Raw genomic sequence first — 72089 nt, forward strand, 5'->3', positions numbered from 1 at the left:
TCCATTGAATTTATAAGCATTAGGTTGTCTTACCGGTTTGCTGTGATCCTGAGTGTTTGCAGTAGCAAAGCTCTCACCAACTTCAAAGACAAGCCCATTAGTGTCACCATTAGGTTTCTGATTTTTTAATAAGTCGCCAAGTTCTTCTAAGATTTTCTTGAATTTATCTTTGTGTTGATTTGAAATAGCCAATTCTCCTTCCAAGATTTATTTGTATCTCATGAGTTCACTTGAGTTATTCTGTGTGTGCATCAGATCTATCTTTAGTAAGTCATTCTCATAGCTAAGTCTTGTATTTGTATTTTCAGCATCATTCAATCTTCTAGTTAATTCCTCTTCATTCTTCTTTCTATCTTCAATTTCCTTACAAAATCTCATGGTTATATCCTATATTTCATTCTTTGTTGTCATGTTCTCTTTCTTTAGTTTGCCTATCATATCATTAAGAGATTCTTTTTCATCATTCTCAAATTGCATCTTTTCACAAAGTTCTCTTCTCTTGTTTCTTGCAATAGTAAGATTTTCTTGAAGTGCTTGAATAATATCCTAAGCTGCCTTTAGATCATCTTCAAGTTTGATGTTTTTCAATTTCTCTTTATCATAGTCTGAGAGAGCTGCTTCTAGTTGCTTCATCAGATTTTCCATTTCTACCAATGTCAAGATCTTCCTCAAGCTATTAGGCTTCTGAAAATTGAGGACCATGCTTTGATACCAATTGTTAGGATTCCCATAGATACTAAGAGGGGGGGTGAATCAATATCTAACCGGTGAGTAGAATTTCTTAACTTAAAACATGTAGAGCATATTATAACAGTGTATCGGTAAGCAAGAAATAGTACAACAAACAAAATTAAAAGCAACCACATAAGAAACAAACCATAACATAGTATTTTAACAAGGAAACCCAGTGTGGGAAAAACCTTGGTGGGATTTGTGACCCACAATATTCACTTATTGACCAAGAATAGAATATTACTTACAATAGGGGCCTGGACATGTAGGAAGGCCAAGTGCCTAGAGCTCACTGCTCAATGGGAAGTCTCACTGACTTACAATGATGGATTATACAAATCCAGTATCTTGTACTGCTTCAGAATAGCATCTATAATGCTAGATCCAGTACCGGTTTCTACTCTACTTCTTACATAAACCCTAACCTATAATTCGCATAATAGGTCTACCTTATTTCACCTAATTACATTCTTCCATCTCTTATCAAATATCCTACAATGACCTTTTATGTATAAGAGTCATTTTACAATGTTGCCAAGTCATCTCTAAAAGATTTTACAATAATAAACAAAATATATTATAGCAAAATCCTATCGGCCTCTGTGCTGGTATGCTTCCTTTCTCTGTCGATGCTGGTAGTCTAAGTGGTGGTGTAGAGTCTGATCTGCTGATGTTGGTGTAATGCCTTACCGGTGACATAGGATTGTAAGGTTGCCATCAATGACAAAACCTTCAATCACCTTCAATGTCTCATTAGAGTGTGCATATGCCAACATTAGCATCATCCACTTGTACTTTCAGATTGGCAATAGTTTGTTCTGATTCTTGAAGACATTTGTTTAATCTATCTTATTCCTCTATAGAAGCATTTGCTAGCATTATACACTCAGATGAGAAAGGTAGATGTTGTCATTGATGGCAACAAGGTTCTATAGGTTCAGCTGGCAATAGACTTCATCTACTGGCACCGATAGATACAACAAGGTTTATTTACACGGGCATCCTGTTTACACCAGTAGCAGATCATACTGGCATTCCAGGCTGACTTCACAATAGTATTATTTATGTGAAATAAATTGTAATGTAAATTATACTTATGTGGCCGACATATTGTATTGTAATGACTCATATATTTATGAGTTCTTTTAGGTCATTTGGTATGTAATGCAAAGTATATAATGTATATATGAAGTAATTGGAAATATTGACAACATACCAGATAGGGTTTTTGGCAAATGAAGAACCGGTATTAGACAGAGCATAACAAAGAACTCATCCAACATTTTGATGCAAGTTGTAAGACTTCAATTTTGTGTTTACATCAGTGTGAAATTGTAGTCAGTGAGACTCCATTTTTGTTGAGCAGTGACCTCTAGGCAATTGGCCTTCCTGCATGTGCTAGCCCCTTTTGCACTAAGTAATATTTATTCATATTGGCCAATGAGTAAATATTGTGGGTCACAAATCCCACCGAGGCTTTTCCCTTACTAGGTTTCCTTGCCATAATATTTGTGCTATGGTGTGCATTAATGTTGATTATTTTATTTCTCTTTATTGCATTATTATTTGCTTAACAATATATTAATTTTAGTTAAAAAATTGCATATAACTTTAAATATTTCATCTACTTGTTTGACACTGATTCACCCCCCGTCTTAGTGTCTTTGGGATTAACCAAGTATTTAACAATTGGTATCAAATCTTGGTTCTCTATTTGTAGAAGCCTAATGGCTTGAGGAAGATTCTGAAACCGGTACCGATGGAAAGTTTGAGACAACAATTGGAAGTGACTTTTGAAGATTTTGATACAAAAAAAATTAAAGAATATCAAACTGGAAGAACTCAGATCTGATCAAGAATTCATCAAAGCACTTCAAGAAAACTTGGTCATAGCACAGAATAAGAGAAAAGAATTACACGTGCAACTACAAAAACAAGATGATAAAGAAAAAGAAACTCTCAGAGATACTGCAGAGAAACTAAGACAAGAGAATAGTAACATGAAGAATGAGATGCAAGATTTAACCATGAGACTATGTAAGGATATTGGAGACAAAAAGAAGAATCAGGAAGATTTGGCCAGACAACTTAATGAAAGATCAGATGAATCTACAAACCTTAGTTATAAAAATGATATGCTTAAAATAGAGTTGCTTAAGATGCAACATGACATAGAGGAACTTATGAGACAAGTTAGGACTCTGAAAGGTGAGTTGGTCACTGCAAATGAAAACAAGGAAAAATTCAAAAAGAGTTCAGACAAGCTTGATGATATGGTGAAAAGTCAAAAACTTGATGGAGAAACAATTGGACTTGGATTTGAACATGGAGAAAGTTCTGGAACTGCAAACAATCCTGATCATAGCAAATTGGTAAGGCAACCCAATGATAATAAATTCAATGGCAAATGTTTTGATTGCAACAAATTTGATCATAGAGCAAACTAGTGTAGATATAGGAATAATGAGAATACAAACTCATCAACCGATTAATGTTCAAAATGTAATAAACATGGTCATAACTCAAATAATTGTAGAATGAATGTAAAATGCTATTCTTGTGGTAGATTTGGACATCTATCTAATCAATGCAAAACTCAAACTGGGCAAGGTTATGGAAAAGCTATTCAAAGAAACAATGTAACATATTATGCATGCAAAACAAGATTGGGCATATTGCAATATTTTGCAAAAGAAAGAATGTACCAAAAAACAATAGAGGATCTAATAACAAACGAAAGGAAAAGGTGAATGAAATAAAGCAAGAATTCTCTAAACAATGGGTCAAGAAGAGAGATCAGAGAAATGATGAATCTGGCTTTGCACCAGTAGAACAAAGCAATCCTGCACCGACAAGAGATTCTTCATCTAACTAAGGAATAATCCTGAGGGGTAAGGCAACTAATTGAAGATCATACATTTTACCCTCAAATGGTGGTAAGAAGTCATAATTTTTCTTTACCGACACATATGTTGAGTGAAAATGCAAATTTACATAACTGGTAGGCATTTAATGTGGTTGTTAAGTTAACTTTTTCATTATAAAGCATTGAAATTTCTTATTTTGATTCACCAAGAATTCAAGTATTCATAGAGCACAAAATTAGAGTACCAGCATCCAAAAGGCGAAGCAATAGAGATTTTCAGGGCATCCAATGTTTTCACTTAAAAGGTATTTATTTTACGACATGGCTTCTTCATCTTCCATTCTTAAATTCATTGTGAACCCTACTATTGTGGAGAATATCAAATGCACTAGACCAATCTCTAAGATAATCCCTAAGATAGCTAAGATGGATGACTCTATTGGTGCATTTTCAAAATAATTGAAGGGAGTTGCATTTGCAGAAGACCCTAGGGCATGCATTCACTGTAATATTGAAGATTTAGGGTCTAAGGATATAAAGAACATGTTTGTGAATGCCATCATAAACAAACAAGGTGTAATCAAACTTGAACATAAGGTTGTGGAAAATTTAGGGATCGTAGACATCCTTCATCTACCTAAATTTGAAGATGAAACTGTCTGATATGTTCTTAGTAGAGTTCACGGTGAATTCTTATGGCTGGACTCACTTTACAAAATCACTAAGGAAGCAATTAGGGTTGTTACAGGTCTACCCTCTACTGGCACAAGGCCTGGGAAGAAAAAGAAAATTCCAAACAAAGAGGTTATGACCTTAGCTGACACTACATCTGATAATAGGTCACTCAGGGTTAGCGACATAACTAATAACAATGTTAAATATGCTAGTCTAGTTATTGGATATAAGGTTGCTGGTACTAATAGGCTTAATTCTATTTTTAGTTTATGCATTCAAAGTACTTATGAGATGGTAAATAACAATGCTCAAATTGACATTTATGAGTGGTTCAAAGATGAATTGATAGAAAATTTGTACAAAATCAAATGTGACAAAAAGGGAACCTTCAAATTTGGAAATTTGATTGAATGTTTAATGCTATACTTCTCAAAGGAGATTCCCTGTATAGGCCACAAAGACTTTGCCTATGATATTTATATTGGAAAATAGACTAAGGAGACAATTAGCAGCATGGGTTCCGAAGGTAACAAGAAAGTAAAGGAATATTTAAAAAACTTTCAAGCTAAAATGAAGAAAAGGGAAATAATCCTTCACAATATTGTTGATAAATATGACAAAAAATATGCTTTGTTAGTAAGAGAGATGAAATATGGATGGAGGCAGTTAAACCTAGAACTGTCTAGGTAACTAAGATGGGATATGAAGTGGACTCAAACATTTTGGAATCTTACGCCAAGATACTTATAGATACTCCATCGGAACCTAATGAAAAGATCTTTGGCACTCTTGAGACCATAGAGAGTGATGTTCCAATTTAGAAGCAAAGGAAGAAAAGAGATAAAATATTGAAAGATGCCTCAAAGTTTGTTGAAGTTGTTACAAAAGGATTGTTGAAACTTGATCTATTGAGTGGTGTTGCTGCAAAAGAAAGAAAATTTGAATAATAACCAGTAACACATATTTCCCCTGTTGTTACTTCATTCGACTCTGATAGTGACAAGGCTGCAAAATTTAAAAGGGTGGATAGGAAGAAGAGAAAATCTTTACTGGCACCTGCTCCACCACTTAAGAAGACAAGGACACTTAAGAAGAAAGAATAGGGTCTGAGAGAGCCTAGTGGTCTGAAGAAGAAGGTTACACAAAAGAAACCGAAACAAAAGGTATCTGATACTCCTTCCTTGGAAGAGCCTTTTAATGAAATAACTCAGGATGGAAATCTCAATAATGTTAGTAAGTCTTATCATTCCTTTAAAAATTCAGATGAAGACACTATTGAAGAGAACATAATTTTGTACTTAGATATATATAAGAAAGTTGTTATTGAAGTCATTGATGTTCTCCCTAATGACTTATATCTGAGACTTGAAGCTTAAAGAATGTCTACTATGGAATTGGATAAGAAATTGAAGGTTGAAGCAATGTTGGTTGTTCATCCAATTAAATATAGACAAGAAAATGATGAATTAATAGCTAAAGCTAACAAAACTATTTTGTAAGTGGTCATTGACAAGTAAGCCTCATGGTCGGTAGAATAAAGGAAATAGCAGATGAGACATCAGATAAATGGGATATTTTCTTCATGGAGAAAGAGAAAAGAAAAAGAAAAAGAAAGACAAAAGGTCGACAAATCTTTTACTAAGATATACCAAAAAGGAGATAAAGGAAAGAATAAGGTTTGCAGTCTACCTAAGTTCACGATAAAAGATAACTTACCCCCACTAACTCTCGACACCTCATTGGTAGTAGAAGAGACACACGCAGATGTGCAAAATAAGATTGTAGAAAATATATTAGAGGAAGTAAAAATGGATGATGTTTATCCCTAGTTAAACATTTTATTTACAATGAATGTTGACACTCAAGACATCAATATTGTAATGGATAATACCTCTATTTTAGAAAGTTTTGAAGAGAAGAAATCTGAATATGTAAATGTTGAGATCTCTGACTCACCAGTCAAGGTAGTTGACACTCAGTATAATGGTGAGATAACAATAGAAAAAGAACAAGAATAGATATCATCTGAACCGGTAGTGAATACAAGTGAGAATGAGGATAAGGAAGTGGTTAAGGTAGCTGAACAGATAACAGGAGAAGAGAAGAAACCTAATGCAGAAACTAGCATTTCTCCTAGTACTTCCAATGTGGATTTCAGACCAACATCTGTCACCAAAGTACTTTACAAATGATTGCATCGGAGTGCAAGGTAGATCACATTGTTGGCTCAATAGGTAAATTGGACACATTGTCTAATTTTGTTTCTACTAACATTCAAACATTAGACAAAATAAATGAGGAGACTATTCAAGAAAGAGTTAACAAAGAAAAGGAGAAATTCTTTAGTAAAACCATGAAGGATTGAACTCAACAGATTGATTCATTCCTACCGGCATTGAATTCTACTATTTTGGAATATAGGGAATTAAAGAGGGAAACTTGAAAACCTCATCATTTAACTAAATATATTGATGATCAAATCAGGAAAACTCAGAAGGAGATTGATGATATTGCAGATAACATAATTGTTTCTTCAGAAATAACATCAATCTTAGATCATGAAATGGCTATGCATGTAGAAAACATTGAAAATCTAGAAAAAGAAAAGGCTAGATTGAAAATGAAAACTCAGGGGTTGAAGAATAAGCTTGGTCCAAGATTGGAAAATCTACTTGATGAATACTAAGAGGGGGGGTAAATTAGTATACTAAAAAATATTATACTCAAACACTTAAACAGACTAGCAGCAAACCAGTAACAGAGTTTTAAAAACAAACCAAACAGGAAATAAGGCATTCACCCAAATAAGCACAATCACCATAACATAAGAGATTTTGACGTGGAAACCCAAATGGGAAAAACCACGGTGAGATGAAACTCACTAGTAACTATCTATAGAATAGTAACCAGACCGGTTAAGGTTAGTCTGGTTAAGGTCATACAATGTTCTTTACCAGAACAGATCCTATTAGGAATCTCAATCTCTGTTAGGAGATAAGTCCGATTAAAGACTACCTTGTGAGAGGATTTCAGATCCACAATTGTGAACCACCTTGTTAGAGGATTTACAAAGGCTCTGCTAAGCCTACCCGGTTAAGGGTTTCAGACCTGTCGAAGATTTGAGTAATCAACAAGTGAGTGATCTAGAAACTAGCATAGTATGCTTGGTTAGATCCTTGATAGCTCATTGTTAATGCATTTCAGCATTACTTCAGTCTTCAGAAAACTCCACACTCTATTACAACACACAAACTCGATCTTCTCTCCTAAGATCACACATGAAAAACTCATCAACCACCAAAAACCCTAACAACTCCTAAAACCCTAGACATGATGTCCTTAAAAGGAATCTGATTTCATGTTGGTCCAATAGGATTACATTGCAAGTTCCTAGGTTCATTGTACCTAGGCACATTTGGTAACATGACACAAGATCACCGTCAAAGTGTTGGTGGATGGTAACTCATCACAAAGTATTACCGGTTTATACAATTTTTCTGGTTGTCAGTTTTTAACTCAGAGTACTACCGGTTCAATTATAAAACAGATTACCAGTTGACAAGAATGAAGATTGGGAAAAAGATAACTACCACTTTTGGCTCCTTTACTCCGCTCCGCTTGAGATCCTTAAACCACTTGATCTCTCTATGCCACTTGGGTCTTTATACTGCTTGAGATCGGTAAATATTTTCTGCATAACATCAATAGTCTAAAGACTACAACATGATAGCGGTTTGGAATGATTACTGATTGAGCATAATTCATACATTCACAAAGTGATCTCATAGCAAGTGTGTGTCCATCAATGACAATCACAACATAATCATCAAAAATTCCAACAATCTCCCCCTTTGTCATTGATGGCAACACTTAGGAAAAAAAAATTTGACATCTAAGTGTTTTACAACAAAATTATGCCATAATCAAAATTACTCCCCCTTTTGCAGAAAATAAAATGTATACTACTTCCTTACAGAGATAGATATGAAAGTATACATAGCATGCATCAAAATTTTGAATACTAGATTACTTCCAGATTACTTCTCCCCCTTTGCCAACAATGACAAAATATAGCTGATAACCCCTATTTTCATTAAAATAACAAAGGTTTATGACAATAAAGAGTGAAACTTGTCAAAAATAGATTTAAAGTCTTGAGTAAATTGCTTCATGGATAAGGACCATGACTCAAGCAATGAGGTAGCAACCTCATTCTCATTTTTCATTTGATAGACCCATTCTTCCATGGCATCCATGGTACTCATCTCTTGAGTAACTGTTAGGGCATCTAGATTTAGCTAACATTTTTGAAGAATTTGTAGTCTTGGTAGTAGGACTAGTTGAAGTTCCTACAAATTATGTGTCTGGTTGCTTATCTCTACCTCTATTCTTGCAAACTGGAGTTGAAACTAGTGAGTGGTTTGTCCATATGTGGAGAAGGAACCATATGCAGTCTTGAAGGTGCTTATAAATGACTGCATATCAGATTGCAGTTTGGCTTTCTGAGCAAGCAAATCATCACAAAATAGATGAGGTTGACATATCTTACCTAGAAATAGTTTGCCCTCATCCATTGCATCTCTAATGTCCTTCTGTGCCTTCTATAGATCAGACCAGAGTTCTGTTAACTTTTTCACCAAGGAAGTGTCCAAAGCCTTTTGATGTTTCTTCTTGGCATTTGCTTCTGCAACCTCTTCCAGGCTTTGCACCTGGTCTTCTACAACTGTGCATAGGAGCTTCAATTGTGCAAGAGAGGAATCGGTACTGGGGAGGTTGGTCCCGGGTATCAAACTGGTAAGAGTGTCCACCACAACTTGGATCACATCTTTCTCCTTTTTCCTCCTTATTACTTTTAGGCATTCTTGGGCAACCTTAATGCTCTACAACAACTTAGATTCATTTTCAAACTAGAGGTCAATGGGACTGGTAATATTAGCCGGTTTGGCTTGACTACCAGTTACCTTTGGGGTCTCCATTTAAGTTCTTTGTGCCGCATCCTCTTTATCTTTAGCTCTTTTCTGTTCCTCTTCCGCCTTCTTTTTCTCCTTTTCTTTCTGCTTCTCTTCATCTTCATCCTTCTTCTTGTTCTCCTCTTCCTACTTCTTCTTCTCCTCTTCCTTTCTCTTCTCCTCTTGCTTTTTATTCTCCTCTTCCTTCTTCTCCTCTTCCTTTTTCTTCTCCTCTTCCTATTCCGCTTCCTTCTTCTTCTTCTCTTCTTCTTGTTTCTTATTCTTCTCTTCTTTTCTCTTTTCTTCCTCTTTTTTGTCCTCTTCTTCCTTTTGCTTCTTTTCTTGTTCTGCCTGTTTTGTCTTTTCTTCCTCCTGTTTCTTCTTCTCTTCCTCTGCCTATTTTCTCTTGTCTTCCTCATGTTTCTCCTTTCCTTTTGTTTCTTTTGGTGCATCTGGAGCAACATTTTCACCATTTAGGGCATCAACATCAATAGGGTCCATTTGAGTAGTGATCAGTTCTCCTTCACTATCATATACTTCATCCAGTTTATTTGTTTTCAGTTCTTGCTCAGCCTTTTTGTTGGATTTGGATACATTATGCAATCTCAGAGTAGCTTGGGTATGAGAGAGGGTGTCTTTCACCACTTCAGGAACTTTTCCTTCTAGCAACAAGAGTCTCCTTCTTTGCAAAAAGAAAAGGCCCTTGTATCTTTCCATAACTTCATAAAGTTCTAAATTAGATACATTAGGAAAGTATTGTGCAAATACTTCCTCTCTTATTTCCTGTTCTTTCTCTATGGCAATGCACCATTTGTTATCCAAAGAATTATACAAAGAATTAGGTAGCTCAGATCTAATTTCTGAGGGTGACCAGTCATTAATACATAGGTATTGAATGACTTCCTATTCTACTTCCTCTTTCTCAGTGTCATTAAAATCATCAAAATATTCTTTTAAATAACTAAGCAATTTCCTTCTAAGATTTTTGATAGTCCTTTGACAATGTGACAAAGGTTTATAAGAGGAAACATGAATATTTACTAGTGCAGATGTTGTCGATTCATTGCTGGTTGCTTTTGTCTTCTTCTTCATTTGCCTAGTCTTCTTAGGCAGTTCTTCAGACACGGTGTCTTCTGAGTCTGGTGTAGTGTCTTTTGTCTTTTGCTTTCTCTCAAAGACTTTGGTGGGTGAAGCTTCTGGTTTCTTCTTTACTAGTAACTGCTTGGTCACTTTAGGATTCATTGGAGTAACCGGTGCCGATAAAGATGGTACAGCCTTCCCTTTCTTCACTGAGGGCTCTTCAACTAGTGTAATCCTTTCCAGATAGGTGTCAGTTCTCTTTTCCTTAGGATCTAGAGGTGAGGCAATGAGGGTAGAGGCATACCCTTCCAACATATCATTCATTACCTCATAGCCCATAGGCTCCACTTCTTCATGTCTGGGATCAATAGCCTCCATTATGCATTCATCCACTCTAATGGTGAAGTAGATGTCATCTTCATATTTCTTGACAATATCACCTGATATTCTCACCCTTTGGCTCATTTTGTGTCTGAACTCATTAAAGTATTTGTTCAGAACTTCTGGATAACCAGCTCCAACCGCTTGAAGGCTTTCCTTGATTTGATTTGTAACCAGTTGTTCTGTAGACCACTAAATATCACCTACTCCTGGAAAGTAACCTTGGAAGTAGAAGAACAACCCTACCAATAGCTGGCCAAACTTAAATCTCAAGGCATTATCTTGTTTCATTGATTTTAGGTATACCAAAAGTCATCTTTGCATACAAGTGCACAAGTCAAATGATGCATCTTCCTTGATCATCCTGTAGGCAGCATTTACCACTACAGCAGAGACAAAGTTGATTCTGCTGGCATGGAATGTCTGGTATCCTATCACCATACATGCATATTTAACCAGATCATCCTTGATGGAATTGACAGTCATTCCCTGTGAGTCACTCACTGAACTGGTGAGCTTAGTCATTTTTGTGTTGCTAATCTTCCTTAGGGCTGGCACTTCACCAACGTTGTAGAAACTGGTGATAATATGAATCACTTCTGGTGTGATGTCATGCATCCGCTCTAAGTACATTTTATCATTGTGCACTCTGCTCAGAATGAATTGGATGTGATCATCTAAAAACTCTTCAAAGAAATAGACAACATTGTAAAGTTTCTTCTTTTCTAGAATGCTGAATTCTAGTTTAATCTTTTGTCCTTCCCACAAAAAAAACTCAACTGAGAATGGATTACAAGAGACCCTAATTCTTCAATTTTATAGTCAATGTAATTGGAAATGCCTTCCTCCACTATGACACCAGTGGGTATTTTAGATAGGGCATTGTATTTTGCCTTCCATTGAATAAAGTCTACAGAATCAATAGGTGCACTAGAACTAGCATGTGATGCAGAAGCCATGATAAATAGAGAATTTTGAAAAATACCTTCGTAAGTCAAAATTTAGGGCTCACAATTTAAACTTCACTACACACTCCTTTGGTTGCTGAAATACCACTTTGTCTTCTATACTTCACCAATAGATGTTTTGCTTCTGATTCTTCTTCACGATTTTGATAAGTTCTTTGAATTGCAATCAAATTGCTTTTCTTTGCTCTGTGCTTGAAAAATTCTTCACTCATGAACTGATAAGTAAAAAAAAATGACTTGAAAATTCCTTTTATGACAATTATTCACCTACCATCATAAATGCTCCACTATTAGGGCGTAAACCCTAATTTGCTTTATACCATTTTAGGTCTTCTACCAAATGATAGGTATCATATACTAGTTAAGGTCTTTTACCAGTGTTGACTGGGGGTTTGAGACATTTCACCGTTTTCTCCCCCTAAGCTTTTTTGATGCTTAGTTTGTCAGTTCAGCGACTTCCACACTAGGTGCAGAAACCGGTTCTACTTGAATCACTTCTTCTGGCTTCTTCTTCCAGGTTTTCTTCATATCTGCTTGAACAATTTCAACATCAATCTTTCCTTCCTGAGTGACTGGTATATCATCCCATATACTCTTTCTTGTTCTATAGAATCTTGTTGTATGACCCGGTTTGTTGCAATGATAGCAAACCATTCCAGGTGCTCTCCAAGGTCCATTATACATGTTTCCATTCTTCCTTCTACATGTTGTAGTAATGTGACCATGACTAGGTTAGATCAAACAAGTTGCTTTCCATCTGATTGCTGCTTGATAGCCACCACTTCCAGATTGGTGATTATAGGAATTAAACCGGTTTGGGTTCCGGTTCCCAGAGGATTCAGGAAAAACTCCTTGACTTCTTTGAGGATACCTTCCGATGTTGTGCATGACAAACCTACATTCAAATGCTCTATGCCCAAACTTGTTGCATGCATAGCAATTACCATTGAATCTATTGGGTCTAGGCTTATCGTTTAGAAAATAAGGAAAATTATTGTAAGCCTTACTTCTACATACATTGGCAGTGTGTCCTTCCTTGAGACAGTTAAAGCAAATAGGTTTGAACTTTTGCTTACCTTTATCCTTTGGTTCTAGTCGCTTCTTTGATGCTCCATCCTTTGTACCAAAGATCTCACCTTCCTCATAACCAGAAAAACCAAGTCCAATCTTATTCTTTGTCGGTTGAATAGATTCAAGCTTTTGTTCAAGCCTAACAGAACTCTTATTGTACTTGGCAAGTATTTCCTTTGACTCAGTGAGCTCTTTGGAAATAGTAGCATTGGATTCCCTCAATGTTGCATTCTCAAAAACAACCATGTGTAGTTCACCTTGTAATTCTTCCTTTTCCATTTTGCTCTCTTGAAGATGAGCGGTACGTGCATTGATTTCTTGTTTTAGCTTGGAGATCTCACGATCTTTGTCTTTTTCTAGATCTTCAACTTTCCCTCAGTTTTCAAGCTCTTGACACATTCGGATAGTCAGTCCTTCCAACTCTTTTCTCAGGTTGGTATTGGATTCATTCAGTTTTTCCACTTCTTGAACTAGGGCTTCCATATCCGCTTCATCAAAGGAACTATTTTCAGTTAGTTCCATCAATTTTTCAGCATGCTCTCTTCTTTTTGCCTGAGAGCCCTTATATTTGACTTTAAGTTCATCTTAGGCTTGCTCAGTCTGAGTGAGCCGATGAGTAGGTTCCCTCATAGTGTATTCCCCCATATTTCTTTCCAAGTGGTTAGACTTATAGAAAGGTTGGCTCTGATACCAATTGATGAATACTAAGAGGGGAGGTGAATTAGTATACCAAAAAATACTATACTCAAACACTTAAACAGACTAGCAACAAACTGGTAACAAAGTTTTACAAACAAACCGGTTAACACAACTGCAAACCAAACAACAAATAAGGTATTCACCCACAAAAGCACAATCACCATAACACAAGAGATTTTGACGTGGAAACCCAAATGGGAAAAACCACGGTGAGATGAAACTCACAAGTAACTAAACCGGTTAAGGTCAGACCGGTTAAGGTCATACAATGTTCTTTACCAAAATAGATCCTCTTAGGAATCTCAATCTCTGTTAGGAGATAAGTCCGATTAAAGACTACCTTGTGAGAGAATTTCAGATCTACAGTTGTGAACCACCTTGTTAGAGGATTTACAAAGGCTCTGCTAAGCCTACCCGGTTAAGGGTTTCAGACTTGTTGAAGATGTGAGTAATCAACAAGTGAGTGATCTAGAAACTAGCATAGTATGCTTGGTTAGATCCTTGATAGTTCATTGTTGATGCATTTTAGCATGACTTCAGTCTTTAGAAAACTCCACACTTTGTTACAACACATAGAATCAATCTTCTCTCCTAAGATCGCATATGAAAAAATCATCAACCACCAGAAACCCTAACAACTCCTAAAACCCTAGACATGATGTCCTTAAAAGGAATCTAATTTCATGTCGGTCCAATAGGATTAAATTACAAGTTCCTAGGTTCATTGTACCTAGACACATTTAGTAACATGGCAAAAGATCACCGTCAAAGTGTTGGTGGATGGTAACTCATCACAAAGTATTACCAATTTGTACAATTTTTTTGGTTCCTGGTTGTTAACTCAGAGTAATACCAGGTCAATTATAAAATAGATTACTGGTTGACAAGAATGAAGACTAGGAAAAAGATAACTGCCACTTCTGGCTCCTTTGCTCTGCTCCGCTTGAGATCCTTAAACCGCTTGATCTCTCTATGTTGCTTGGGTCTTTATATTGCTTGAGATCAGTAAATATTTTTTGCATAACATAAATAGTCTAAAGAATACAACATGATACCGATTTGGAACGATTATCGGTTGAGCATAATTCATACATTCACAAAGTGATCTCATAGCAAGTGTGTGTCCATCAATGACAATCACAATATAATCATAAAAAATTCCAACACTACTAACTCACCGGAATGCACTATCCAAGGCAACAATTCAAGGAGACAGATCAACAAAACAATAAATGTGCTATCTTACTGAGATGATCAGGTATACTGAAGCAATAATTACCAATAGTACAAAGTTCTTGCAGGGCCTTAACTTATTTCTTGTAGATTTTTTTTTGATTGTACATAACAGACTTCAGGTACCTAGGTAGTTTTTTAATTTTGTATAATTTTGACATCCTTTGTCATTGATGTCAAAGGGGGAGTGGTATAGTAAGAAAAATGTATAGAGTAAGGCATGGTGAAAAGTGAATAGAAGGAGATCATTTGCTTAGGGAGAGCACTCTCATTTTTTGGTTTTTTAATTTTTCTCATGAGTATTGCCATCAATGCCAAAGGGGGAGATTATTGGAATTATACACTCAAATGAGAAAGGTAGATGTTGTCATTGATAGAAACAAGGTTCTATAGTTTCAACCAGAAATAGACTTCACCTACCGGCACCGACAGATACAACCAGGTTTATTCACATTGGCATCCAATTTATACCGGCAACACATAATACCAGCATTCCAAGCCGACTTGACAATAGTATTGTTTATGCAAAATAAATTGTAATGTAAATTATAATTGTATGACCTACATATTTTATTGTAATGAATCATATATTTATGAGATATTGTAGGTCATTTGGTATGTAATGCGAAGTATGTAATGTATAAATGAAGTAAGCAGTAATATTGACATTATGTCGGCTAGGTTTTTTGGCAGAGGCAGAACTAGTATCAGATAGAGCATAACAAATAACTCATCTAGCATTATGATGCAAGTTGTAAGAGTTCAATTTTGTGTTTACATAAGTGTGATGTTGTAGTTAGTGAGACTCCACTTTTGTTGAGCAGTGAGCTCTAGAAAATTGGCCTTCCTACATGTACATGCCCCTTTTGTAGTAAGTAATATTTATTCATCTTGGCCAAAGAGTAAATATTGTGGGCCGCAAATCCCACTGAGGTTTTTCCCTTATTGGGTTTCCTCACCATAATATTTGTTTTATGGTGTACATTAATGTTGATTCTTTTATTTCTCTTTATTGCATTATTGTATGCTTACCTGTATATTAATTTGAGTTACAAAATTGCAAAGAATTTTAAATCTTTCATCTACCAATCTGACATTGATTCACCCCCCCCTCTCAGTGTCTTTGGGATTAACCAAGTATCTAACAATTGCTATCAGAGCCTAGTCCTCTATTTGAAGAAGTATAACAACTTGAGGAAGATTCTGAAACCGATACTGATAAAAAGTTTGAGACACTAGTTGAAAGCGGCTCTTGAAGATTTTCATACAGAAAAATTAAAGAATATCAAACTAGAAGAAGAACTCAGATCTTCTCAAGAATTCATCAAAACACTTCAAGAAAACTTGGTCATAGAAAAAATAAAAGAAAAGAATTACATGTGCAACTGCAAAAACAAGATGATGAAGAAAAAGAAACTCTTGGAGATATTGCAGAGAAACTAAGACAACAAAATAATAACATGAAGAATGAGATGCAAGATTTAACCATGAGACTATGTAAGGATATTGAAGACAAAAAGAAGAATCAAGAAGATTTGGCCAGACGACTTAATGAAAGATTAGATGAATCTACAAGGATTAGTTATGAAAATGATATGCTTAAAACAAATTTTATTCATATGCAACATGACATAGAGGAACTTATGAGATAAGTTAGCACTCTAGAAGGTGAGTTGGTCACTGCAAATGAATACAAGGACAAATTCAAAAAGAGTTTAGACAAGCTTGATGATATGCTGAAAAGTCAAAAACCTAAAGGAGAACCAGTTGGACTTGGATTTAAACATGGAGAAAGTTCTGGAACTACAAACAATCGTGATCACAACAAACCAGTAAGGCAACCCAATGCTTATAAATTCAATGGTAAATGTTTTAATTGCAACAAATTTGGTCATAAAGAAAATTAGTGTAGATATAGGAATAATCAAATTACAAACTCATCCATCGGTCAATGTTCCAAATGCAATAAACATGGTCATAACTCAAACAATTGTAGAATGAATGTAAAATGCTATGCTTGTGGTAGATTTGGACATCTATCTAATCAATGTAGAAATCAAACTGAGCAAGGTTATGGAAAATCTATTCAAAGAAACAATGTAACATGTGTAGTTACATAAATCTATCTAGTTTAATTAAATGAATATTTTCTATTTATTTGATTAAAAATCCACTAGCCACTAGTTAATTAAATTAATATTTAATTAATTCATCTTCAAACATTCTCCTATTAATTAAATAAATTGTTCAATTTATTTAAGTTATTGATTATACCAAATTCACAATCAATCAAATAAATAAATTCTATTTATTCAATTTAATCCTCTTTCCTCTTTTAAATAAATTAAATAAAACATTTATTTAAAACATAAATCCCCCCACTTGCATTTTCCTACATCACCCACTTGCCTCCTAAATCCCCTTTCTAAATTCTTCTAGAACCTATCTAATCCTAATCAATTAGCCTAATCCATCTCCTAATTATTGTCACATTCCTAAGCAACTTGGAGTCACTTCTCAAAGACTTCAAAGTCTTTGAAAAGCATTTAATGCTTTGTGTGTTCAACAAATTAACCCCTAAAGTCTTCCAAACCACTAATGGCTCTTATATGACCGTTTATGGTTAAGTCCACTTGCACCCATGGTTAGGGACTTTAACCCTTTTCTCAACCCTCATGTCACTCATGTGTCTCCTCAAGAATTTATTGCTTTGACCATGGTTATCCCTTTAACCTTTGCACAAGAATTTATCCACTGGATAAAAGCTTTATTCTTTGAATAAAGAATTTATTCATTCAACCAAACTTTGACGTTAACTCCCAAGTTAACTCTCAGGTCATGTCAAGCATTTAATGCTTATTCCCTCTCCTCTCAACCCCTCTCATGTTGATAGTTGTCATCTTGGGATTGGGTTGAAATCCCTCACATGGATTTGATATCATTCAATCCTGACCCTTGTTGAGATTACTCAATCTCAACCATCCATTGCTCCATTTTTCCTATAAATAGAACCCATTTCTTCATAATCCAGATCCTGAAAACTTGTATGAATTTAATCTATAGTGAATTTTAGAGAGCATTTAGCATAAATCATATATATTGTCATTTTGGACTAAAATAAATCTTAGTTCATTTTCATACCATGTCTAATTAAGTTTGTTTTACACTTGCATAACATAGTTAAAACATTTCAATCTTGAACCTCCATAAGCATCCATAGTGCAAAAAGTTGCTGAGAGCTACACTAATTTGGAACTTGGAGAGGAGAGGAACAAAGGAGAAGAAGTTAAGAGCATGTTAAAAGGCATTTGGAGATGCCTTGTTGTATTTGTTTCCCTAGTTAAATATGTTAGCATGTTCTTAGTATCTCTTTTGATATGCCTACTTAGATTAATCTTTGGTTAAATAACACTAACTTTGATCTTTGTTTCTTGTTGTTTTTGTGTGTTATATGACCACAGGTTCTAGTCTAACCTTTGTCCATTTTGCAGAGCATCAACATGTTATGCATGTAACAAGATTGGGCATATTGCAAGATTTTGTAGAAGTAAGAATATACCGACCAAAAATAGAGGATCTAATGACAAAGGAAAGGAAAAGGTGAATGAAATCAAGAAAGAATTCTCTAAACAATGGGTCAAGAAGAGAAATAAGAGAAATGAAGAATCTAGCTCTGCACCGATAGAATAGAGCAATCCTGGACTAGCAAGAGATTCTTCATCTAACTAAGGAATAATCCTTAGGGGTAAGGCAACTAATTGAAGATCCTGCATTTTACCCTCAGATGGTGGTAAGAAGTCATAATTCTTTTTTACTAGCACATATGTTGAGTTACCATGGAAATTTACATAACTGACGAAACATTTAAGGCAGTTGTTAACTTTTTGGTTATAAAGCATTGAAATTTCTCATTTCGATTCACCAAGCATTCAAGTATTCATAGAGCATAGAAGTAGAGCACCGACATGCAAAAGGCGAAGCAACAAATATTTTCAGGGCATCCAAGGTTTTCACTTAAAAGGTATTATTTTACGACACGACTTCTTCATCTTCTGTTCTAGAATTCATTGTAAACCCTACTATTGTGGAGAATATCAAACTTCCTAGACCACTCTTTAACATAATCCCTAAGATAGCTAAGATGGATGACTCTTTTGGCACATTTTCAAAAATTTTGAAGGGAGATGCATTTGCAGAAGACCCTAGGCCATACATTCATTGTAATATTGAATAGTTAGGGTCTGGGGATATAAAGAACATGTTCATGAATGTCATCACAAACAAACAAGGTATAATCAAACCTGAACATAAGATTGTGGAAAATTTAGGGATCGTAGACATCCTTCATATGCCTGAATTTGAAGATGAAATTGTTCGATATGTTCTTAGTAGAGTTCACGATGAATTCTTATGGCTAGACTCACTTTACAAAATCACTAAGGAAGCAATTAGGGCTATTAGAGGTCTACCCTCTATTGGCACAAGGCCTAGAAAGAAGAAGAAAATTCCAAACAAAGAGATTATGAACTTAGTCAACACTACATTTGATAATAGGTCACTCAAGGTTAGTGACATAACTGATAACAATGTTAAATATGCTAGTATGGTTATTGGATATAAGGTTGCTCATACAAATAGGCTCAATCCTATTTCTAGTCTATGCATTCATAGTACTTATGAGATGGTAAAGAACAATTCTCAAATTGACATTTGTGAGTGGTTGAAAGATGAACTGATAGAAAATGTGGACAAAATCAAAGGTGACATAAAGGGAACCTTCAAATTTGTAAATTTGATTGAATGTTTAATGCTATACTTCTCAAAGGAGATTCCGTGTATAGGCAACAAAGACTTTGTCTATGATATTTATGTTGGAAAAAAAATTAAGGAGGCAATTACTAGCATGGGTTTAGAAGGTAACAAGAAAGTAAAGGAATATTTAAAAAAATTTCAAGCTAAAATGAAGCAAAGGGAAAGAATCCCTCCAAATATTGTTGATAAATATGACAAAAAAATATGCTCTGTTATTAAGAGAGATGAACTATGGATGGAGGCAGTTAAACCTAGAATTGTCTGGGTAACTAAGATGGGATATGAAGTGGAATCAAACATTTTGGAATCTTATACCAAGATACTTCTAAATGCTCCACCAGAACCTAGTGAAAAGATCTTTGGTACTATTGAGACCATAGAGAGTGATGTTGCTATTTAGAAGAAAAGGAAGAAAAGAGATAAAATATTGAAAGATGCTTCAAAGTTTGTTGAAGTTGTTACAAAGGGATTATTGAAACTTGATTCGATGAGTGATGTTACTACAAAAGAAAGAAAATATGAATAGCACCTGGTAACACATATTTCTTCTATTGTTACTTCATCTGACTCTGGTAGTGACAAGGCTGCAGAATTTAAAAGGGTGGATAGGAAGAAGAGAAAATACTCACCGGCACCTGCTCCATCATGTAAGAAGACAAGGACACTTAGAAAGAAAGAATAGGTTGTGAGAGAGCCTAGTGGTCCGAAGAAGAAGGTTACATAGAATAAACCAGAACAAAAGGTATCTGATACTCTCTCCCCGGAAGAGCTTGTTTATGAAATAACTCAGAAGGGAAATCAAAGTAATGTTAGTAAGTTTTATCAATCCTTTAAAGATTCAGATAAAGACACTATTGAAGAGAGCATAATTTTGTACTTAGATATATATAAGAAAGTTGTTATTGAAGTCATTGATGTTCTCCCTAATAATTTATATCTGAGACTTGTAGCTAAAAGAATGTCTACTATGGAATTAGATAAGAAATTGAAGGTTGAAGCATTGTTGGTTGTTCATCCAATTAAATATAGACAAGAAATTGTTGAATTAATAGCTGAAGCTAATAGAACTATTTTTGCAAGTGGTCATTGGCAAGTAAGCCTCATGGTCAGCAAAATAAAGGAAATAGTAGATGAGATAGCAGATAAATTGGATATTTTATTTGTGAAGAGAGAGAAAAGAGAAGAAAAAGAAACACAAAAGGTCAACAAATATTTTACTAAGGTATACCAAAAAGGAGGTAAAGTAAAGAATAAAGTTGGTAGTGTACCTGACTTCACAATAAAAGATAACTTACCCCCATCGACTCAAGACAACTCCCAACAATATCAGAGACACTAACAAATGTGCATAGTCAAATCAAAGAAAAGATATCAAAGGAAGTAAAAACATATGATGTTGATCCCGAGTCAAAAAGTCTATTCCCAATGAATGTTGACACTCAAGACATCAATATTGTAATGGATAATACCTCTATTTCAGAACGTTTTGAGAAGAACAAATCTGAATCTGTAAATGTTGAGATCTCTAAATCACCGATCAAGGTAGTTGACACTCATCAGAATGTTGAGATACCGCTGGAAAAAGAATAAGAACATATAGCATCTGAACCGATAGTGAATAAGAGTGAGAATGAGGATAAGAAAGTGGTTGAGGAAGCTTTACAGATAACAAGAGAAGAGAAGAAACCTAATGCAGAACCTAGCATTTCTCCCAATACTTCCACTATGGATTTCAAACCAACAACTATCACTGAAGTACTTTTAGATTCTATAAATAAAATAACTGAGTGTAATGCGTTAGCATTCAAGGCTATAGATGACTCTCTATCAATTTTACAAATGATTTCACCAAAGTGCAAGGTAGATCACATTGTTGGCTCAATAGGTAAATTGGACACATTGTCTAAATTCATTTCTACTAGCATTCAGACATTAGACAAAATAAATGAAGAGACTATTCAAGAAAGAGTTAATAAAGAAATGGAATAATTCTTTGGTAAAACCATAAAGGATTGTACTTAGCAGATTGATTCATTGCTACCAGCATTGAATTCCACCATTTTGGAATATAAGGAATTAAACATGGAAACTTGCAAACCTCATCATTTAACTGAAGATATTGATGATCAAATCAAGAAAACTCATAAGGAGAATGATGATATTGCAGATAACATAATTGGTTCTTTAGAACTAACATCAGTCTTAGATCATGAAATGGCTATTCATGTAGAAAACATTGAAAATCTTGAAAAAGAAAAGGCTAGATTGAAAATGAAAAACCTAGGAGTTGAAGAATAAGCTTGGTCCTAGATTGGACAATCTACTAACTCACCAAAATGCACTATCCAAGGCAACAATAGAAGGAGATAGATCAGCGAAACAACAAATGCACTATCTTACTAAGATGATCAGGCAGACTAAAGCAATAATTACCTACAGTACAAAGTTCCTGGAGGGCATTAACTTAGTTCTTGCAGATATTTTTTGGATTGTACATAACAAAGTTCAGGTATCTAGGTAATTTTTGAATTTTTGATTTTTGACATCTTTTGTCATTGATGTCAAAGGCGGAGTGGTATAGTGAGAAAAATCTACATAGTAAGGCATGGTCAAAAGTGAATAGAAGGAGATCATTTGCTCAGGGGCAACACTCTCAATTTTTTATTTTTTCATTTTTCTCATGAGTTTTGACATCAATGCCAAAGGGGGAGATTGTGTTGGCAATTTTGATGATTTATGTTGTGATTGTCACTGATGGACACACACTTGCTATGAGATCACTTTGAGAATGTATGAATTATGTTTGATCGGTCATCATTCCAAACCAGTATCATGATGTAGTCTTTAGAGTCGATGTTTTACAGAAAGTGTTTACCGATCTCAAGTGGTATGAAGACCCCAAGAGGTTCAAGGATCTCAAGTGGTATGAAGGAGTGAAGTGGCACAACACATATTTCCCAGTCTTCATTTTGTCAAACCGGTAACCGGTATTTTGACTAAACTGGTATTCTGTTAGAACTGGTAATACTCTGTGATGAGTTACCAACCAACATTTTGTGATGAGTTACCATCCACCGATTGGTTGGTGGTGCTGACACTTTGGTGATGCATTTCTGTCATGTTACCAAAAGTATCCAAATGCATTGAACCTAGGAAATTGTATTGTAATCCTATTGGATGGACATGAAATCAGATTCCTTTTAAAAGGACATCATGTCTAGGGTTTTAAAAGTAGTTGTTTCTAGGGTTTAAGGTGGTTGATGAGTTTTTGTAGAGTGTGAATGTGTTGAAGACTGAAGTAATGCTAGAATGCATTAGGAATGATCTATCAAGGATCTAACCAAGCAATATGTGCAATTTGCTAGATCACTCACTTGTTGATTACTCACATCTTCGACAAGTCTGAAACCCTTAACTAGGTAGGCTCAAAAAGCCTTTTGTAAAATCCTCTAACAAGGTGATTCACGTCTGTGGATCCAAAATCCTCTAGCAAGGTAGTCTTTGATTGGACTTATCTCCTAACAGAGATTGAGATTCCTAGCAGGATCTGTTCTGGTAAAGAACATTATATGACCTTAACTGGTCTGGTTCCTATTTTGTAAATAGTTACTTGTGAGTTTCATCTCACCGTGGTTTTTCCCATTTGGATTTCCACATCAAATATTTTGTATTATGGTGTTATTGCTCCTATGGGTTAATGCCTTACTTGCTATTTGGTTTGCATGTGTGTTAACCGGTTTGTTTGTTAAACTGTTTTACCGGTTTACTACCAGACTATTAAAGTGTTTAAGTACAATAATTTTTGGTATACTATTTCACCCCCCCTCTTAGTATTCATCAATTGGTATCAGAGCCAACCTTTCTATAAGTTTAACCACTTGGAAATAGATATGGGGGAATACACTATGAGGGAACTTACTCATCAACTCAATCAGTCTGAACAAGCCTATGATGAACTTATGGTCAAATATAAGGCCTCTCAAGCAAAAAGGAGAGAACATGCAGAAAAACTGATGGAGCTAACTGAAAATAGTTCTTCTGATGAAGCGAACATGGAAGCCCTAATTCAAGAAGTAGAAAAGCTGAATGAATCCAATTCCAGCATAAGAAAGGAGTTGGAAGGACTGACTATCCGAATGTGTCAGGAGCTTGAAAACTAGAGTAAAGTTGAAGATCTGATAAAAGACAAAGACTATGAGATCTCAAAGCTAAAGCAAGAGATCAGTGTTCTTACTATTCATCTTCATGAGAGTAGAATGGAAAAAGAGGAAATGCAAGGTGAACTAAACATGGCTATTTTTGAGAAATTCAACCTTGAAAAAATCCAATGCTGCTATTTCCAAAGAACTCACTGAGTCTATGGAAATACTTGCCAAATTCAATAAAATCTCTATTAAGCTAGAACAAAAGCTTGAATCAGCTAAACTGGTAAAGAATACCAATGGACTTGGTTTCTTTGGTCATGAGGAAGGTGAGACCTCAGGTGCAAATGCTAAAGCATCAAAGAAGGAATCGACATTCAAAGGTAAAGGTAAGCAAAAATTCAAACCTGTTTTCTTTAAATGTCTTAAAGAAGGACATACTACCAATGTATGTAGGAGCAAAGCCTATAATAATTTTCCTTACTTTATAAACAATGTACCTAGATCCAATAAATTCAATGGTAATTGTTATGCATGCAACAAGTTTGGGCATACATCATCTGAATACAGGTCTTCTATGAACAACACTAGAAGATATCCTCAGAGGACTCAAGGAGTTGGTTCGGAACCTTTTGTGAACCAAAATCCCACCTAGTTTAATACCTATAATCTTCAGTCAGGTAGTGGTGGCTATCAAGCAGCAACCAGATGGAGAGAAAACTATTGGATTTATCATGGTCATGGTCACACTGCTACAACATGTAGAAGGAAGAATGGAAACATGAATAATGGACCTTGGAGAGCACTTGGAATGGTTTGCTACCATTGCAACAAACCGGGTCATACAACAAGGTTCTGTAGGATGAGAAAGAACATATCAAATGATATATCGGTCACTCCGAAAGGAAAGATTGATGTTGAGACTATTCAAGCAAGTATGAAGAAAACCTAGAAAAAGAAGTCAGACAAGGTAACTCAAGAAGAACCGGTTTCTGCACCTAGTGTGGAAATTATGGAACCAGCAAACTAAGCTATAAAAAGCTTAGGGGGAGAAAATGGTGAAATGTATCAAACCCCTGGTTGACACCGGTAAAAGACCTTAATTGGTGTGTGATATCTATCAGTTGGCAGAAGACTGGAAATGGTAAAAGGCAAATTAGGGTTTACACCTTAATGCTGGAGCATTTATTACGGTAGGTGAGGAATATGTTTAAAAGGAATTTTCAAATCATTTCTCACTATCATTTTTCAAGCGAAGAAGTTTTTCAAGTGTAGAGCGAAGAAAAAGTGATGTGTGTTGCGATTCAAAGAAATCTTGAAACCCTGAAGAAGATTCAGAAGCAAATATCAAATGGTCAAAAGAAGAACTCAAAGCAGTGATTCTACAACCGACGAAGCGTGAGGCAAAGTGAAATTAGAAAGCCCTAAATTCTCGATTTTCAAAAGGTATTTCTCAAAGTTTTCTATTTTATCATGCCTTCCACATCACATGCTAGCTCTAGTGTACCTATTGATTCTATGAACTTCATTCAACGCAAGTCCAAATACAATGCCCCGTCTCAAGTACCTACTGGTGTAATAGTGGAAGAAGGCATTTCAAATTATATAGATTGTAAAATTGAAGACCTAGGGTCTCTTGCAATCCATTCTCAGCTAGGTCTATTCTATGGGAAGGATAAGAAGATCAAACCAGAGTATAGCATCTTGGAGAAGAAGAAGCTTCACAATGCTCCTTGAGGATTTCATAGATGATCACATCCGAATCATTCTGAGCAGAGTTCATGGTGACAAGATGTACCTTGAGAGAACACATGATATCACACCGGAAGCTATTCATGCCGTCATCGGTTTCTACAACGTCGGTGAAGTGCCAGCCCTGAGAAAGGTCATCAAGACCAAAATGACCAAGCTCACTGGTTCAGTGAGTGACTCACGAGGAATGACAGTCAATTCCATCAAGGATGACCTACTAAAATATGCGTGTATTGTGATAGGGTACCGAGCGTTTCATCCCAGCAAAATTAACTCTATATCTACTGCAGTGGTAAATGTCGCTTACAGGATGATCAAGGAAGATGCATCGTTTGATCTATGCACTTGCATGCAAAGACAACTTCTGTTGAACCTCAAATCAATCAAACAGGATAATGCATTGAAACTCAAGTTTGGACAACTACTGGTAGGGTTATTGTTCTACTTCCAAGGTTATTTCCTGGGAGTTGGAGATATTCAATGGTCAGCTGACCAACCGATCACCAAGCAAATCAAAGAAAGCCTACAAGTAGTTGGAATCGGTTACCCTGAAGTTATGAATAGGTACTTTGATGATTTCAGAAGAAAGATGAGCCTAAGGATGAGGATATCCAGTGACATTATCAAGAAATATGAAGGGGACATCTGCTTTACCATCAACATGAATGAATGCATAATGGAGGCCATTGAGCCTAGACAGGAAGAAGTGGAGCCTATGGGCTATGAGGTGATGAATGATATGTTGGATGGGTATGCCTCTACCCTACTTGCCTTGCCTCTTGATCTAAAGGTAAAGAGAATCGACACCTATCTGGAAAGGATGACACCAATTGAAGAACCCTTAGCTTAGAAAGGAAAGGCAATGCCTTCAGTATCGGCACCGGTTACTACAGCTAGTCCTAAAGTTACCAAGCGGTCACCAGCAAAGAAGAAACCGGAAGTGGAACCTGCCAAAGTCTTCAAAAGGAAGAGGAAGACAAAGAACAATTCACCAAACTCATAAGAAACAATGTCCAAAGAGAAGCCTAAAAAGACTAGGCAGACAACAAAAAAGACAAAGAATGAACTGACAACATCTGCATAGGTAAATATTGATATTTCTTCCTACAAACCTTTGACACATTGTCAAAGAACCATAAAGAATATAAGAAGAAAACTGCTAAATGATTTAATTGATTATTTTGATGACTTTAATGATGATGAAAAGGAAGCAGTTGAACAGGAAATTATTAATTATTTATGCATTAATGATCGATCGCCTTCAGAAATTAGATCTGAGACACCAGATTCTTTGTATAAGTCTTTAGACAATAAATGGTGCATTTCCATAGAGAAGGAACAAGAAATAAGGGAGAAAGTATTTGCCCAATACTTTCCGGACCTGTCCAATTCTGAGCTTTTTGAAGTCATCAACCAGAACAAAGGACTCTTCTTCACCAGAAGGAGAAGACTCTGGTTATTAGAAGGGAGAATTGATGATGTTGAAAAAGACACTCATCTCCATATGACAACTATTGTACACACTTATAAAGTGCTCCAAGCCAACAAGAAGACTGGGCAAGAAACGAAAATAACAAAAATGGATGAAGTGTACAATAGAGAAGGAGAACAGGTAACTGAGCAAATGGAACCCATTGATGTTGATGCCTTAGATGGTGAAAACATTACTCAAGGTACACCATCAGATAGAATAGGATAGGAGAAGAAGATAGGAGAAGAAACAAAGCAATAGGAAGTGGAAAAGAAGAGACATGAAGATGAAGAGGAAAAGAGAAAACAAGAGGAAGAGAACAATAAGAAATAAGTGGAGAAGAAAAAGAAAGAGGAAGAAGATGAAGAGAGGCAGAAAGGAGAGGAGAAGAAGAAGAAGGATGAAGAGGAGAAGAAAAGGAAAGAGGAGGAAAAGAGAAAAGAGGAAGAAGAGAAAAAGAAACATGAATATGAGAAGAAGAAGAAAGAAGAAGAGGATAAGGAAGAGGAGAAGAGAAAGGAAGCGGGGAAGAAGAAATTAGAGGAAGAAAAGGAAGAGGAGAAGTGGAAAGAAGTGGAGAAGAAGAAAGAAGAGGAAGAAAAGGAAGAGGAGAAGCGGAAAGAAGCGGAGAAGAAGAAAGCAAAGGAGGAAAAGGAAGAGGAGAAGTGAAAAGAAGCAAAGAAGAAAAATAAGGAAGAAGAAGAAGAAGCAAAAAGCACTCAGATGGAGAATCCAAAGGTAACTGGTAGTCAAGCCAAACTGGTTGACCTCACCAGTCCTATTGACCTCCAGTCTGCAAGTGAAATGGATCTGCTATAGAGCATTAAGGTTTCTCAAGAATGCCTTGAAGTGATAAGGAGGAAGAAGGAGCAAGATGTGATCCAAGCTATGGTGGACAATCTTACCGGTTTGATACCTGGCACAAACCTCCCCAATACTGATTCATCACTGGCACAATTGAAGCTCCTATGCATAGTGGTACCCCTGATTTGATACCTATGCTCTTACCGGTTTGATACCTGATGATCAGGAGCAAAGCCTAGAAGAGGTAGCAGAGGAAAATGCCAAAGAAGAGCATCAAAAGGCTCTAAACATTGCCCTGGTGAAGAAGCTAAATGAGCTCCGGTTTGATCTGTAAAAATCTCAAAAAGATATAAGGGATGCTCTGGATGAGGGGAATCTACTACTTGGTAAGATTTGTTAACCCCATCTATTTTGTGATGATGTGCTCACCCAGAAGGACAAATTGCAATCAGATATACAGTCCTTTATCAACACCTTCAAGATTCCATATGATTCCTTCTCCACATATGGACAAACCGTTCATAGGTTTCAACTTTAGTCTGCAAGAATTGAGGCAGAAATAAGCAACCGAACAAGGAACTTGCAGAAACTTCAATTGGTGCTACTGCCAAGATTGCAAATTCTCCAGAAAGGCTATCTAAATCTTGATGCCCTAACAGTCACTCAAGAGATGAGCACAATAGATTCTATGGAAGAATAGGTCTCCTAGATGCAGACAAAGAAAGAGGTGGCTACCTCCCTACTTGAGTCATGGTCCTTATCTATGAAGCAATTTTTGTAGGACTTTAGTTTTGTTTTTGACAAATTTTACTCATTATTGTCATAAACATTTATTATTTCAATAACTAATGGAACAGGGGTTCATCTACAGTATAATTGCCATTGTTGGCAAAGGGGGAGAAGTATATAAATTTTGATGTTTTGATATATAATTTCATGTCTATCTCTGATAAAAAATAGTATACATTGTATTTTCTGCAAAAGGGATAGTGTATATGCTTAGGGGGAGTAATTTTGATTATGGCACATTTTTGTTTGTTGTAAAAATACTTAGATGTCTAAAAACACTTAGATGTCAAAATTTTCCTAAGTGTTGCCATCAATGCCAAAGGGGGAGATTGTTGGCAATTTTGATGATTTATGTTGTGATTGTCATTGATGGACACACACTTGCTATGAGATCACTTTGAGAATGTATGAATTATGCTTGACCGATCATTGTTCCAAACTGGTATCATGATGTAGTCTTTAGACTCGGTGTTTTGCAGAAAGTGTTTACCGATCTCAAGTGGTATGAAGACCCCAAGCGGTTCAAGGATCTCAAGCAGTATGAAGGAGCGAAGTGGCACAACACATATTTCCCAGTCTTCATTTTGTCAAATCGACAACTAGTATTTTTCCTAAACTGGTATTCTGTTAGAACCAGTAATACTCTATGATGAGTTACCAACTGACATTTTGTGATGAGTTACCATCCATCGATTGGTTGGCGGTGCTGATACTTTGGCGGTGCATTTGTGTCGTGTTACCAAAAGTATCCAGATGAATTGAACCTAGGAAATTGTATTGTAATCCTATTGGACTAACATGAAATTAGATGCATTTTAAAAGGACATCATGTCTAGGGTTTTAAAAGTAGTTGTTGCTAGGGTTTAAGGTGGTTGATGAGTTTTTGTAGAGTGTGAATGTGTTGAAGACTGAAGTAATGTTGGAATGCATTAGGAATGAGCTATCAAGGATCTAACCAAGCAATCTATGCTATTTGCTACATCACTCACTTGTTGATTACTCACATCTTCGACAAGTCTGAAACCCTTAACCGGGTAGGCTCAAAAAACCTTTGGTAAAATCTTGTAACAAGGTGATTCACATCTTTGGATCCAAAATCCTCTAGCAAGGTAGTCTTTGATCGGACTTATCTCCTAACAGAGATTGAGATTCCTAACAGGATCTATTTTGGTAAAGAACATTGTATGACCTTAACCGGTCTGACCTTCGGTCTGGTTCCTATTCTGCAAATAGTTACTTGTGAGTTTTATCTCACTGTGGATTTTCCCATTTGGGTTTCCATGTCAAATATCTTGTGCTATGGTGTTATTGCTCCTATGGGTTAATGCCTTACTTGCTATTTGGTTTGCATGTGTGTTAACTAGTTTGTTTGTTAAACTATTTTACCAATTTACTGCTAGACTGTTAAAGTGTTTAAGTACAGTAATTTTTCATATACTAATTCACTCCCCCCTCTTAGTATTCATCAGATTGTTAGAATTATACACTTAGTTTAGAAAGGTAGATGTTGTTATTGATGGAAACAAGGTTCTACAGGTTTAATGGGCAATAGATTCACCTGCCATCACTGATAGATACAACAAGGTTTATTCACACCAGCATCTAGTTTACACCGGCAGTAGATCATACCGACATTCCAGACTGACTTGACAATAGTATTGTTTATGCGAAATAAATTGTAATGTAAATTATAATTGTATCACTGAGATATTGTATTGTAATGAATCATATATTGATGAGTTCTTGTAGGTCATTTGGTATGTAATGCAAAGTATGTAATGTATATATGAAGTAAGCGGTAATATTGACAGCATACCGGCTAGGGTTTTTGGCAAAGGCAGAACCAGTATCAAATAGATCATAACAAAGAACTCATCCAATATGTTGATGCAAGTTGTAAGAGTTTAATCTTGTGTTTATATCAGTGTGATGTTGTAGTCAGTGAGACTCAATTTTTGTTGAGCAGTGAGCTCTAGGCATTTGGCCTTCTTGCATGTGCAGGCCCCTTTTGTACTAAGTAATATTTATTCATATTGGTTAGTTAGTAAATATTGTGGGTCACAAATCCCATCAATTTTTTCCCTTACTGGGTTTCCTTGCCATTATATTTGTGTTATGGTGTGCATTAATTTTGATTCTTTTGTTTCTCTTTACTACATTATTGTTTGTTTACCGATATATTAATTTTAGCTATAGAATTGCAAATAAGTTAAAATATTTCATCAACTAGTCTGACACTAATTCACCCCCCTCTTAGTGTCCTTGGGATTAACCAAGTATCTAACAACATTCTTATACTTTTTGTAATCTTTCCTTACTTTACTAAGTTCATCAAGTGCACTCACTAGTTCTCCTTCAAGATCTACCTCAGCTTTAGCTTCTTCTTCATCTTCTTCATCACTGGCAAATACATCTTACATTTTACATTGAGTTTGATTATCATTCTTAGATGTATGCATCTCACTTTGTGTCTCTTGAGCCAAGAAGAGATGGGTTTCCTCTTTATCTCTATTGCACCAGCTATTTAATCTTCTTTTACCATTTGTACATTTTTCTAAACCTTTTTTCTTTTCCATTCCATGGTCTAATCTAGCAATGGTAGGGTCTTCACCATAAAGTTTCTTCAGTCTATCCCACAAACTCTTTGCAGATTTGCATCTATGAACCTTTGAAGACACATCATTAGATAGCCCACTAAGAATAGCCTTCATTGTTACAACATTACACTCATATTCTCTTTTGGCATTAGGGTCAGTTGCAGGACTAGTAGGGACAAAATGTCCATTCATGACTAACATTTTTAGACATCATATCCTAAGGAGGACAAATAGAATCCCATTCTTGAACTCCAAGTGACATAGTTTGATCCATTAAACATAGGTGCATGGATTGACTCAAATTTAACCGTTGTGCTCACAAACTAGAATCTACCCAAGCCAAAGGAAGCTTACCTAGCTAGGAACCTAGCTTTCTGATAATAATTGAAGCAACACAATGGACCACAAAGAGGGGGGTGAATCAGTGTTAATAAAAAAGTTTTTATCAAATTCATTTAAACTCTAATGTGAGGCCTCACCTCGACTCAGTCTGACATTTAGTGGATTTTATATTTAGACTATTATGGATACTTTATTTTGATGCATTTTGAGACTTAGAACTTATATGATTTCAGGTTTTGGATAACATTGCTATGATTTGATGATTTACTTATATGCTTTATGAGATAGAACACTACATGATTGTTAGATAGGATGATATTGCAATGATAGATGTCGTTATTAATTTTGTAGGACTTTACTATGAATATAGAACTATGATGTATGGTTAAGTTTATGTGAATTGGGATGAAATTGCTTATGAGAATTTGCTTGATAAAAGATGTATTTAATTTGTGCAGATGAAAATTTTATGCAAGTGATGATGTGTATTGTTATATTATTGAATTATATTATATATGGATATTTGGAAGTACTAATGTGTAAATTGAGATGCGTAGGAAATTTACCATCTGACCATGGAAAATTACGGAGAATCAAACCTAGACTTATGTATGTTCGTGAGCCAGGGGTTGTCTATTTGGAGAGACAACACCCCATTTGTGTTGTATTTTATTCATAACAGTATATGCTGCATGAGTGTTAAGTGTTATTTAAATTTAATGTGTAAAAACCACAAGAGACAATTTCATGTTTTATTTTGTAAAAGTGTTTTATTTGTGTCACTTGACACATGTGTGGATTTAAATTTAAATGTTTTATTTTTGTCTCTTGGTGGGAAAGTGTTCAACTATAGTTTTCTTAAATAATATAACGTGTTGTCGTAAATACATTGGGAAAGAAATCTTTGGAGTGGTCAACCTATGTTTGACCCGAAAATAAACTTCAGAGGGGTTTAAAATGGGTTAAATGAACACCTAGGGGTATTTTAATAGGGTTTCCTAAAGCCCATAAGGTATACCTAGGGGTTAGGGGTAATTTTAAGCAAGTTTCTACTTTTAAATGATCTTTTTGATGCTTTAAAAATTGGCTTTTTTGAGTTGTGCGAAAATTAAAAAAAATAGAAGTTAAATCTAATTTAGATTTTTCCTATTCGAATGGGAGTCTTTTTCCCATTCTGCTTTACTTTCCTTTTTGGTTTTTAGAAACTTGTGAGAACTCAAAGAATGAGCTTCTTAAGCAAGATTTTGAGAATTTGAGGGTAATCACCCACTCTCCATTTTTGGAGACAAGAGAAAATTTTGAAAAGAAAAGAATAGTGTTGGAATAGAAAAATTTAACTAAGGGTAGAAGAAGAAGAATCGTGGATTGGGCAGCTCTTCCTCAAATATTATACTACCATTGGGCAGATTAAGGTTGGTTTGATTATTCTTTAAAATTTTTATTTTCTTGCATGTGTTTGAGTGTATGATTGGTGAAGAAATCTGTGTTCTTGAATGGCTTGTTTTAGAATTTCATTTGAAAATTTTGCATTATGCTTTGTTGTGTTTTGGGAGTTTCCTCAAGACCTCTTACTCTTGGGAGGGAGGAGGATCTTGTGGGTGGTAGCAGTGACAACCCTTGAGTGAGAGACTCTCGTTTAAGAGCGATCACAAGGGATCTTTGTGTGACCCTTGCTGCATGGCCTGTTTGTGCAATGGGGGTCATAAGGAGGGATATAAGGCTAGAATGCCTTTGGGGGGCATAAGGAATAAGGGGTTGAGATTTTTGATATATTTATTGTGCCATGAGGTGGCTACTTGTTTTTTCCATACTTGTAGTTCTCCTCAGGGTATTGGTCCACTACCGCCCTTAAAAAGGTCATCACCAAAGTGTGGTGCTGTGCAACCAAGTTGGGAGTGTGTTTGAATCTCTGTGTGTGTATTTTTGTCTTTTATGTGTTTGCATGTTTGTTACTCGTCTAGGGCTTGGTTCTCTGAGCTCGGGGGTGGCTACCAGTTAGCCTAGGCTGGGAGGTGAGCACTCCGTGGTCATATTTGTGTTTCCATTATGCAGGAATGTCAGGAGAAAAGACTAGGGAAAGTGAAAGGTTGCAGAAGAATACTGTTGAAGAAAATATAAGTTTATTTGCAGTTGTTAGTTTTGTTGAAAAAAGAGGCAAGTTGTAAATTTGAAATATAGACATGAGAGTTAGGATTGTAGTTTTAAAAAAAAGAGAAACATCCTGTAAATTTTGCAGAATATCTTAGAGTTGTAAAAAGCTTGTTTTATTTCTATTTCTGGTTTAAAAAAAAAGAAAGCTACCTTTGATTTGCGTGCAATAATCATTTTAATATGAAAATCAGTTTTATTTGATTCAGTATTTCCTCTTATCTGTGAAGTTTCCTACTTTTTACTTGTAGAAAATATGAGTAGTATGTTTTGTTAACAATTTAATGAATGTATGCATGTTGTATTAAAGGTGTATAATGCAGATTATTTTTCCTAAAGTAAGATCTAAGATGTATGAACCCTAGAAAATATTAGTTGCAAGAAATGAGATTTTACAATTAATTTTAAGAATAAAATCCTAAGCATTCCTCTCTTCTACTCCCTTATCTTGAGATTATTAAACTTTAGATTATTAAGTTGCTAATAAATTATTGACTTCTATGGTTATCTTATTGCAAGATATAGATCTATAACTATTACTTTGTTGTTATCTGATTATATTTATTCACCATAGACTCCAGCAATATCATATTTTTGCTTTTGATAATATCTAGAAAAAGAATAAAAAACAAAGTGTTAAACATATAGAGATTCCATCTAAATCTTATATTCATAAAACAAATGGACAAAAAAAATACATTATTCATCTCTGAAATTGAAAATATAAATAAACTTCTTTCTCTATTTTTTTTTATATACATAATAACAAACATATATATATATGTATATATATATATATATATATGTATATACATATATATATATGTGTATATACATATATATATATGTATATACATAGATATATATATATATGTATATACACATATATATATATGTATATACATATATATATATGTATATACATATATATATATATATATATTTATATATATAATATATATATTTATATATTTTTTTAAAAAATTTATCACAAAAAAAAAAATTTTACGCGGCGGGTTTTGGCCGGGGCTGAGTGCACTGTGCATGGCACAGTGGCTGGTGGGCTGAGCTCACTGTGCACTACACAATGGTTGGCGGCCATGCGCACTGTGTTATACATAGTGGCTGGCGGCCGAGCCCACTGTGCTTTGCATAGTGGAGACTTCGGCGGCGCCGACCTCCACCTTCCACCTCCTCTCCGCTTTCACCTCCTCCTGCGTGTGCTCAAATCCGATCGCCACCATGGCCGCCCTGCGGGGTAATGCGATTTATTTTTTTAAAAAAAAAGAATAATAAATTTAAGGTTTTAAAAAAAAAGGGGTCAAAGAAGTAATTTTATAATGAGTTATAATTTAGGGTTTTCATGAGTTTAATTTAAAAGTTGTGGAAAAGAAATTTATATTTAAAATTGGTTTGGGGTTTTCATTTTAGATAAACATGGGAATTTTAATCCCAATTAATTATTTTATTAAATTAACTATTGTGAAGCCTTGATTAAATAAAAAAGGAAATTAATTCCTTGAAAGCCAAATTTGATTTTGGAAAGATAATTTTTCCTCATTGGATAATGTCATTTAGAAAATTAGGTTGACACCTAAATCCATTAACTTAATTAATGATTTAAAGAGGAATTTAGATATTATGACTTTATTGGAGATCAATTTTTATCTACGTCTACCAATTTAAATGAGTTTTAATAAATTAAACTAACGACTATATTTGATGAGAAAATAAATTAAAACATTTAGTTTCCGCAAATGAATTTTATTTAGGTTTCGATACTTAGTTAGTATCAGTGTTAGTACAATTTTTGTTAAGGCCAACATGTTAACACATGTCGTGATAGCAAACCTTGTTAATTAACTAGTTGTTTTAAAAAAAAATCATTTCGTTTTTGCCCTAAATTTTGGGCATGACATCTAATAACATAAATCAATAAGCTATGAGAAGAGATATTAAATTGATCAATACACACACATAAGAGGAAAACCCAATGTGGGAAAAATATTGGTGAGAAATGCTGCTAGAGTCTACTACTCCAATCTAGCCTCACAATAAATATGATTACAATGTTAAGGGCACCAACCCAAGGAGCACCAACCCCTGAAGTTTATGGGCATCAACCCAAAGGAGAACTAACCCCTTGATTTATGGGAACCAACCCAATGGAGCACCAACCCCTACATTTTATAGGTACCAACCCAAAGTAGCACCTACCACTGCTTTGAGAACCCACCTAGAGATAGGCAATGAACATAAATTACAAATAAAATTTAATCACCTTGTAACAAATGAGATTTTTTAACACCTTATTGTTCTGCCCTTATTCTCCACTCTCTACTCTTTGTCTTCTTCTTATCTCTGTATTCAGCTCTTTGACCTGTGCTCAATTTAATTCCCCTTCTTTTCTTCTCACAGTGTGTATAACTCACTATGTTATTTACCTCATATTGGCACTCTATGATCTCTCACCTCTGTTGCTCTTTATCTCATTCTATTTTCTCTACAAATTACTTCATTGTTATTCTACTGTATACTTCATACTTTGGCTACTATACTCTCGCCTCCTCTCTCTTTTCTCTGCAACTTTCCTCTACCTTGTCTATTTTCCGTAGGCACATCTCTTTCTGCCTCTTCTCTCCAACAACTCTCCCACACTTTTTCTCTCTGTCTATCTCTACTCTTTATCCTATGTACTCTTCTATTTAATCACTGACTTCATCTTGTAATATCTATTCTCCTCTTTTCCTTCTCTTTGCTTCTACTTCTTGATGCAATTGATCTCCTCCTCACTTTCAGATATTTCTGCATATAAATTTTCTGTAGTGTTATTGATCACCATGACTTTGTTTTATTGATAGCTACGAAAAACACATCTTTTGTTTCTACAAATATCTTCTTGTACTCGTCTCCAACACACACTAACCTTTTTCTAATGCGACTACTTCACTTTTTCACTCTACTTCATTTTGTGGTCATCTATGTACTTCAAGAGTTTTCCCTCCAAGAATAAATTTAAAAATAATCTTCTCAACATCTAAGAAATCCAATCTACCTGTTGATTTGATCGTCTAAACACACTATCCAGACAACTAACCATCAATAATAAATGATCCCTTCGGAATCCTTCTCAAATCAGATTGTATCTTTGAGCATAGATTACTATATTTAGTAAATTTCACCTGATTACAATTGCATTGTCTTGTCAATTGAAGGTTTTCCAGATCTTATCATGGTGTTGATATCTTCTTTCTAAGCTTCTCGAGCTGCTAAATGATTTTGCCCCTATTTGTTCATTAAATTCCTTCTTACTTGTTTCAGCAACCTCTGAAATTAGATTTGATTTTGCATGTAATCTCCATTTTAAAAATATAATTTTTCAGCTATAGATCTGTCAAAATTTTACTCCTCTTCTAGTTTCCTGCTCAAACTAAAAGATCTCTTTCAATATGCATCCATTTTTGTTACAAATATCTTTTAAAACATTTGTCCACCTAATATTTCTCATGTCACTGAGCCACTTGGCAAAAGGTGGGACCCATTAACAACTCCCTTTGTTCACAAAAAGTCCATGTTGCATTCACGAGCTCCATTGATGTGTTCCGTAGATCACATAACACGCATTTTATACACATCATGAAACAAGTCTTCCTTCATTTGGGCTCGTGGGATAGTGTGCCTTCTACCATTTTACTTATCCTGTGTTATTTCTTCTCAGACCTCTTACCCATGTTGTATAAGGTCTTTCTCTCTTTTTTCTTCACTTTTCCTTATCCCACGGGCTTCTTCGCATCCCAACTTGATCATGTGGGATAAACAGGCCCTTCACTTCCTTTTATTCTTTTATCCTACAGGCCCATCGGCAACATCCTTGTCTCATGTGTGATAAGCATCTATAAGTAATCTCCCTTCAATTTCTTATCTCGGATGACCATTATATGTCACTTTTGACAATGTGGGATAACATGATGCCTTGTTTTCCTTTATTTATTATTAACCCACAAGGTTTCTTACATGTGAATAACATGTCATGGGATAAGGAGGTTCACTATTTTCTTCACTTAAGTGTTATCCCACAAGGTTATCTGACAATTAATAACATGTCATGGGATAATGAGATAACCTCACACTTCTACCATCATGTTATCCTACAAGGTTATCTTACCCTGTATAACATGTCACAGGATAAATTGGGAATCATAGTTTATGTGTAATTGACATCTCCATCACACTTTAGCATTATCTTGCATGGTCACTAATATTCAACCATTCATTCTATAGGGTAGCAGGGGCCACATAACCATCATGTTATTGACTTCTTGATAGAACAACATGACTAACTTGTCATGTTATTGATATCTCAGTCACTTTCTGTAACTTTGTAGCTAGTGATAACCTATGTGTTATTGACAACTACGACTGATACTCCTTTCAATACATGCATTTAACATAGTGTGTTATTGACAACTGCAGCTAACTTTTTCTGAGTCAAAATAGATCTCATAATACACTTTCAACATAATTACATATGTCCCTGTCCATTTTCATGTCCCAATGATACACTTCATGCATTCCTCTTATATCCCCTTGTGCATATAAAATGGTGTGTTATATGATGTTGCAACAACACTCATGCTCTTGGTCAATCATGTTTGTCCTATGGTATCACTTCTCTATGGCCTTGGTCCTCTAATTACTTGTAGGTCCAATAGAAGACTCCATTGTCTTATCAATCTAATTTGAGGCCATTATCTCCATGCAACCTCCATGCATGTACATTTAACCTAGATAGCTCTTCTATCCTATTTCAACACCATATGAATCAATCTGATCTTCCTCTAAGACCTCATCATCTTGCATCACTGTAGACATTACAACATCTTAATTGATGACATCAATCAACTCTACATGCCAGCTGCAACTTCATCCAGTGGGTGTCTTGTATGTCTCTAAAACTTCATAAACTTAGCCTTGCACACACACACACACATGTTGACATCAATGACAACTTCAATGCCAACACTTAACAAGTCTTAGTTAAGAGTGAATAGCAAAAGGAAATCATATGAGCTATGGTGTGGGAAAAAACCTTTTGTCAAGTACTTTAAAGTCTTTGGAAAGTGTTTTATTAGAAGAGATGATGATGGGATAGAAAGATTCAATGCAAGATGTGATGAGGGTATATTCTTGGGTTACTCAACTCACAACAAGGTATAAAAAATCTTTAACAAATTCCTCAAGAAAGTTATTGAAAGTGTAAATGTAAGAGTTGATAAAGACTTACAAAAAGGAAAGAAAAATGTTCTAATTTAGATTGAGGAACCATGTTATGAAGATGAAGAATAATTTTATAATGAAGAATAAATCACTAACAATCCCCCAAATACATATGTGAAAAAGAATCATTCTGAAGATTATATGATAGGAAATAAAAATGAAGGTGCACAAACAAGGATAAAATATGCTAGGAATAATGAACAAGTCAACTTTTGTCTCTTGACTAAAATGAAACCAAAAATATATAATGAATCTAGCAAGAGTGAAGAATGGATGAAGGTAGTGCAAGAGGAATTATAGAAAATTGAAATGAATAAAAATTGGGATTTGGTACCAAGGCTAGCTGATAAAAATGTAACTGGAACAAAGTGGGTTTATAGGAATAAAATTAATGAAGATGATAAGGTAAAAAAGAAACAAGGCTAGGCTTGTTTGCAAAGGACACTCTTAAGTAGAGGGCATAGACTTTTAAGAAACATTTTCTCTTGTTTCCAAACTTGATGCCATATTTCAATCAGCTCCAAAGTAATCTTATGTCAATGTAGTTAGAAGAATCTTTAGATATCTACAAGACACTTTGGACTATGGTTTGTGTTACCCAAAGAATGATGACTTTACATTGCAAGCCTACACAGATATAAATTTGGTAGGTTGTGTGGATGACAGGAAGAGAACCACTGGTGGAGCTTTCTTTCTTGGTGGCAGAATAGTCACATGGCATAACAAGAAACAAGAATCCTTATCTTTATCCACTACTAAGGTGAAGTACATAACAACTACTTCATATTGTACACAGGCTCCATGGATAAAAAAATACTCAAGGATATTTGAGTAGAATACTCAGACCCAATTTCCATTATGTGTGACAATTCTAGTGTAATTAATATCTCAAAGAACCCTATAATGCAGTCAAGAATAACACATATAGCCATCAAGTATCATTTCTTGATAGAAAAATTAGTTGAAAAGGAAGTTAAGATGGAATATGTGAGCATGGGTGAACAAGTAGTGGACATTTCCACAAAGCCACTGCCCAAGTACAATATTTAATACCTAAGACTAAGATTGGGTTTTTTCCCTCCCTCTTTTATCACATAAATACAAAGAGAGGCCTATGGTTTAGAGGGAGCTTATTGCTTTAATCATACATCCCTAAAATTGGATGTGCTCAAAGGGAGAGGAAGCATAGAGTTTATAGTTCTCACAAGGAGATTGTAAGTTTTAGTAGAGAGATTCTTAAATCAAAATATGAGTAAGGAACAAGGGGGGATGATCTAGATAGATATCTCTACAACTTGCCTACTTGTATATCTTTTAGATTAGGTGTGCAGGATTCTTTGTTCCTCAAGGGGAGAAAGGAGGTATGATTTTATTGGAATGCTCTTTGACATTGTTGTCAAAGGGGGAAAAATTGTGTATGGTTGACATCAATGCCAAAGGAGGAGATTTTTGGAATTTCATTGTCTTGATGTCAATGATGTGCAAGTTGATTATTGTAGAGATGAGAAGGCATTCAACAAACATGTATGAATGAGTAAGTTCTGTATGGTGGAAAAGTGGGCGAATAAAACTTAAAATGTGAAAATTTAGTTAAATTACTAGTCCACACACACACACAGGACTTCTTGATATAAGCTATGGAGTAACGTAGTATTACTCAGCTTCCCAAGGAGGGTCCCATGGTTCTCTATCTCACGATGTCCCTCAAACCAACATTTTTGCTCTCAGATTACTGAGCAAAATGGTTTAGGGATGGCAAATATGAGAACGAGAGATGCTTTTTTAGATTTTAGTATGAGATGCGTTATAAGCTAGGTATGATTCTAAAATGCAATAAACTAAATGATAAGATGACAAGATTAGTATGAATACTATCCTAGCATGATATATTTAATCTATGATTGAATTAAAATGATAAAGAAAATAATCTAAGCATGCATATTTAGTCTAATTTATGATCTAAAAGAGGCTAAATGATGAGCATAAATGAAACGAAAGCTTGAAAGAATTTGAGCATAAGTGTGATGCTTCAAATTTGAAAGATGATTGTTAAAAATGGAGGAATGAGAGCTCTATTTATAGCCTAAACAGGGCAATGGATGGTCAGGATTGAAAGGTTTAATCAAGGGTCAAGTTTGAAAGTTGGGGATCCATGTGCACAATTTGCACCAATAAAATGGTGACAAGTGTCAACATAGGATTGGGTTGAGAGAAGAGGTTGGAGGCATTAAAGGCCTGAGAAGACCTCATGGTTATCTAAAGGCTAAGGGTCAAGTCTAAATAAGGTTTATCCAATGGTTTAAGATTTAATCCAAGGATAAACCTTTGTACAAATGATTAAGAGATAATCATGGTCAAAGCATTAATGGCCTGATGAGACCTTTGGGTTGGGTAGAGGTTGAGTCAAAACAAATGTTTTAACCATGTGGGAGAGTTTGAATTAACCATTAATGGTTTTTGGACACTTTGGGGATTAAGTGGTTGAAGGTTGGAAGCCTTCAATGGTTTTCAAAGACTTTAAGGGTTTTGGTGGTTGAAAGTTGAAAACCTTTAATGGTTATCCAAGACTTTGGGCCATTTGAGAAGTGACCTCCCTTTGCTTAGGGATGTGACAAAGTTTAGAGGAGGGTTAGGTTAGTTAGAAGCAATTAGAAGTTTCTAGAAGGGATTAGAAATGGGTTTGGGATTTTGCAAGTGGATGGGGGGATAATAGGATTTAATTGATTTAAATGATTTAATTCAATTTGGTTGTAATTAAATAAATTTGATTTATTTAATTTAGGATAACTATTTAATTAAATTTGAATTTAATTAAAAGTGGCTAGGGGGATTTAATTGAATAAAATGATTTATTCATTAAATGGTATAGTGAATTTTATTGAATAAATTGAATAATTTATTTAATAAAATAGAAGAATGTGGATAATTTAATTAAATTGGATTTAATCAAATAGGGAAATGAACATAAAATATTCATTTAGGAATATGGTCATTTTTATATGTCTACATTTTGCCCCTCTTTGAAGTGACGTGTGTGCACATGTTATTTGAAAGAAAATGATGTGTTTTTGTGATTTATGATCAAATGCAATTTTTTGTGTCGCTCTTTGATTTGCAAGTCGTGCCCCAGATTCGATATTTTGATGGTGATACCAGATTTGATTTGATGTGTGATGCCCCAGATTCGATATTTGTGTCGTGCTGTCATGATTTTATGTAGTTGTCCAATATGAGTGTCGGTATAACTTGTTTTGATGTGAGATATTTCAAGTTATGTAGATATCAATGCATTGTTTTGATCAAAATATGATTTATTTGCGTGTTCTATTTCAAGTTCGATGTGGGAAGCCTGATGTGTATTACAAGCCGATATGGGTTGGAAACTTGAGTTGTGTTACAAGCTGATATGGGTGGGAAACTTGAGTTGTTTTACAAGTTTATGTGATTTTGGTACTTGAGTTGTTTTACAAGTTTTGATATGGTTTTTGAGAACTTGAGTTGTGTTAAAAGCTGATATGAAATGATAGGTTTTTGAACTTTGATATAGATGAGCAAATTTGTTTCATGTTGTTGATGTAAGTTTGATTTTGATATCATTGTTTTGATGTGGAAACTGATATTGGATTTGTTTTGAGATTTGATATGATAATGCCCCCTCAAGAGATCGTTCGTGCACACAAAGCATGAATGATCTCTCGAAAGAAGAAGAATGTTATTTGAAAGATGGAAGAGTAGATAGTGATGGCATGCATGGGTTTGATAAGATTGATTAGATTGATTGGAATGAGAGCAAGTCTGGTTTTAGGTATGACACCTCCTGTATAAGATATGGATGATCGAGCATCTGGTTTCAGGAATGATACCGCCTGTATAAGACATGGATGATTGAGCATTTGGTTTCAAGAATGATACTACCTATATAAGACATGGATGATCGAGTGTCTGGTTTCAAGAATGATATTGCCTGTATAAGAGCTGATCAAAACATCTGGTTTCAGGAATGATATATCCTGTATAAGACATGATAGAAGATAGTTTGGAAGAATGATGAAGATAGTTTAGAAGAATGATAGAAGATAGTTTGGAAGAATGATAGAAGATATGAAAGTGAAGAAAGATTCCATGATGATGTGATAGATATGTATGCGAGGGATGCGATGATGAATGATGAATGATATTTTGAAAATGAGATGTATGATATGATATGCAACTAATTGTAAAATGATATGCAACTATGTTAAAATGATATGCAACTAATGCTTTTTTTTTTTTTTTTTTTTGAGCATCCTCGTCCTGCATTTGCCATCCGATATAGCCATTTGTTTGCTTTCTTTGTAGATATCATCATTGAGCATTGATTTGTTTAGGATATGTTGAAAATTTATACAAGCATAATGGTATAATTGAACCATAATGACCTGAGAAAAATTTACATGATATTTGATTTTGCAAGATAGCACAAGTGTCAAGGTATAATTGAACCAGGACAACCTGAGTGCGTATTGCGTAAACAGACAAGAGTAGATCATTTATATGTGTGAAATGGAATCAGGCCTTCAGTGATATGTATCATGTCTCGAGGCAAATATTCCCACAGTACAAATGATGGCCTCCCAGACAGAAGACTAAGAAAATATTGGAAGTTCTTCATGATCTCTAGCTTTGAAGCTTGTTATGAGATAAGAAGAAGATTCCAACAATTTAAAAAGTTCAAAATGCAAAATAATCAAGACTTTTATGCGATAATGCAACATTTAGTACTTCAGAAAATCATCCATCCTTGAGATTTTTGTGTATTGTTTTTGTTTTGGTTGTTGCGATGAAGTGTAGTTGTGTTTGTTGGATGTCATGTGTCTGAGTTTTGCAATAGTTGGAATGTCTTGAATGTTTGCAAGTGCTTGAACAATTTAATGCCCCTGGCTGAGTGTTCCTTTGGATATGATTATGTACAGTGATTTCCAAGCCATGGTGGAATGCGATAAGAGAATAGATACAGATGGATAACTCAGGATAGTGACTACGCTAAGTATGTCCTGAATGGATATATGCTAAGTGTCGGGCGATGGCCAATAGTGTTTCGATGGATAAAATGACATGGATATAGATAAAGGAGCCGTTCTTTCACAAGGGCGCCTGTTTATCAGGTTTTCACCATTTGTTTTTATTGTACTTTGTATTTTTTTTTTTTCTGGATTTTTTTTTTTTTTTTTTGATTTCTTTGTTTGTTTTTGGCTTTTTCCGTGCACTAGGCTACCTTAAGTATAGTACTTTTTCAGATGAATGTTGTTAGTTGGATCATCGAGCACATCCCCTTCAGAATTTGTTAGCTGATAGGCACCTGATCCATAGACTGATATGATGACATAGAGACCCAACCAGTTAGGTTCAAATTTCCCTTTCTTTTCTCGATCTTGCTAATTTCTTGGATTTTCTTTGAGGACTAGATCACCAACCTTGAAGTTACGAGGAATGACCTTGTGATTGTAGCTCCTGCACATGCATTGTTGATATGCTTTGAGATGAGTATAAGCATGTTGGCATCTTTCATCTAATAGTTCCAGTTCTTGTAGCCGGTTAACTCGATACTCTTCATCAAGGATTAAACCTTTCAAAGAGACTCTAAGAGATGGAATTTCTACCTCCAAGGGTAAAATAGCCTCTGATCCATATACCAATGAATATGGTGTTGCTCCTGTAGGTGTGCGGATGCTGGTCCTATATGCCCAAAGTGCTGGATTGAGTTGTACGTGCCAATCTTTGCCTGCATCATTCACTATTTTCTTGAGTATTTTTAGGATTGTCTTGTTAGATGCTTCTACTTGACCATTTCCCTGTGGGTAGTATGGTGTAGAAAACCGATGTTGGATTTTGAATTTTTCACATAGTTCCTGTACATCTTGGTTTTTGAAAGGTCATCCATTATCTGTGACAATTGAACTTGGAATACCATATCTGCAGATCAGATAATTTAGGATAAAAGAGGCAATTTGTTTCCCAGTCACTGTGGTCCTGGGAACTGCTTCTATCCATTTGGTAAAGTATTATGTGGCAGTTATAATGAACTTGTGTCCATTTGAAGATGAAGGATGAATTTTGCCAACTAGATCCAGTCCCCACTGACAAAAGGGCCAGGATGTTGTAAATGGCTGCAGTTCCTGTGCTGGTGCATGTAGCAGATTGCCATGGATCTGGCATTTAGGACATTGCTTAGCGAAATGATATGCGTCTTTCTCCATTGTAGGCCAGTAGTATCCCTTTCGTAGAAGCTTTTTAGCAAGAGTAGTGCCACTAGAATGTGTACCACAAATACCTTCATGAAGCTCGTGTAAAGTTGAATCAGAATCATTATGATCAAGACAACAAAGAAGAGTACCATCTAGACCTCGACGATATAAGGTATCGGTGGTAAGGGTGTAACGGGCAGCTTGTCGGATAAAGTTACATTTTTGGTTACGGGATTGGTCAATGGGTAAGATATTATGCTTGAGGTAGTCGTATATTGGTCCATATAACGGAGAATCTGAACTGGTCAAGGTATAGATAACCTGGGATTCAGAGTGGTCATAGGCGGGGGAAAACAGTTGCTCTACCAGGAACTCATAACGACTCTGTTGTTCTGGAATTTGTAGTAATGAAGCGATCGTAGCCATTGCATCGGCTGCTTTGTTGTTCAACCTTGGTATTTGTTCAAAGGTGACGTGCACAAAATATTGTTTGAAGTCATCCACCATCCGTTTGTAGGGTAGTAGCTTGTCGTCCTTTGTCTGATAGTTGTTGTTGATTTGATTAATAACCAGTTGCGAGTCTCCATAGACTTTTAATTCTATGATTTTCCATTCGACAGCCATTTTGATGCCTATGACCAATGCTTCATATTCAGCCACATTATTTGTACATGGAAACATAAGCCTGTATGATCTTGGCATAGTGTGTCCTTCAGGAGTGATGAATAGAATGCCAACCCCTGAACCATGTTGTGTATAGGATCCATCAAAATATAGGGTCCATTGTTTGGAAGAAAGAGAAAAAACATCCCTATCTGGAAATTCAATCTCCATGGTTTGTTTTCCTGGTAGCGATGCTTCAGCCAGCTGATTTGCAATTGCTTGTCCTTTGATGGCTCATCTTTCTATGTAGTGGATGTCAAATTCACTGAGAATCATGACCCATTTAGCCAATCGGCCTGTGAGAGCTGCCTTGCTGAGTAGATACTTGAGAGGAACAATTTTTGCCACTAGCTTTATAGTGTGTGCTAGCATATAATGTTGGAACTTCTGAGATGCAAAAACCATTGTTAGGTAAGCCTTTTCAATGAATGTATAATTGAGCTCATAGCCATTCAATGTTCTACTGATGTAATATATGGCGCGTTCCTTTCCTTATTGATCTTCTTGTGCCAATAGTGCCCCCAGTGAAATATCTGTTGTTGAGATATACAATATAAGAGGCTTTCCTGTAATTGGTGGTACTAGAACCGGTGGATTCATCAGGTACTGTTTAATTTGGTAAGAAGATTCTACACACTTAGTCTCCCATCTGAATGGTACATTTTTGTGTAGCAAGTGGTTAAATGGCAGACTTTTATCTGCTAGTTGAGCGATGAATCGCTTGATTGATTGAAGTCGTCCTTGTAGAGATCTAAGTTGACTGATATTCTTTGGTGGTGGCATGTCCATGATGGCTTGTACCTTTGCTGGATCAACTTCAATACCTTTAGCTGAAACTATGTCGCCCAGTAACTTGCCTGATGTAACCCCGAAGACACACTTCTTAGGGTTGAGTCGGACTTGGAATTTTTGCAATTGATCAAAGATCTTTGTTAGGATGCCGAGATGTTCAGCGCTGGTGAAGGATTTTGCTAGTAAATCATCCACATAGTCTTCCATAAATGTGTGCATCATATCATGGAAGATGGTTGTCATTTCTCTTTGATAAGTGGCTCCTGCATTCTTTAAGCCAAAAGGCATAACATTCCAACAGTATGTTCCCCAAGGATAGGTGAACATTGTTTTGTCTTGATCTTCAGGAGCTATTTTGATTTGATTATAGCCTGAGAAAACCATCCATTAATGAGAGCATTGCATGGCCTGCTGTGAGATCTACAATTATATCAATACTTGGTAGAGGAAAGTCATCCTTTGGACAAGCTTTATTGACATCCTTGAAGTCAGTGTATATTCTAATACTACCATCTAGTTTTGACACTGGAACAATGTTAGAAATCCATTCTGCATAGTCAATAGGTCGAATGAATCCGACATCTAATAATTTCTTCAATTCAATTTTGACCATGAGTGCCACCTGTGGATTCATCTTTCGTAGCTTTTGCTTGACTGGCTTGACTCCTATAGAGATGGACAAGTGATGCATGATTAAGTGTGGATCAACTCTAGGCATATCAGCATATGACCAGGCAAAGTTAATTTGCTATCCTTTAAAGAAGATGATGAAGGCCGATCTTTCTTCCTTTGTTAGAGATTCTGCAAGGTGAATGTTTCTGGCTGCTTCTGTGGTACCGATGTTGATTGATTGAGTGGGCTCAATCAAAATGGGTGATCGCTCATGAAAATGTTCAAGAAGAGTGTTAAGTCTCCCATCGTTAGGTGCCTTAAAAAGGTTTTCACCCTCAGATGTGTCCTTTATTTTTACATTTTTCGGATCTATAGCTGCCATTAACTGGTTTTCAGCATTAGATTCTTTATTTGATTCATTTTTGCGACTGAGAGACTTGGCACTCCCTAATTGACAGACATCGTCATTTTGTTCACTGGTAGAGCCTATTTCGGGATTGACGGTACATAAGTAATGGATAATAGATTCATCATCCAGGAAAATTGATATATCATGGGTCTCAGGTTCATTCCAGTCGATGAGATCAGGGAAGACAAGCGGTAAGGAATCGTTGGGCGGGTCAAGTTCAGCTACTGTAAGTGTTAGGATAGAGTTGTCATCGTGATGGGTCTTGGTTTTAAAGAAGTCTAGGGTTTCATTGAGGTCTTAGATGGTATCATCTTCTACATAGACTTGTTCGTAATATTTCTGTTCGCTTTCCTGAACGTCATAGATATGTTGTGGTCCAAATTCAAGAGGTCTATCTTCTGCGTTATGTTCTTCTTGAGAAATGGATATGAAATCAGTATCATCTGGGATATTTGTAGTATTATCAGAGTAGGTACCCCATTCATATTCATTGGAATCTGTCTCATAGGAATCATCCCAAATTCTATCTGTGCTGCAAACAGGTATGTTGTATGGCGAAAACAAATCTTTGATGATGGATACTTTTTTGATATTCTGTGTTGATTCTGTATCTGATCCATCTTCTACAGTCTGGATTTGTTCATAGATTGTGCTTCCTCAGGGAGGAATGATGGTTTCTTGTGATGACATGATTTGTTTTTGAGCCATGGGTATGTTAATATGAGCCACTACTGCAGATATGGCCTTCTTATGATTTAAAAGCTTTCCTTGATGTAACTTTTGATTTTGGCATTCTTGGGCCTTGCGGGTTGTTTTTGCTGATTCAAAAAGTGCTTCCTACCAAGATTCTTCCTTGTACTTCTTCTTTTCCTTCCATTGAGGTTTTGCATTTGTGTGTGGCAGCCGTTTTAATAGGAAGGTGAATTTAGAACCTAATCCTGCTTTATTTCTACTAGGTTGTGAAGGAAGATCTATAGGTTCAGTGACTCCTTCCTTTCACTTCCCAATAGGTCCTTTACCGCCATATCCCATTTGTTTCATGATCAAGTAGCCTTTTCCATACAGGTGCGTTGGTAGAACAATGTCCAGAGTGGCTACTCTATTAGCTTCTTCTTCATCTTTATATAGCCAGCTAAGAACATCTTTATCTTCTGATTCATGTGCTAGAGTACCCATTTGGATGAAGGTACCATCAAATTTAGTTATGGGCTAAGTTGCTAGATGTGTTGATTTAGTAGGTAAACCATGCGATCTAGGTGATGTTGGCAATCTGGTTAAACATAAAGGCTCCATAGAATATTCTCCCATGCCTTGGTCTTTGATTTGCATTTTCTGTTTGAAGTCTCCCCATAAGGAGTTGGATTTTGCTGTTGGTGGATCGGATGTTGAAGACCGCTGCTTTTCTCTGTTATAAGGAACCAAACTGTCTTGGGCTACCCCCATTGCATTGCAATGTTGAAATGGATTATGATCAGCTGATATGGAGATTTCCTGTCCATCATAAGGAAATTTGACACACTGGTGATATGTAGAAGGTACTGTTTGGATTTCATGTATCCAGGGTCGTCCTAATAAGATATTGTAGGTGAGATCAATATCTAAGACCTGACATATAGTATCCTTTTGCACTGGTCCTACTTGAATAGGTAATATCACCGTTCCTTTAGAGGACCTTTCCTCATCATCATATGCTTTTATGGTAATCTTTTTACAAGGATCAATAGATTCTTCTGAGAAGCCTAGTGCACGAATAAGCTTTAAAGTACATATATTAAGTCCGGCTCCTCCATCTATTAAGACTCTTTTTACGCAGTGTTTGCAAACAATGACTTCAATATGTAGAGGAGTATTATGTGGGTGACTCAATGAAGTATTATCATGCTCTGAGAAGGTGAGGTTATGAGATTCTGTCATATGGGCAACCATGGCTTGGAATCTATCTGTATCCAGATTTTGAGGTACATTTGTTTCCAATAGTGCTTTCTCCAATATGTCTTTGTGTTTTGGAGATAGTTTCAACAATTCTAGGATAGATATCTGAGATGGAGTCTTGCATAGTTGGTTAACTAAGTCGTATTGGATCTTTGGTGTGGTAGTTGGAGGTGCAGTGTGCCCCTTCAAGACATATTTCTGTGTCCGGGTTGTTACATTGACAGATTCATGATCATGCCTATCTTGAATGGTTATGACATTGACTTGATAGTCTTCGACTGATATGTGGTTGATTGTGTTGTTGTAGATGTGATTAATATGAGCTCCGCGTGTATCATTTGAAGTTGATGCTCCATCCTTGTTGTAATTTGGGAGAGGATTTTTGAAGGCTTCGTGATCATTATTTGTTTTGAGACCATCCACCGTTAAGTCTCCTTGATCAATCAAGTCTTGGATTATGTGTTTCAATCTCATGCATTCGTTTGTTCTATGACCCTTGTTGCAATGGAAATCACAATAGTGTGAATTATTCCACCAAGGTGGTTTGATTGGGGGTTCATAATTGTTGATTGGAGGCAAAGAAAGAATCTTGTTTGCCAACAGTTCTCTAAATGCGGATTCTAATGATTGGCCCAGTGGTGTGAAGATACGCTTTTGGAAATTGTTGGTGTTGTTGCATGAATTGTTGTTAGGTCCTGGATTCAAGTTTTTGTTTTGATTATCATTGGCGTTGTTGGTATTGAGTTGTCCTTGAACATTGTTTGGTGCATATGTATTAGCACTGGGAGTAGTATTTTTAGGATTTTTCACATTTTGAGTATTTCCTGATAAGGCAAGCATTGGTTGTTTAGATTTGGGATCATATGATTCATTGTTGCCTTCATTTTTGTTTCACGTCCAAAATTGAGATTTGTCAAGATTGGTGTTGTTTTGGTGATTGTAGTTTGATGAGTTCGTTCCTTCCTTGTAGAACTTGAGTGTTCCCTTTTTGACACAAGCTTCCTCTACTTGAATGCCATTTTCAATCAATTTGGCGAAAGATGGTATGCATTGAAGTTTGAGTCTGTAACTCATTTCACTATTTAAGTTATCAATGAAGATTTCCATTTTCTCTTTTTCAGGAATATCTCGAGGATATCTTGATACCGTGCGTCGCCAACGTTGAAGGAATAACATGAATGTTTCATTGTTCTTTTGTTTGGTGTTGCAAACATCTAGCATGGTTATGGCATGTTGGATGTTGTAAGAATAGTGGGTGATGAATTTGTTAACCAATTCATCAAAGGATCTGACAGGTGGTGTAATCTTGGATAACCATTCCATTGCTTGTCCTCCCAGGCTTCTTGGGAACAATCTCATCAGATAAGTGTCATCATGAGCAAATTCAAGACTCATGGTGCAAAATTCTCGAACATGATCCCAAGGATCACTTTTCCCATCATATTTATCAAATTTGGGAACGTCTGAGTTTGGAGAAAAAGGTACCATGTTTAATCTTCTGTCAAATGGATAAGGACAAATTTCGTTTATAGAATACCACACTGTTGTCCCTTGTTGCATATCTTGTATTTGTCTTTGCAACATTTGCATTTGTTGAGTAAGAGCAACCAAGGGTGCATTATCGTGTCGAGGGAAGAGTTCTTCCCTCACATTTGTTCTTAATTGAAAAGGTGTAGTAAATGGTATGTGTTGTTCTGGGGTTTCGAATTCAGGTATTCGCATTTCTGGTATATGTTGCTCCGGAATATGTTGTTCAGGTATGCGAGTTTCTTCTTCTCTTTGTCATTCTTGATATGTATATTGTTGAGACCCGGTTTGAAAGACGTTTGCGTCGAAATCTTCAGGAAGTTTGACGCCTTTACTCATAAGCATGAGTAGATATTTTTCTTTGTCATTTTCCATGAGTTTTTTGATGAGTTTTTGGAATGAAGGATTTTCTTGACATTCCTGAAGAATTGCGTCAATAATTTCAGGCTCTTCTGAGGATGGAACTTCAAAAGGATTTGATAATCTGCGATTCATACTTGATTTTGCGGGTGTCTCGCTTTGTTTGTTTCTTTGAGAGCGAGTGATAGGCATTTTAATAGAAACTTTCAGTGATGAAAGGAACAAAGTCCTCTTCGATGTGTTGCTCGGGCGTTGGTGGTTCTGGGCGAGATGTGTTATATGTGATGCACTCATCGGGCAGGAATGCTGGATTGATCTTTCTTCCGTGGTTTATCTTTTGATTAAAAGCAAACTTTTGACAGTATGCTCTTGTTTTTAGAGGTTCTTTGTCAAATTCGCTGGATTTGTTTTGGATATAACGTTTGACGTGATGAAGAAATACCCAATGGGATTTGAAGAGTTGACGATTGATGTATAAAAACTTATTTCTTTTGATGAATTTGAAAAAACTAGGTTGTTGTTTCTTCAACGTGATGTTACGATAGAGGTTCTTTCTTCTCAGAATAAGGCGATTAGTCATGCATGAGTGATCAATGATTTCCTTTGATTTGTTTGGATTCAATTGATTCTTGTTTTGAAAATTTCAAATCTTACTTTATCAGATTGAAGGTTTAGCTGCCCCTTCATGAGAAAGCGTGTCAAATGATATGGATAAGAAGTTTCTCGATCTAGAAACTGGATTTGACAATTTGAAAATTTTTAGATAAGTGTTTGTGAGATAAAATCCGTAAGATGTTTAAAGGATTTGTTTAATACTAATGATGAAAATGTTCTAGATTATGATAGGAGAGACGTCCTCTATTGTGTGATTCGTTTCAGATTTTGACAACTTTGTTTGACACAAATTTATCTTTGAGAAAAGTTTTTAACCATTTGTTTTTGTCACTCTGGTTTGATAAAAGATGATTTTTGATGAAAAACTCTTTTTAAAATATTTTTGAAATTTTCAAAAAAATTTCAGTTTTAACTCTCTGTTTTTTCTGGTTTTGGATCACGCGCTAGAACAGAGGTTGTATGCGCTACTAATTTTCCTTGATGCGCTAAAATACTAAGCACACGCGCTAAGCTGCCCCTAGACATGCGTTAAAATTTGGATTTTGAAATTTTTTTGTTTTAACAGGTGAAAAATCCACGCGCTATACTGGGCTTGACACGCGCTAATTGTTTTGGTTTATGCACTGATATATGTTTTTCTATGCGCTAAGCTGTTTCTTCCATGCGCTAAAACTCAGGTTTTTAAAAATTGCTGTTAAGTTTTTGGAGAAACTACGCGCTACACTGGGCCTGACACGCGTTGACTATTGGGTTTTATGCGCTAATTGTGGGAACCGACGCGCTAGGATGCTACTGCTACACGCTAAAATGTTTTTCTGATGCGCTAAAGTATTGTATACTATGTTTGCCTGAGGGTGAAATGCTACTATTTTAGCTGCACATGCTAATTTGTGGTTTGAATGCGCTAATAAAAGTGTTCTACATGCTAAGATGTTGCTCTTATGGGCTAGACTACCCTGATTTTTCCTTTTTGGTGATTTTTGTGAGAATTTTGAATTTTGAGAAAATTTTCAAGTGTAATGGATGATTTTCTGAAATAACAAATGTAAGCATAGCACACAAAGTATAATCATTTTGTCTAATCTAACAGAAAGTGTATATTCTGCGAAGATGTGTTCAAATCCCCAATGTTTTAACAGGTTTTGGATACAAATAAAACACTTCAGAAAGACTTTTTATTCAAGGGTCATAAGTAACATCATAGCCCACTAGTCTCGATACTCCGTTAGCTCAAATAGCCGTGTCACCCCCTAGAGGGCGCCTGTTTTTTTGCCTTTTGCCAGAAGTTAACCCAAAGTGAATTGCTTCACAATTGAGTAGTTATCTTGGGAGATATATGGTGAGTAATCTTGGGGGCGGATTCTTCCCCACCCTTGCACTATGATGTTACAAATATTTGGATACTGACTTGGATCAAAGTTTCTAATTCTATGGTTTGTAATCAGGCTTCCCATTCGGCCGTCAGTGATAAACTCCCTCAGGAGGCTTCCCAACCTTTAGAACAAAGGCTTTACGTATCTCGAGGATACTGGGGGAAGGCTAATCACTGCGCGCAATCGTTGAAAAGGATTTTCGTCACTTTCCACATTTGATTATAGTGGGTTGGAATTCTTGGCTTCAAAGTTGTTCCCCACTTAGGTCGTTCCCTTCACACCGGCCATAAACGGCTTTAAGAGTTGATTGCAACTCATCAGGAAGGCAGGCCTGCTAAAGGATTTAAATGCTTGAAATAACTGAAAGCGGTAAGAGTGGTCTGGATTTTTGATCACCCAGTTAAGGGGAGAGCATATACCTTCCACTTTCAATTCAAAGCAAACAAAGATTCTTTTTATGCCTCCAATTCAGTGATTTGCTAACCTATGTAGAGATGTTGCTCCATAAAAACATGATGTTCTTTTTAATCTTTAAAAGAAATATTTTCTGATCTATTAGAATGGAAATGGTCAACAAAGCAAATTTTTCATTTTTGGAGGTCAACAAAAAGAAATAATTTTGCTGTAAAAGTAAATTTCCTCGCTTTACCTGCAACAAACTGTTATAATCCTGCAAACAAAAGATAAAATGTTAGTTGATTCGAGGGACTTCTACAAGTCTAAAATTTCAATTTGGTTACAAATTTTTTTTTTTTTTGTTTTGTTTTGTTTTTGATGCGCTACAAAATAAATTGTATGTGCTACAATATGCTCTAGATGCGCTATACTTATGTTTTTCTGCGCTATTCTGTTACTGGGATGTGCTACTCTGGGTGTTGGAAGCGCTACTCTGTGTTTTTCTTTTCCCGTGGTCAATTCTGTAGGAAACTTTTAAATCTGATGCGTTACTGTTTGGGTTTTAAGTACTGGAATATGTAGTAGAGGCGCTAAACCAAGGGTCTGATGCACTAATTTGTTAAGTAGATGCGCTACTTTGTGTTTTGCCCGCGTCGATACCTACAGAAAAATTTGTTAAAGAAAATCATGCACTAAGGAAAAGTCTTCACGTGCTAAGACAGAGAGTCTACGTGCTAAACAGTAGGCTAGAAGCGCTAAACTGTTAGGCAGATGCGCTAATATATCTTTTCGATGCACTGATTCTCGTTTCTCGCGAACCTACAAAAATGATCAATTTCAAAAATTGATGTGTTATTTGGGGTCGGGCCCCACGGTGGGCGCCAGAAATGTATGCGGGAAAAGTGGGCGAATAAAACTTAAAATGTGAAAATTTAGTTAAATTACTAGTCCACACACACACACAGGACTTCTTGATGCAAGCTATGGAGTAACGTAGTATTACTCAGCTTCCCAAGGAGGGTCCCATGGTTCTCTATCTCACAATGTCCCTCAAACCAACGTTTTTTGCTCTCAGATTACTGAGCAAAATGGTTTAGGGATGGCAAATATGAGAACGAGAGATGCTTTTTTAGAATTTAGTATGAGATGTGTTATAAGCTAGGTATGATTCTAAAATGCAATAAACTAAATGATAAGATGACAAGATTAGTATGAATACTATCCTAGCATGATATATTTAATCTATGATTGAATTAAAATGATAAAGAAAATAATCTAAGCATGCATATTTAGTCTAATTTATGATCTAAAAGAGGCTAAATGATGAGCATAAATGAAATGAAAGCTTGAAAGAATTTGAGCATAAGTGTGATGCTTCAAATTTGAAAGATGATTGTTAAAAATGGAGGAATGAGAGCTCTATTTATAGCCTAAATAGGGCAATGGATGGTCAGGATTGAAAGGTTTAATCAAGGGCCAAGTTTGAAAGTTGGGGATCCATGTGCACAATTTGCACCAATAAAATGGTGACAAGTGTCAACATAGGATTGGGTTGAGAGAAGAGGTTGGAGGCATTAAAGGCCTAAGAAGACCTCATGGTTATCTAAAGGCTAAGGGTCAAGTGTAAATTAGGTTTATCCAATGGTTTAAGATTTAATCCAAGGATAAACCTTTGTGCAAATGATTAAGAGATAATCATGGTCAAAGCATTAATGGCCTAATGAGACCTTTGGGTTGGGTAGAGGTTGAGTCAAAACAAATGTTTTAACCATGTGGGAGAGTTTGAATTAACCATTAATGGTTATTGGAGACTTTGGGGATTAAGTGGTTGAAGGTTGGAAGCCTTCAGTGGTTTTCAAAGACTTTAAGGGTTTTGGTGGTTGAAGGTTGAAAACCTTTAATGGTTATCCAAGACTTTGGGCCATTTGAGAAGTGACCTCCCTTTGTTTAGGGATGTGACAAAGTTTAGAGGAGGGTTAGGTTAGTTAGAAGCAATTAGAAGTTTCTAGAAGAGAGTAGAAATGGGTTTGGGATTTTGCAAGTGGATGGGGGGATAATAGGATTTAATTGATTTAAATGATTTAATTCAATTTGATTGTAATTAAATAAATTTGATTTATTCAATTTAGGATAACTATTTAATTAAATTTGAATTTAATTAAAAGTGGCTAGGGGGATTTAATTGAATAAAATGATTTATTCATTAAATGGTATAGTGAATTTTATTGAATAAATTGAATAATTTATTTAATAAAATAGAAGAATGTGGATAATTTAATTAAATTGGATTTAATCAAATAGGGAAATGAACATAAAATATTCATTTAGGAATATGGTCATTTTTATACGTCTACAAGTTCAAATAGAGAAGAATCATAGAAAGAGGATGAAGTCATTGGGTTGGCATAATAGATATAGTAAGCATCATTTATCCCACATCTATTGTGTTGAGATGGTTTTGGGTCTTTTTATAAACCATTTAGTATACATTAAGTGACAATTAGCTCACTTTATTTTTCTCTCAACATGGAGGATGTGTTGAGGTGACTAAGCAAACAAGGTGATGTGTCCATTGACATGGATTACCTAGTGCATGCAAAGTATTGACATGGACTGATAGGCACAAGATTGTAATGGTCAACATAAACCACCAATAGAGGCTACAAAGTTGGGATGAAATCATCATGGGTAACATGGACCATTAGGTAGATCACAACCAATGAATACTAACCAGTAAGGATGGCCACAACCTTGTGATATTGTTGGTAAACGCACACTCCAATGAGAAATTGTAGGTGATTGAAGGTATTTTCATTGATGGCAACCTTACAATCATATGACATCAGTAGACACTGGCACCAGTAGACTCTACACTAGCATATAGTTCACCGGCAATGATTACCAACACCCTAGCCGATAGGATTTTGTTTATTGCACAATGTATTTAATTGTAATATCTTTTTGTAAGTCGACAAGGCATATTGTAATAAGGCTCATATATAAGTATGAGATCTTGTTGAACATTTGATATAGGAGATATACATGCAACATGGATGGATATTATGTGTGAATATTAAGGCAGATTTTGATGTAAGGTTTATGATTATTGCAAGAGCTTAAATCGGTACTGGATCTGGCATAGCAAATGATTTTTGTAGCAGTACATCATATTGGATTTCCATAATCCACTTTTTTAAGTTAGTGAGACTTCCTTTTGTAATTGAGCAATGAGCTCTAGGCACTTGGCCTTCCTGCATGTGCATGCCCCCATTTTGTAAGTAATATTCACTTATTGGACAGTGAGCGAATATTGTGGGTCACAAATCCCATAGAGTTTTTTACCACACTGGGTTTCCTCGCCAAAAATATTGTGTTATGGTGTGCTTTCTATGTTGTGTTTATTTCTCTTATTTATTGCATTAATTCTTGTTTACCGGTACACTGTTTTGGAATGCAATTCATTTAATAAGTCAAGAAAATCCATTAATTGGCAAGATACTAATTCACCCCCCCCTCTCAGTATCTTTGGGAATCCTAATAGATATGACCATAAACAATCACAAAGGATGCTAAGCTACAACCTTGCAGCTTGGAAATTACCATGGAAGGTTTAGCCTATGAAGTCGCGAGAGACTACCACATGTCACTCAAATTACAACATCACATGGAGTGGTGACATCATCATGTTAGGGTCACAATTTCATGACTAGCTAGCATATGTCATGTCAAGGACCATAGAGCTAAAAGAAATGAAGGAAAGTACAACTTCACAATGGTAAACATAGACCATGTACATGCCTGTGAACCTATGAGATCCTTACATGTGTCTAGTCTAGTTAGTGAGGGATGATGGTGACTGTTTAATCACTAGTAGAAATAGATTGAGTCTTCATGATAGGTCCAATAAGAACATTGACTACGATGGACCTACAGATTTGTGAAACATGAAAGCCACTTCTCTAGGAGAGTTTCTTTTGATTTGTCAAGCTTTTGGTGATGTGGCTCAGTACTGCTCAAAGAATATTTTTATATATCTCAGTCAATTCTCTTTCCTATTAAATGTAGAATTAAATGAATATGGTAGAGTTAGCTAGTAGTTGAGTGGTTGATCAAATCTGATTACAGAGAGTAGAGATAAGAAAATAGATGCATTTGATGTTGATAGTTTCAAAAATGTAAAATAGAAAATAAAATAAGTTCATGGCTCAAGAAGATTTGTAATCTTCAATTGATGGGAAGTTCAAAAATTGAGTTAGTGAAGTTACTAAAGATAGTAGCTAGTTAGTAATCTGAATGCATAGATGTGGAACATATGACATGTATGTGCATGCAATGGTCATGGCTATCTAACTACAAGGTAGGTGAAAGATCAAATCTTTTTGCAGTTCAAGAAGAGTTGATTTTGATGAATGGTAGGAGATTGCTTGAGGTAGAAGTTGACCATCATCCATATAGATTATATAAATAAAAATCAAGGAGTGAGAGAGTATAGTTTATTGCAAGCGTATCTAACAAAAAAGGTAGTAGTGGATAGATTGCATAGATATTTTTGGATGGGTACCTAGAAGAAGGTGCAAAACTAAGTGTGTGCATGCTCAATAAAAGAGAAGAGTAGACACAAAGAAGATAAGAGTAGAATAAAGAAAGAAGTGTAGAGGAAGGGGTGCAAAAGAAAACAAAGAGTTACAAAATCTCATTTGTAACAAGTTACTTCAATTGTAACTAAAATACATTATAATTCATCTGAGTTGGTGTTCCTTTGGGTTGGTGCCCATAAATCTCAAGAGTTGTTGTGCCTTTGGGTTGGTGCACATAAAAGTTGTAGTCAAAGTATTTATATTGTGAGGCTGGATTAGAGAAATAGACTCTAGTAGCTATTCTCACCGATGTTTTTCCCATATTGAGTTTTCCTCACATATTCGGTGTTATCTATGTGCATACCCTTTTTGTGATTGTGTTTTGTTCTCTCTACATTTTAATTATTTATGTCTAGTTGCTTAGAAAGTTACAATTTTAGTTACAATGGATTCACTCCCCCTCTTAATGGTCCATTTGTTTTCCTTCAGAGAGGGATAAGGAGGTGGAGAGTAAATAATTAGAGACGAGGGAGAGACAGAATAAAATAAGAGAGATAAGTTCACAAAGAGAGAAAGAGGGGAAAGGAGGTAGAGAGGAAATAATTAGAGAGGAGAGAGACCTGTGGTTGAGAGATAGAGGGGGATAGAGAAGTGGGTAATGAGACAAAGAGGTAGAGGTAAAGAGGTAAAGGTGGAGGGAAGGAGAGACACACTATGGAGAGAGAGGTTGGGAGGGAAAGATAGTGACCACAAGAACAAAGAGAGAGTGAAGAGAAACAATAAGAGGAGAAGAGATATGGAAGGAGGGAAGGATATATGTGTAGATAAGAACAAAAAGTGAGAGAGAGAGAGGAAGAGAGCATAGGAGATTCCTAGTGAAGCATCATAAAATTGCACCCCTATACAATTTTGACTGCATTACGGTCCCTACCTTTGCATTTGCACCCCTACATTTGAGTAGGATCTGATTCTTCTCGTACCATGCAAACATGGCTTTATTATTGTTATTTACATTAGCTAGGCATGTTTTCCTAGCCCTAAAATGGGGTAGGACTAGGGTTCCTGATATAGAGATTCTTGGAGCTTGGTTCAATCCACCTTCTTGAGTGACTGTCATACCCAACCCTTCAACTACTCAAGTCCTTCCAAAGGAACCTAGTAGGGGTTTTTCTAATGAGACCTCCAAGGTTTGAACCTCTTTTGATTTCCTCCCAGGTATAACCAATGGTTTTGGATAATCAACTCCACCACTTGAGGTTGATACCCCAGTCACACAGACACTCCTCTCTTGGCTCCAACCACTCCTGCAAGGATCTTAACACACAACCACTTCCTATGGATCCCCTATGAATCTTCTAGGTATCTTCAAAGTATGTTGAGGTTTAAGTCTCATCAAACCCATCTCTTTAGCTTCCCAATCCTTATAGGTCCATACCGGCTCAAAATAGGCCTAGCTGCATTACCCCTCCCTTGTTGGTTTTAGGATCTTAGTTGGTACAAGTCTCAAACAAGGATAGAAATAAATCATGGATTTCAATACCCTTTTGGAAGTTATAGACAATACTATAAAAATTCACATGGGTTATCTGTACAAGTGGGGTTTCCAATACTGCACTAATTTGAAGGGTTTAAGCCTCACCGGGTGACTTGACAAGATGGGTCTAAAAATATTCCCCAATAAAATCTCCTACTCCAAAAAATATAGGAATATTCAAGGTAACTCAAAGGGCTTTCCATTCATATGATACTTGGTCCTGCACCAATCCCCATGTGATCATAAATCACACTTTTCTTACTGTCCTAACTCACCTACTCCCAGTGGTGAGCCTACGGCTTAATTGTTTCTCCTCATCAAGGACTTGAAAAAACAAAAATCCTATCCAAAATCTATATAAAGAACCTAACCTATCATTCTTAGTGATTTCAACAGGATCCATCAAAGAATGCCTAGGTTAGAGCCATTTTCTAGCTCTTAAACCCTACTTACAAGGGTTTTGTACCTAGTTGCAAAGAATGGAAGAAATCTCTGCAACCTAGGACAATAAAACCTACAAATCAACCTTAATTAAGACAAATAAAATGAACACTCAAAAATTACAATGATTTTACACAATCTAGTCCATACTGGACTATACAAGCAATGAAAACAAGAGTAAAACTGTCAAAAACCAGTGGAAACAAGTTTGCTTCACAATCCAAAAACTTTCTCTTGCATTTAAAATCCTCTAACCCATACAATGAAGTGAATTTTGGATTTTATGCCCATGTTTCAGTTGGTTCAACCAACTTTTAATGCCTAAAACCAAAAATGCAACTTTTGCAAGAAATTACAAAATGTTGCTCAACAACTTTTACATCTTTTGGCTCCAAGATGCAACTTTGCATTATAATGCACTTTAAGACTCCTGAAGGTCCTAAAATACCCTATAAGACATAAAAACAACACAATTGACCCCTAATACATGAATACATTCATCTGGAGTACTTTACCTATGAACTACCTAAGCATCTCACTTCTCAGGCTGTCAACATCTTGAACACAATTGACTCAAACCAAAACTTGGACAACTCATCCATGGCTCTACTGAGTCCTAAATAATTGGTCCATTATTAAATTACAAAGATAACACAAAAACTTGAAATAAAACAAAATCAATCAACTTGGAGTGCTAGGTGCCCTGCACCAGTTCCACTCCTTGGTCCTCCCTATTTGGCACAAAACCTAGCCCTGTGTTGGCTCATGTTTGAAAACTAGCAAGTTTTTTGATAGGTAAGTATAAAAGGTGGCTTTCCCCTCTCATTAGGATCCATCCATCATAACACACACATATCCACTAAATACATCTAATAATTCAAGCATTTGAGAAAGTAATTTGTCTTCCCTCAAGCTTCAGAGCAGCAACAAAGTCAAGATTCAAGCATTGAAGTAGACATTCACATCCTATTTTGTTAGAGACTTTGTGGAACCCCAATCCTATGTGTAGACAAATGAAACTCCACAAGGAGGTATATAATTTGTTTTTCAATCATTATTCAACATTTCCCTCAAAAGGAGAAACTTTAATTACAACAATTCAATCATCTTTCATCTCTATTTCATGGTTAATTCCAAAACTAGGGTTTGACTTAGGCAAGCCACTATTCCCAACCTATTTCCCTTTCTTTCTATATGTAGGAAACATGTACAGAGTTGTGATCCTTTGAATAAATATTATTTATAGAGATGAATCAATCCCCCTTTGGTGAGTGAAAAGTTCAGAGAAGCAGGGTGAATTACACCATGGTCCCAACATTTTTGGAGCTCTTTGAGGGATCAAATCTAAATCTTCTTATATTTCTCACATTCAAGTGCATGCCTCACTTTGAAGACTGTAACTTGCTATTTCTATATTTTTACCTTCATTTTTAACACTTTACCCTAATTTCAATAATTCAAATTACAAAAGAGGGAAAATAAATTCAACCCTTGAATCCAATTAGTATTTCCAGTCATTATCTTTGATGGTCTATGACTAAATCTATTGGATTCAACCCTCTTTTAAATATAATGGTCCCAAAGAAAAAAAATAGTGGTTTTCATCATTCTTGTAGTGGAAACCCTAATATAATTTTCACCATTACACTTAGGGAGGGGGGACAAATGGGAAAGAGATAGAAGAGAGGGAGAGTAATAAGTCTAGAGTTTATGGGAGATAAAGAGGTGAGGGGAGAGAAGTGAAGGAAAGAGTTCATAAAGGGATATGGGTAAAGGCTTATGGAGACATGGAGGTGGAGAGGGAGGGAGAGAACTAGATAGGGGATAGATACAGAGGTGAGACAAAGGTTAGATACCTACATGTGAGAGAGAGGGGATAAATAGATAGAGGATCATAGAGACAAGTTCCTAATCATACATGGATGGAGAGGTATAGAGATGGCGAGGGAAAGAGGGATAATCCTAGAAAGGAGAGAGAGAGAGAGAGAGAGAGAGAGAGAGAGAGAGAGAGAGAGAGAGAGAGAGAGAGAGAGAGAGAGAGAGAGAGAGAGAGAGTGGGGTGGGGGTAGAAGGGAGAGGTGAAGACCTAGACAATAGAGAGGGAGAGAGTATAAGAGAGAGTAGGGGACAAAGATATATGAGTATAATAAGAGAGAGAGAGAGAGAGAGAGAGAGGTGATGACCTAGACAATAGAGAGGGAGAGAGTATAAGAGAGAGTAGGGGACAAAGATATATATGAATATAATAAGGAAGCTAGAGGTAGAGAGGGAGGGAGAGAGGGAGAGAGAGAGAGAGAGAGAGAGAGAGAGAGAGAGAGAGAGAGAGAGAGAGAGAGAGGAAAGTATCAATATGAGAAATACCCTAAAACCTATGTACCTTAAACCTTCTATCATCAATCTTGTACACCAACCCTATACCAATACCCTCAACCCTAAACTCTATATCCACAGCCCTTCCCCTAAACTATATATCATTCCCTAAACCTTATACAAGGGAGGGATAAGTGATGATTGAGAGAGGGGAGGGAGAGATAAAATGAGAGAGATAAGGACAAGGAGAAATCGAGCAATAAGGAGGGAGGGAGGGAGAGGTATATAGGGAATGATTAGTCTTGCGACCTATAGAGCTGATAGATATAAAGTTGAGGAAAAGAGAATTTTACAAAAATAGAAAGAGGCATAAGGAGCCAAGGAGAGAGGTGGAGAGGAAGTCAAGAACTAGAGAGAGGAGAGATATAAGACCTAGAGCCTAGAGAGATAGGTTAAGAGACTTAGGGCAGAGATAGAGTGACACAAATATGGGGGATAGAGGTTGATAATGATATAGGAAGGGAGAGGTAGAAAGGTAAAGATGGAGGGGAGGAGAGACGTAGGGATGGCGAAAGAGGGTGGGAGGGAGAGTTAGTGATTTAGAGAATGGAGAGAGGGGAGAGAAACAATAAGAGAGGGAGAGAGGGATGGAAGGTGAGGTAGAGAGGTAAAAAGGGGACATAGAAAGAGTGATAGAGAGAGAGCTATAGGTCTAGAGTCTGGGGAGGATAAAGAGAGTGAGATAGAGAAAGTGAGAAGAAATTGACAAGAGCATGATGATCACTGAAATTTGACTAAGTCTGAAAAATTATATTATCTTCTAAAACCTAAAATCTATATTACAACTCCTAGAGATCTGGAACCAATCTCATACATCTTGCTAGTATATACATGAAATATGACTTGTATATTATTCTTTGAGGGTTGGGTATAACTTGTCTCCAAAATAGAAATTTTCTCCATACACAAAATCTATAATTTACCAATGTAGAACATTTGATGCTCACCAAATGCAAAAAGTTCACTTTTCACATTTGGTGAGCGCCAAATAGGGAAAGCACCATATTTGGTGCTCACCAATTGGTTTGCATTGGAAAACAACCCTTTGGGTTGGATTTTTCCTGGGCATCGAACCTAAAGATTTTGACGACCATTTCATGCCATTGACACATTTTTAATAAAAAAGATTTAAAAAGTGGCACCTTTTTAGTACCACATCTTGGTGCACTTTGTTGGCAATTGACATTCCATTGGTTAGTTTCATTATGTTGTCATTGATGGAAACATGGTATCTTGTTTCAGCTTCATGTTTTGGTTCAGTTGGGTAGCGACAGACACTTCACTAGCAAGCACTTCACCGACACCCACACCCACAGGATAGAAGGATTTCTTTGGTTACCAACAATGCAGACTAACATGATTTAGAATATGGTTATCGGTATTGGAGACCAACATCTCTTGGATCCAGCATCGACAATTGATTTTGATATTCATGTATTTATGTTATATATCCGATATGTAATTTGATATAGTATATATCTTTGTAAGCCGACATAAGGCATGATAAATTGTATAGGGTATATGGATCAGTTGGATTAGATCAATTTGATATACATCATGGAAATGAAAATATAATGGAATATGTAGATGTGATATGATGCAAAACATATCAGAGAGATTATGTATGTGAGGATATTTATGTAAGGGTTAAGGTTTTTCAAACCGGAACTAACAAAGCTCAACCGAAACTATATTCTGGCATAGAAGATGCTATCTTAGCAGTTCACACACTTCTCTTGATTAAAGTCTAGATTTATATGCAGTCAATGAGGCTCCTTTTGTGATTGAGCAATGTGCTCTAGGTTGTAAGCCTTCCTAGAAGTGTGGGCCCCTTATATTTTGAAATATCTCTTCATATGGCCAGCGAATTGATATTTTGGGTCACAAATCCCACCATTGTTTTTCCTCTTTGAGGTTTTCCACATATATTTCCATGTGTTATGGTTCTCATTTATGTGATTGGCTTATTGGTTGCTTCACTTCTTTCTATTCTATATGTATTGGTATACAGGTTGGTGTATGCATGTTTTAATAAGGCTAAAATTTATCATTGGATAGTATAACACTAATTCACCTGCCCCCCCCTCTCAGTGTTATTGGATTCCAATGATTGGTAGCAAAGCCTTGTACCTCAAAGGAAGTTTAAGAGCTTGAGGAGGATCCTAAATCCAAAATCCATGGATATGGGCTTGGATAAGCAACTTGAGATGGAACTTAAAGATTATGATACTGAAAGGTTGAAGAACTTAAAGATACAAGATGAATTGAATTTTGCTAAGGAATTCATTCTTGTCCTATAGCAGAGGTTGACATCTGTTCAAGCTAGAAGGAAGGAACTTTTGTAAAATCGGGATGATGAAGAGAAAGATGAACTTAAGGAACAGTGTCAAAAACTGAGTCAGGAGAGCATGGTCATGAGAAATGAAATGCAAGATATAACTATGAGAATTTCTAAGGAGATTGAAGACTAGAAGAAAAAAGAAGAAAACCTTGTTGTATCCCTGAAGAAAAAAATTGAAGAATGTGGTAGGCTGGTTCATGAGAATGATATGTTGAGATCTGATTTAGTACAATCCCAGAGTAATGAACAAGAGCTTGAGAGACAAATGATAATCCTGAGAGAATATCTAACTACTGCAAGTGAGTACAAAGAAAAATTCAAGATTAGTTCAACACAACTAGATGAGCTATTGAAGAGACAAAGACAGATTGGAGATTTCAATGGACTTGGATTTGAGCAAGGACAAAGTTCCATTATTGCTAATGAAGATCAAAATCATAAGACACTAATAAGGAATTTTAATGCTTATAAATTTAATGGTAGATGTTTTGTTTGCAATAAATTTGGTCACATGGCTAGGAAATATAGAAACAGAGCAAATCAAAACCCTGATTTTGCTCTCGATAAATGTTCTAAATGCAATAAGTATGGTCATAAGATATAAGATTGCAAAATTAATGTTAAATGATATGAATGTGGAAAATTTGGACATATGGCTAATCAATGTAGGTCAAGAAATTTTATCGGTTTTAGCAAAGCAATTCAAAGGAATAATGTTTCATGTTATGCATGTAATCAGGTTGGACATATTGCTAAATTATATAGAAGCAAAAATCCAGTGGGTGAAAATGGAGGATCAAAACTAAAAGGAAAAGAAAAGGTCAATGAAATCTAGAAAGATCACACTGAGAGATGGGTCAGGAAGACTGAAGAACAATTAGTAGAAGGGAATGCACTGGTTACTTATCCAACAAAGGAGGTTGCTTCTGCACTGACAGGTAGCTCAATTGGAAACTGAGGCAAATTCCTTAGGGGTAGGAAAAATTCATGAAGATGCTACATATGCCTCAGAAAGAGGTTCTAGAGGATGTTGTAGACATTGAAAATGCTTATCTGGCATGGAGCTATTCTATTCGAGATCCAATATCTTTCACCAGCAGTCATTGATGTTAATAAAAGATTAGGGTTTTTCTTGAAGGATAAAAGGTTGAATTAACTTCATTCTTGATCACCTTGCATTCAGAGTGACTAAGAGCGATCATAGGCATTTCAGAGTGATCAGATTTCTTCTTGAGTGATTTCACCGGTGACTGGAAGAATTTGTTAAGGGATTTCACCGAAAGTTATCATCAGGTATTTATCTTTAAACATGGAAGTAGGATCATCATTTATTCCTATCTTGGTTGCAAATCTGACTATTATAGGGGTCAAGGATTGACCAAGGCTAATTTTCAAGTGGTATCCACATGTGGCTATCCTAGATGATTCGGTTGGAGCATTTTCCTATGTTTCAAAGGGATTTATTTATGTCAAATATGTGAGGGCATACTTACATTGTCACATTGAGGATTTGGGGACATCGCAGATAAAAGGCATGTAAATGAGAGAGCTGATGGGAGAATCTAGAAAGATCAAATTGGAATACAAGCACATTGAAGACTTAGGGTTTACCAAAATTCAAAGATGAAATCATAAGGTATGTTTTGAGAAGAGTTCATGGAGAGTTTATCTAGTTGGATATACCTTACAAGATCACCAAGGAAGTTATCAGGGCTTTCACTGGTTTACCTTGTTGGCATTTTGGCATTAAGTTGTCATTGATGTCAACCGGCATGATGGATATTCATATGAATGTGATTAGAAAGAATGAAGGCCTATCCGTAAGGTAGAAATCGGTCTAAAGGTTGGTTGCTTGTTTATGATGAAGAGGCAGAATGTGAAAGTTGTCACAATGAAGAGGTAGAATGAAGAGGTGAATATGTGTTACCGGTATAGTGTGCTCTACTAGTTAATAGAAGAAGAAAGTTATATCTGAAAAGGGATGTACTATAATGAGCATGCTAGACTAACTATGTTAGTGGGACACATCTTGATCATTGTGATGCCATGTGGAGTAGAGGTGGCAAACATGTTGTGGTTGGTAAAGCCCCATCGAGAGGGTCATTGAAACAGATAATCGCCATTAATGAAACAACCACAAATCATGGGATTATATCTGACTGTTGTAGCTAGAGGAAGAAAGGATAATAGAGAAAGATTAGGGAGTAGTTGGCACCTGGATCAATGCAAAGAAAATCTGATTTAGGAAGACCTCAAAAAGGAAACAACTGAAGCATTTTACATGTCGACGAATTTCAAGACGAGATCTTATTTGAGATTTCTATTTCTAGAAAATATGCATTGGATTAAGGAAACCATGTATAGATGAATCTTTTAAGGACAAGTGATCTATCCAAGATAGAATGGATTGGATCTCATGAAAATTGTGTTGGGAAGAGGAAACCCTAACCACTCTAAAGTTTTAATTGCTTTCTAGCAGGAAATCATGGATAAAAAGAGTAGAGATTGAATCACAAGAGCTGATGTTGCTGAGAAGAGGAAGAGAAAAGAGAGAGAGTTAGTAAAAGATAATAATTGCAAGCCTCTGAAATAGCTGCAGGGTATGTGAGAAAGCATACGAGTGAGAGCATTCTAATAACTATAGTTTTGCATTTGAGTATAACCAACAAGGTGTGGCAGAGTAGGATGCATCCATGTGTGACATAGTGTGTTGAGGGGCTATGAGAGTGAGGGAGAGAAAGATAAAAGAGGCCAAGAATTAGAGAATGTAATCTCACAGCTGGTAGGGTGAGATTTCATGAAGGAGAAAAGACTGTCAACCGACAGTGAGTTAGTTGATTGAAGAGTTGCAGAATTCATTCGCAACAAGAATCCTTCATTGTATTCAATAAGTATTTCAATATACATCAGCAATTTGAAGCTTGGTGCAGGGGTTGGTGCTCCTTTGGTTGGTGCCCTAAATTTTTGTAACTTGGTATTTTACTTGTGACATTGGATTGGAGCAGTAGTTTCCAGTAGCATTTCTCATCGAGGTTTTTCCCATCCTGGGTTTTCCTCATATATCTGGTGTTGTGAGTTGCATTTGTGTGTTTGATCTCTTTAGTTTTCCTTTTTTCTTTAAGGGTTTTGTTACTTAGAGATTGAGTGGTTAGCTAGTATTTTGAAGTTGATTTGAAATTTCAAAGAGTTAGAAACCACTGATTCACCCCCCCTCTCAGTGGTACTTTGTGTTAAACAATTGGTATTAGAGCATAGGTTCTCAATTAGTTTTAAACCTTGGGTAGATTCTGGATTTTGAACACAATGGCAAGAAATGAGTCTGCATCCTCAAAAGCCCCCATGTTTGATGGATCCAACTATGCCATCTGCAGCAGAAGAATGGAGACCTATATTTTTGCCCTAGGTTTTGATGTATGGATGACTGTTAAGAACAAGTATGTTATTCCTAATGCTCCTCCCTCTGATCTATATGACAAAAAAGGAGTATGAGAATAATGCAAAGGCTAAACATGCTATCTTGAGTGGACTATCTGATAATGTTTTTGTCAAAGTCATGCACTATGTTTTAGCAAAAGAGACTTGGGACAAATTGCAGACGTTGTCTGAAGGAGATGCAAAAGTCAAAGAAACCAAGCTGCAAACACTAAGTGGCCAACTTGAAAGTATCAAAATAAAATATGATGAAAAGATTGTAGACTACCTTCATAGATTTGATGAAACTATGAATACTATTAGAGGACTTGGAGAAGAGATTGCAGATGAGATTCTTGTCAAGAAGGTACTTAGATATCTCACACCCAAGTATGATACTAAGGTGTCTTCCATAGAAGAAGCCAAGGATCTAAATAATTTTACAATGGATGAGTTATTTGGATCTTTGACAACCTATGAGATGAGAACAACCAGTGATACCTTTGTAAGAAAAGAAGAACCATTCAACATCACCAAAAAGTGCAAAGAAGCAGCTTCTCACAAAGAATATAGTGAAGACTCTGATGTTGAAGTACAAAACTTTGTCAGGAAGCTCCAAAGATGATCCAGCCAATATAAAGGAAAGCCACCACTTAAATGTTTCAACTGTGATAAGGTCAGACACTTTGCAACAAAATGCCCCCACAAAGAAACTAGTGGAGATGAGTCAAGAGAGTTCAGTAAATCTGCTGGAAAAGATAGAGAAGGAAACACCTACCGACAAGGAAGGAAAGGCTACCAGAATTAGAATAGACTATGTACTATTGAGGATGACACAACAGATGAAGAAAATTCATCTAAAGATGATTACCATGAGAATGACAACAAAATCAATCTCTTCATGGTGCTTGGAGAACCAGATGAAAATGAGGAAGAGGATATTGAAGTTGAAGTGGACTTGGAGGGTGAGCTTATTAGTTCTCTTGAAGAATTGAGTAAAACAAGAAGAGAACTCAAGAGGGTTAAGTTTGTTGCAATAGATGAACACTATCTCTTGAAGCAATCCCTGAATGAGTCCAATAAGGTTATATCTGACTTGAAATTGCAACTGCAAGAAACTAAAAGGATATGTGAAGCTACAACCTCTGATCTAACAAAGAAGGAAAAGGAGCATCAAGAGTTAGAAGAAGAAATAGTAAAGCTTAGAAAGGAGCTTGAAGAAAGTAAGGAAGAAATAAAAATAAGGAGCAAGTATGAAGGCAACACCGAGGCCTTAGATATGATGTTGAGCACACAGAAGCAATCCAAAGATAGTGCTGTCTTAGGCTTTGAAGAAGGTCAAAGTTCAACCCACAAAGGTAGATACAACAAAGAAATGATATTCGCCTCTTCAATTAAAGGTGAAGAAAAGAATATATTCACTATAGGCAAGGATACTGACAAAAAGACATATGTGGATGTTGTTGGAAACCACCACTCAAATTGATATACATCAATGAACCAAAGGTCACACTTCTTATACCGGCATGCAAATCCAAGGAGAAATGCAAGAATTGACCATGAAGGATTCACCAAACTCAACAAAATGAAGGGAAGACTAAGATAAGAACCAAGATAACCTAACTAGTATGTTCCAAACTTTCATGGTTATTGTTACCAATGCAATAAATTTGGGCATAGAATAGCTGACTATTGACTAATCAATCGGCCCTCCAAGAGTTATGAAATTAGAAATCCATTTAATGCACTATGGGATATGAATGTTATATGTTATTAGTGCAATGAATATGGCCATAAGAGTTTTGATTGTAGAAAGAATAAACCAATACCCTTCAATAATTTTAAGGATGTTCCCTTAAAAGAAAATATAAAATGCTATAATTGTCAAGGGTTCGGACACATGGAAAAGTTTTGTAAAAATCAGAAGATCAATCAGAAGAAGACAAATCCAAATCAAGAGCCGATAACTGAACCTGAGCTCAATATAGTAGCCGACAAGAAGGAGACCAAACCAATTTGGGTTGAGAAAGAAAAGGAAAAGGCAGAATCAAGTCTCATAGTACAGACTACCTTACATGCTGAAAGGAAAAATCTATGGGTGGTAGACAGTGGCTGTTCAAACCACATGACTGGTGACAAAAAAAAATTCATTAAACTTGAAGATTGGAATGGTGGATCAGTAAGGTTTGGAGACAATTCTTCCATCAAAATAAAGGGAAAAGGAACTCTAAGCATTGATGGAAAACTGAAGGCACATGATGTATATTATGTGGAAGGCCTAAAGCACAACCGGCTAAGTGTGAGTAAGATGTGTGACAAAGGTTACAACACCTTTGACTCAACCGATTGCCAGATAAAGAAAGATAGTATTGGTAAAGTTGTAGTAGAAGGAAAGAGAACATATGGAAATGTTTATAATTTGAAGGAATGCTATGAGTCCCAATGTATGTTAGGACAAGTAGATGAAATTTGGCTATGGCACCAAAGATTAGGACACATAAATTTTGATAACCTAGTTGCACCAAGAAAAAAGGGGTGTGTGAGGAATATTCCACCTATGATAAAACCAGTAAACATATTTTGTGATGAATGTGTAAAAGGTAAGCAAACTAAAGTGAGCTTCAAGATAAAAGAGAAAAACACTTCAAGACCACTTGAAATTGTGCATACAGATCTATGTGGTCCAACTAGGACAAGAGCACTTGTAGGAAAAATATATTTTATGCTCTTCATTGATGACTACTCAAGAATGACATGGGTCACCTTTCTGCAAGATAAATCACAAGCATTTGAAAGATTCAAGATCTTTCAAAAGATGGTTGAAAAAGAAAGTGGGTACAGGTTAAAGTGCCTAAGATCAGACAGGGGTGGAGAGCTTACATCAAATGAATTTGAAGATTATTGTGAAAAATATGGAATTAGAAGGCAATACTCTGCTCTTAGGACACCACAACAAAATGGTGTGGTAGAAAGGAAGAATAGGAAAGTCAAGGAGATGGCCAGAACCATGTTAAATAAGGCCAGTCTGCTAGACACATATTCAAAAGAAGTTGTTCATGTAGCTACATATACCTTAAATTTGACTCAATTAAGAACAAACAACAAACTAACGCCTTATGAGTTGTGGTATGACCGGAAGCCATAAGTCAAATACTTAAAAGTATTTGGAAGCAAGTTCTTTATCAAAAAAGATATGGATGGTCTAAGAAGTTTTGACTCTAGGAGTGATGAAGGAATCTTCCTTGGTTACTTATCTAACAACAAGACCTACAAATGATACATTAATAGACTAAGAAGAGTCATTGAGAGTGTGCATGTAAAAGTTGATGAAGTTTAGTCAGATACTGAATGAGAGGTAGCATCCAAGAAGTCCCCCAACCAATATGTACAACTGAATCACCCAGAAGAGAAAATTCTGGGAAACAAGAGTGATGGTGTGCACACTAGAAGAAGACTTGCCTGGAATGATGAAAAATTCAACCTATACCTCATGACTAAAGTGGAACCTAAAATATTCAATGAGGCCAGAAAAAGACAAGAATAGATGGATTCCACTGAAGAAGAACTACAATAGATTGAGAAGAACAAGACTTGGGAATTAGTCCCTAGACCGGAAGATAAGAACATCATTAGCACTAAATGGGTCTACTAGAATAGGATGAATGAAGAAGGTAATATTTTTAGGAACAAAGCCAGACTAGTGTGCAAAGGATACTCTCAAGTA

This window comes from Cryptomeria japonica, chromosome 11 (genome assembly GCF_030272615.1).
Source record: "Cryptomeria japonica chromosome 11, Sugi_1.0, whole genome shotgun sequence".
NCBI classification, from domain to species: Eukaryota; Viridiplantae; Streptophyta; class Pinopsida; order Cupressales; family Cupressaceae; genus Cryptomeria; species Cryptomeria japonica.